Source organism: Amaranthus tricolor, chromosome 13, assembly GCF_026212465.1.
Source record: "Amaranthus tricolor cultivar Red isolate AtriRed21 chromosome 13, ASM2621246v1, whole genome shotgun sequence".
In the NCBI taxonomy this organism is placed as follows: Eukaryota; Viridiplantae; Streptophyta; class Magnoliopsida; order Caryophyllales; family Amaranthaceae; genus Amaranthus; species Amaranthus tricolor.
In genome coordinates this window covers 11,801,172-11,858,680 of record NC_080059.1, presented here as the reverse complement: position 1 = coordinate 11,858,680, position 57,509 = coordinate 11,801,172, and the positions used below count along the sequence as shown (strand labels likewise).

Below are 57,509 nucleotides of genomic sequence, written 5' to 3'. Positions count from 1 at the left end.
TGTCAGAACGAAGGCACTTCAATTTTCTATCCGTCTCCCTTTCCACCAAAGCATGAAATTTCTGAAATGTCTCAAACACTTGGTTTTTGGTCTTCAACATATAAACCCAAGTTCTTCTAGTAGCATCATCAATGAAAGTGACAAAATATTTGTTGCCACCATTAGATTCCACCTCAATGGGACCACAAATGTCGGAGTGCACAAGCTCCAGATTAGCTTGCCTCCTAGTAGACTTCCTAGCAAAGGAAACTCTATGCTGCTTACCTGCTAAACAATGATCACAAGGGTTAAGAGCAACTGTAGTATCAACGGGAATAAGAGATTTACCTGCCAAACATTTCAAACCCTTGTCACTCATGTGTCCCAATCTTCGATGCCATAAATTAGGAGAATTCTTCTCTTCCACTGCATTAAGCTCACCAGAACATATACTCAAATATGTCTTGTACAACGAGCAACACAACTCGCCACGTGCAACTGTCATAGAACCCTTGGACAACTTCCATTTACCATCTCCAAAAGTATGTTGAAAGCCTTCTTGATCAAGGACATTTGCAGACAATAGATTAAGGCGTAGATCAGGAATATGGCGCACATTCCTCAATGTAAGCATGCACCCAACAGTTGTCTTCACACGAATATCACCTAACCCAACAATGCTTGCTGAGCTCTGGTTACCCATCTTTACACTACCAAAATCACCAGCTTGGTAGTTCAAGAAATACTCCCTTTTAGGAACACAATGATATGAAGCACCTGTATCCACTAGCCACTCGGTGTCTGAACTATCAACATGATGACACTCACTAGTTGCACAAATCAAAGTGACGACATCATCACTCTTGGAAGCGGTTGCTGCAGTATTTTTATCATCTCCCTCCTTTTGTGAATTGTCATTCTTCTTCCTTTGTTCCCTTTTCAAGCGGAAACAAAACTTCTTGATATGACCAGGCTTGTTGCAGTAATGACATGTAGTGACATTCTTTCCATCACTAGACTTGTACCTGCTCCTCGAGTTACCACGGCCTCTGGGACCCCTACTCTTGCTTCTTCCTCTGTTCTCAACAACAAGAGCTTGTGAATTGTCAACTCCCATCTCCTTTCTTCTAATTTCCTCATTAAACATGCTTTCTTTGATCACATCCAAAGATAGCACACCATCTGGAGCAGAGTTACTAATAGTCACAACCAAGGTCTCCCAACTATCTGGCAAAGAACTCAACAAGAACAAGGCCTGCAACTCATTATCAAGAACAACCTTCATAGTAGTCAACTTGTTAATAATATCCTGGAAGTCACTAAGATGCTCAGAAACAGACTTCCCACCTTTCAATTTCAAATTGACAAGTCTTTTAATCAATAAAGCTTTATTATGAGCAGTCTTCCGCTCATACAAACCTTCCAACTTCTTCCACAAATCATAAGGATCGGACTCCTGTGACACATGGTTAAATATGCTAATATCAACCCATTGTCTAATAGTCCCCAAAGTCTTTCTTTTCAACTTTGCCCATTCTTTATCATCCATTTTATCTGGTTTAGATGGTTTAGACACACTACCATCTGAACTAGTGACACTATCAAGCGGGTCATACAAGTCCTTGCAATATAATAAGTCTTCCATCATAGGTCTCCAAATAGAATAATTAGTGGATGCCAATTTAACCATCGAACTACTACTACTCGACTCCATAATGTGACAAACAAACCTCCAGCTCTGATACCAAGTTGTAGGGATCGGAAGGGGTCACTACGACACCCACAATGTCACACACACAAAACAACCAACCAATTATCCAAACCAAAGAACCCAAATTAATTCACCAATATTAATCAACCTAGAATAACAATTGTGGACAGCAATATGACAGTAACAAATCAACAATAATAAGCGGAATAAAAATGCAAACAACACACACAATTTATACGTGGAAAACCTCTTCGATGTGAAGAATAAAAACCACGGGACTCTTGAGGAGTCCACCCTTAATCTTCTCTTATTGATAATTGAGGGTAAAAATAAACCCAAATCAGTCTATAAAAGGTTTATCAACGCCCACCTACATACATCAAGCTATAAGAGATGAAAAATAGAGAACTAAAGGAGTAGAAATCACCAAAAACAGCAGCTCTGTCCGGAGACGATTCCGACCAACCCAGAGCTTAAAACGACGATCCAACCGTCCAAAATGAAGCCCTCGATGTCAGAAACAAGCTCACCAAATTTCAGAGCAATCCAACGGTCGGATTTCCGACAACGGACAAAATACAGAAGGCTGACCTTGAAAATCCGAAAAATTCACTACTCTCTCAAACTCTCTCTTTTGTGTCTTTTTGAATTCCAGTTTTCCTTGCTTCACTTGCTGTCCTATATAGCAAGAATTACTCCCCAAAGGCTTGCTAAAGAAGCCACCAAAAATAAGCCCAAAGAGGACTCATAACAACAAGTAAAATGTTACGATTTGGCCCATTTATTAAGACCAAAAAATAAAACATTTTATCACAACTTGGGCTGGACCCACAACAATCTCCCCCTCCAGCCCATAACGGGGAAGACGATCACAGTTCAATCACCATTTGAAGCTCATACCCACAAGCTTGCTACAAACATCAAGCTTGCTTGCGGGAACCATAATTTATGGTTCCTTTCAAGTATCATAATACTCTTCTTATCGCCAACCAATGTTGAGGACCCGGGTTACTAGTAAATCTACTCAATTTACCAACCGCAAATGCTATGTCCGGCCTTGTACAAGTCATAGCATACATCAATGATCCAATAATCTTTGCATACTCTAATTGAGAAATTGGTTTCCCAGTATGCTTGGTAAATTTCATACCTTGCTCCATGGGACTTGAGATTGGTGTCAAATCTTGCAATTTAAACCTATTAAGCACTTTATCAATATAATGAGATTGACCAAGCTTAATACGACCACCATCTCTTTTGATCTTTATGCCTAAGATCACATCGGCCTCCCCCATATCCTTCATTTGGAAGGATTTAGACAAAAAATCCTTTGTCTCTTGGATATGTACTAAACTAGTACCAAAGATGAGCATGTCATCCACGTATAAACAAATGATAACTCCATTGCCATGGTTATCAAATTTGCTATAAACGCATTTATTCGCTTGATTCAACTTGAATCCAAAGGACAATATAGTTTCATCGAACTTTTGATGCCATTGTTTTGGTGCTTGTTTAAGTCCATATAGTGACTTAACAAGTTTACACACCTTATTTTCTTGTCCTTTCAAAACAAACCCTTCGGGTTGTTTCATGTAAACTTCCTCATCTAGCTCACCATATAGGAATGCGGTTTTCGCATCCATTTGATGGACCTCTAGATGATAAATTGTAGCCAGTGCTACCAACAACCTAATGGTGGTTATTCTTGCAACTGGTGCATATGTATCAAAATGATCAATACCGAGCTTTTGTCTAAAGCCCTGTGCCACTAAGCGGGCCTTGAACTTATCAATAGTTCCATCAATCTTCATCTTCTTGCGGAAGATCCACTTGCAACCAATTGGTTTACAAGTCGGTGGGAGGTCTACTAATACCCAAGTATTATTCCCCATGATGGATTGCATCTCATCATCTATTGCCTCTTTCCAAAAGGCACTATCTTGTGATGCCATAGCATCACTAAAAGTCAATGGGTCTCCTTCCATATTAAATAAATATGGAACACTAGAAGATATTTTATCTCTAGTTCCTTCAACCAAATATACATGGAAATCTGGTCCAAAGCTTTTGGCTTTCCGTTGTCTCTTACTCCTTCTAGGAATAATTTCAATATTCTCTTCTTCATCTTCTAGTTGTTGATTAGTATCAACATCTAGAGGGGGTTCTGGTTGATCATTATCAATACTTTCTTCGGTACTAAGTTGTAGATTCTTTTGTCTACTCAATGATGAGAATCTGTTCTCATCAAAAATGGCATCCCTAGACTCAATAATCGAGTGTATCGATATGTAGTCATTTTGTTCTATTACATAGAACCTATAAGTTTTGCTATGTTGAGCATAACCTATAAAGATGCATTCCAAACCTCGTTCACCGAGTTTCTTTCTTTTGTTTCCGGGCAATCTGACTATGGCCCTACATCCCCAAACTTTAAGATAACTTAAGTTTGGTTTTCTTTTATACCAAAGTTCATAAGGTGTTTCCTTATTGGTTCTTGTAGGAACCCGGTTAAGAATGTGACAAGCCGTCAACATTGCTTCACCCCAAAATCCTTCACTCAGACCGGAGTAGGATAACATGGTATTCACCATCTCTTGAAGAGTTCGATTCTTCCTTTCTGCCACACCATTAGATTGTGGCGCGTAACCAGCAGTGGTTTCATGAATTATACCCATAGTTTGGAAATATGTAGGATCATAATATTCTCCTCCCTTATCGGTCCTCAATCTTTTAAGATTACGTCCAATTTGTAATTCAACTTCATTTTTATATATCTTAAAAGAATTAAGAGCTTCATCTTTTGCATGTAACAAGAATACATAACAAAACTTGGAATAATCATCAATAAAAGTAATCACATACTTCTTATTGCCTAATGATGGTGTACTATGAAAATCACATAAATCACTATGTACCAATTCTAAAATATCAGATTTTCTCAAAACACTTTTGAAAGGTGTTCTAGTGATTTTATTCAACATGCATGTTTTACAATTATGAGATTGTTGTGGACAAAAAGGAATTAAATCATGCTTAGACATAAAAGAAACTTTATCAAAATTCACATGTCCCAATCTTAAATGCCAAAGATAATGCAAATCATCAAATATATTACTAGGATCATCAATATTATACACATAGTTTTTATATACAAGAGAAAGCTTAAATAAATTACATTGTAAATAAGCACGTCCTATAAACAAGTTTCCTTTAGAAATTATACATCTATCGGCTTCAAATACTAATTTGTATCCCATTCGATTCAATACAGAACCCGAGACAAGATTCCTACTAATTTCGGGAGCGTAGTATACATCTCTTAACACCAAGAGATTTCCCGAAGTAAACATAAGTTCTACTTGCCCTTTTCCATGGACCTTGATAGAAGAATTGTTCCCCATGTAGAGAGACTCTCCATCAACCACCTTGTGCAAGGTTTTGAACAAATGTTTGTTGCCACATACATGTCTCGTAGCCCCTGAATCGATATACCAAGACTTAGGATCATCCTGCACAATACTAATGTAAGTATTCATTAAACAAACATCAAAACTAGATTGTTTATTTAATATGGAATGATCACCTTTAGTAGATGGGTCCCCGCTTGTTGAAGCATGACCCTTTGTCTTCTTTTGTTTGTTCTTAAAAACAAAACAATTTTTCTTTAGATGTCCGGGCTTTCCACATTCCCAACACCCGTTTTCAACGGTTTTGGATTTGCTAGAACTCCCCTTGTAAGTCTTCTTACGCTTTTCACCACGATAAGATTTTCCCTCTACCATGTTAACCGACCCAATATTTGGATTTGGATCCTTTTGCCCCTCTTGGGCACGAATGCTAGACTCAACAACAAGATGTTGTCCAAGATCGGCAAGACTCATGTCTTCCTTCTTATGTTTTAGAGCATGTCTAACATCCCTCCATGACGGAGGCAACTTGTCTATTATGCTACTTACAACAAAAATCTCATCCATTTTAATGTCATGAATTTGCATGTTAGAGTGTAACCTTTGTAAGTCATGAAATTGATCAACAATTGGGCGATTATCAACCATTTTATATGAATTAAAGTAACTTACAAGGAATTTCTTTGAACTTGCATCTTCGGCCATGTATTTTTCTTCAAGTGCTTCCCATAAAAGTTTGGCCGAGTCATGATATTGATAAACATCAAAGAGAGAATCATTCATGCCATTCAAGATGTGTCCTCGACAAATAAAGTCGTCATTATCCCACTTACTTCTTTTTCTTGCTTGCTCCAAAGTTTCATTTTCGGACTCCTCCGGTCTAGGAGTGCTAATAACGTAAGCCACGTTGAGGGTTGTCAAAAGAATTTGCATTTTCTTTTGCCAACGTCAGAAGTCGACACCAACAAACTTTTCTAACTTGGTGAAATTTGAAGTGAGTTCCTTAACACTTGCCATGATGAAGAAACTATCACAATAGATTATTGGAAATATAATGCAAATACAAATAAAACAAACTGATTTGTATTTCCCTTGTGTGGATGGCAATGGAACTCCTTGCTTTGTAAATCACCAAATGGACACCATGAAGATAAGGTTGCGACAATCAAAGAAGTCGCTCGGAAACTTGATATGAGTAGAAGGCGTTCATGCACTTTCCTATTGTGATATTTCTCCCACAAAGGTGCTTGGGATGATAAATAAAATTCACAATGAGATACAATCTACACAACAAAATCCTAGCACAAGGAAATTGCAATAGTAAATACAAGTGTTGTGGTGAATTAAGAACTTTGATGATATTGAAAGTTAATTACTCTCTCAATATTATCTCATGAAAGGAAGAACAAGAATGGGAGTATTCTTAAGGGAGAAATAAGAAATGATATGGATATGGGATGGAATGTCCCTTGGCATGCAACCTCTATTTATAGAGTTGTACATGAAACAATACCTCATTTTGAGACAAAAGTGTTTCACCAAACAAAGCTTTTTCACCAAGCAAGGCTTATGAAACAAAGCAATGTTTCACCAAACAAAGCTTTTTCACCAAGCAAAGCTTATGAAACAAAGCAATGTTTCACCAAACAAAGCTTATGAAACAAAGCAATGTTTCACCAAACAAAGCTTATGAAACAAAGTAATGTTTCATCAAATTCTTTGAGGCATTTAAATTGGACTTATATTTATTTAAGTCCCACTACTATACTAAGTATGTAGTATATACAAAACTAGGTTTATATACTCTAAATGTTCAACAAATTACGGGGGTATGCCTGATCGTATCAATGGTCTTTCCCCTTATCTGTTCTTGTTGCAGAAGGTTTCGGGGCTTTGATTAAGAAAGCATATCTTAATATTAATAATGCAAAGAAAGAAAAAATAACCATTAAAAATCATTACGCCAAATATTAATAATGCAAAGAAAGAAAAAAAAAATACCGTTAAATAAATATTATCAATAAAATAAGTCTAGTTCATATTATGTGGCTTTGAATCGGGAGAAAGTCTAAGATAAACTTAATGCATATTAGTTTATTCACAAAATTGTTGTTTAAGACAATCTCATCATGAGATGTGTTTCATACATGGAAGAAATAGATCAATTAATACAAATTACATGATTATGAACTTCTTATTTTGAAGTTATCTCATGCACCACAATTCACTTTACATACATTCTTACTCTTCATTCCACTTACAACAATATTTTAGTATACACTAAGTTAACTATAGACTTTGAAATGAAATAAAATGAAATGGATGTGAAATCATTTTGCCTTGTTTCTATTCATATGCACCCAAAATAAGTGTTTTATGTCCGAGTTTAAGGTTAGGATAAGTTTGTTGTTAACGGCGAAAAAGAAGACTATATTAAAAGTAAAAAATGGAGATGAGGTATAAGCAAGGAATCTCAATTCTGTACTAAAATGTGTCCATATAAGATGAGCTATCAGCATTCAGTTACTAAACAAGAAATGGAGATGCTGTGAGATAATAATTTCCCATTAAATCATGAAAATAAGTGTATTCTTATGAATGTAAACACAGTGAACAGTTTGAAGTTTAAATTGAAGTCCCTCAAAGAAATAAAAGGTGCCATCGCTTAAACTCAGAACTAGCACCAGTGGCAGTAAATCCCGAAGCCATGTATAAACAAAGTGACTCGAAAACTACTAAAACGCCTGGGCAATGACCGTGAAAGCGATTTTTCAGTAGCTCAGCATTAGATGTCCTGTATTCTTGACAGCTATTACACTGGGCAATGCCGATGCGAACACGTTATAGAAGTAGTCCATCGTCATATGATATTTCAATTTCCAGCTAAGTAAGAAATATTCCCGAGATGTCAGAAATGACAAGAGTGAAGATTGACGTGAAACCGGGATTTATAAGAGCATATAACAATAGATAGAAATGAACGGAAGTGAATATACATGGACTGTTATTGAAACTGGAATTTTAGTTGTAGATTAGTACCATATTGGGCCAAACAAATTATGATATTTCTTATTAACGGCCTTTCACGTTGGTTTGTTTTGGTTCATTTTCCCAACCTATATGTTGGGAGTCCCAACTCAGGACTAACGATTTGTCATTGTTGTTAAAGCATATTGTGAGATAATAGTTTGAATGTGTCTACTTTACAGCAAGCCATTGTCAACAATGCAAAAACACTTACATATTTCAGCCAGCACTCCTGATGCTTATGTTCGTAAATGTCCAGAGAAAAACATCCAGTCTCAGATGGGCAATAAACCCATATATTGCATCTCATGTCACCAGGCTTGGCACGTTTTGCCTGATCCAAGCAAGCCTGGCAACAGTCTGCAGCACTCTCTTTGTGTTGGGTTAGACCCCGTCTAACAGCAGCACCGTCATAATCTGTATGAAGCTCAGCGTGACACTCAGGAGTAACTGGCCTTCCAGGCAAAGGGTCTTCTTCTGGATACATAGTAAAGTGCTCAGTAATACAGGCATGAAATGCCAAGAAAATAACATTAACGCTATACATGCATTATAAAAAGAACAAGCTCCTTGTGGACGATTAAGGTGGTATCCATAGCCCAATGACTTTCATAAGCGAAGACCAATTTGATTCCATAGCCCAATCCCCGTCTCATTTGAAAATTTGTAAATATTTAAAGCTAACTAGTTGTGGGGCCACGTGCTACGCACGCTGTCCCCCAAGTTACACTATCGAATTTAATTATGATATTTTATACATTTCTATTATGATTAAAAATATTGAAATGTCAATATGTTGCAAAGGTGTGGCGGATGCAAGTATTGAATGTGTATAAAAAAAAATATTTAAGTGCAACAGCTGAATGTAATAAAAAAAAGCTGGAAGACTTGCTAACAGTATCAATGACTATTCAACATGCTATAATACAACAGATAGTAGGAACTAAAATAAAATGTGCTTATAAAACATCTTCCACCAAACTTTTTGAGTATTTTTTTATTTGTTTATATATATACTTCCTTTGTTCTGATATTGTTGCTACATTTGCATGGGCACGGGGATTAAGAAAAGTGATTGACCTACACTAGCTGATTGTTTACTTTATAGAGTATAGTATTTTATTATTGTTAATTGAAAAAGAAAAAGGAAAAACAGGTTGTTAGGTTACTTTATAGAGTATAGTATAGTATTTTATTATAAAGTATAGAGTAGGATAAAAATAGGGGTAGGTAGAACTTTAAATGATTGTTTTATTACTAAAAACGAAAATGTAGCAAGTAATATGAAATTGCCAAAAATAGAAAAAGTAGCAGGTATTATAAAACGGAGGAAGTATATTCTATTCAAGTGAGAATTCATTAACAAAAAGTAGCACCAACTATGAATTCCAAGAGCACTACTCATGTCCGAGCCTCACTATGGCTTCTCTTCACTATACTCCTTCAAGTCTGACAAAAACAACTACAAATTTCACAACTTTTAAATTTCCATTCAAAAATAAAACAAAAACCTTAATATTCATCCGAAAAATTAACGAAAATCCCTATTTTTCATCCTAAAAACCAAATAAAAATAACCCTGATTTTTCATTCCAAGAAAACAAAAACCTTATATTATTTTTATTCAAAAATAAAACAAAAACCTAACTTTGATTCCAAAAACCAATTTTAAAAGAAAAACTTGAATAACTTGAATGTGCATCATCAAAATTAAATAAAACTTCAGCAATGAATTGCTAAAGTTATTCAGAAAACAGAAAGCGAAAGATTGAAATAAATGAGATTATTTAGCAATTTAATTCCAAGTATAAGATTGGGTTAAACTTATGTCCTAAAATAAGCTTCCGTACATCCAAGCGTAGCCTCGGGTAAGTCGCTGTTAGTAACAGCGAAAGTGAAAAAAAAAAAAATTAAAAGCCCAAAGTCGCTGTTAGTAACAGCGACTTAAAAAAAAATAAAAAATAAAAGCCCAAAGTCGCTGTTACTAATAGCGACTAAAAAAAAAAAATTTTTTTTTTTTTAATTTTTTTTAAAGTCCCTCTTAGTAGTAACTTTAACATATCATTTTTTTTAGCTTCAAGGCACTATATAACTAGTTTTTCTATTCGATTATTTTTCTAGTTTGATTGTATGACTAGCTCAAAGTTTTTCGAGAAACATAGGGGCGTTTGACAATTGGTTGTTAGTTGTTTGTTTTTTGAATAGGTTTGTTTTAATAGTTGAAAGTTTTAGTTGCTTTTTTTGGCTTTTGATATAACTAAATACAACTTTTTCGAGAGATGTTTGGTAAAATTAACTATTCACGAGTTAGTTATGAGTGGAAGTTCCCAACAGCTAGTCTCAGATCATGCTAGAGACTGAAATCAATGAAGCATCAGATTAATTTGGTCACAGCTGAGGATAAATATAATGATTATATAAACCTAAGTTTACACTCAAGATACCAAGGGCTGTGTACAATTGAAATTCCTATTGTCACAATCAGTAAGTTTGTACGCTATAAGCACGTTCCAGTTAACCCCAATGAACTTAGAAGATGTATATAAGATCGAAGTGCCAAGCTTTTAATAAATGCAACTGATAACAGCTTAGCGGCTTCCTAACAATGTGATGGTTTCGAAGATTTGGGTATCTTGAAAAAGTTAACATGAAAATTTTAAGAAAAAATCATTGCCAAAAAAGAGATGGGTGGTCAAGGTGATAGATACTTAAATTAAAAAAAAAAAAAAAATTTTTTTTTTTTAGTCTTTTAATTTTTTATTTTTTTTAAGTCGCTGTTACTAACAGCGACTTTGGGCTTTTATTTTTTTTTTTTTTTTTCACTTTCGCTGTTACTAACAGCGACTTACCCGAGGGTAGGCTTGGATGTACGGAAGCTTATTTTGAGACATAAGTTTAACCCAATCTTATACTTGAAATTAAATTGCTAAATAATCTCATTTATTTCAATCTTTCACAGAAAGCTAGGGATGATAAGTACTTCACTTTGCAAGATGACTCATCAATTTCAGAAATCTTTTGTTATAAGTAATCCCTATGAACAAGTTTTATTATTGATTCCTGATGCAGAAAGCTTAAACCTCTCGCCACACCAACACCAACACAAATCTTTTGCCTGGCAGGCCATTTCAATTTCAATTCACTGTTATCTGTAAATATAAAATAAAAAAATTACCCAAATTCTCAAATCCTAATTTTTGTTCTATCAGGAGTTTTAAACTCTCCAACAGAAAGGATTACAGTTTAGAATATTGTAATGTACAATACAAAGAAAAGTATTACACAAATTCTCAAATGAAACTGTCTCATGGTGACACAATATCTATTGTCCTGGCCGAATATATATTTACTATCTTAAAGTGATTACTTATAATTTAAAGTGATCATTTTTAATAGTCTTTTAAGTTAACTATTTATAGCCTTAAAATAATCGTTTACAATTTTAAAGTGCAATTAGAGAAATAGACTAGCTAAAAGTATTAATATATTTGCTCTACAATGAACAAATTGTCCTGAACTGTTCATTGTTTGTGTTTGTTTCAAAGTACATTCTGTATTCTTGAATTTAGTCAAACTTTTGACTGCAATACAAAGGAATTGAAAACAAGTTGTGGGACAAATTTATTAACATCAAAACCAGTGCGACAGAGTCCTCCTAACTGTTGAACCATCATACACTAATAAAAATATCTAATGACTAAAGATCAATCTAAGGCCCAGATAGATTTTTTAGAAAAAAACTATAGAAAGAATTATGATTTGGAAAAACTTTGAATCTGAATCCGTGAAGATACAAATGACTGCAAATCAGTCCATGTATGCAGTATTTTGGACTTCTTAACATTTCCTTAAGGCCTTTAGTCATGGCTTATAGCAAATCTCCACTTAATACTCTATTTGCAAACTAATTTTGCAGGTCTCTAAAAGAATAAGCTGCTATGAAATGATGCAATCAATTTAACAGCTACTGTATGGATAAGCCAGAAAATACAGAACATACAACCAATAATATAGTTACCTGACTCCACAGAAACTGCTGATATGAGTGGACCATATGTTCCTCTAACAGGGATACCTGTGCTCCCTTTTCCCAGCATAGTGGAAACTGATTTCTATAGTATCATTCGTTTTTCCGAAATACTGCATACATGGACTGATTTGCATATTTCAAGTTTGATGAAAAAAATACAAATGACTGCAAATCAAAATCAAAAAGCACAACCTATCCACCAAAACCCTCGAATTCAAACAAAACGAAAAAAAAATACTATCACTCGCACCCTCACTCGAATTCAAAACCAATCCACCAACCAGGATAGTAAGCTGCAGCACCCGCTGTCCCAGTGACCAAAGCAATAAAAGAAGAAAAATAATACACATCAGAAACAACGAAGTAACTGTTCCAGAGCTGTAAATCTTCATTTGTTTCTGTGAAGTGAAGTCCAGCTTATTTTCTGAGTAGCGCCCAAATGAATTCTGTTGCTTGGACTCATTGCTGAAGATAACATCATGCGATTTATAAGATGCTGGTGTTGGAAGGGGGTCAATAGATGTAAATGCTATAGATGGAATGTGAATTGCAGATGATACAGCAGAACTGCCACTGGAAAAATCTGAGTCTGTAAACTTGTCTTTATCAACAAAAGATCGACCGGATAAAGACGAATCTTTCGTGTTCAGAGAATCAAGGAAAGACGGACGAGATCTTCGGGGATTTGATTCAGCCACAGCTGAATCCGATGGAATATCAAAGAAAACAGCAGCATCAGAATTAAAACCTGTCGAATGCCGTTCAGAAGTTTTTTTACTTCTAAAATCTCCTACTACATGTTGTTTCTTATCCTCCAATCCAAACATTGTTTAATTCTTTAAGTCCAGATGGCTATCATGGAGCTTTGAAGCAGATGCTGGAAAATTACTCAATTGTACAGGATCTGAAATAAAGACAAAATATGTTATGTGACACATTAATTATATATACTCCTACTAAACACTTGTTAGCTGTCAAACAAAGCGGCAGCTTAACTACTGTAAGTCTATACTGACCAGACTCCTGACCTGATATAGTGATAACAAGTCCCTCGGTATATGCTTTTGCAGCAAAATCATTTATGCTCACATTTGTATTCAGAAAGTCTTTTCCAAATCCATACAAACTTGAATGAGAATCACCTTTACTATAATCTTGAGAAGCACTGGGTCTAGTTATATATAAAACAGATAAATACTAACCATTAAAAACACAATAGTATCCAGAGTATAAAACATGAGTATTATTGAAACTTGAAAGCAATTATTACAATACATGTTTAGTAAAAGCAACAACTAAACAGAAAAAGGAGATGCCACGAGAGGGAGAAGATGGCCAACTGTACAGCATAATACGCTCCCATGATTCTTTTTCCCAATGCATTATGCTGCCATCGAAGTTAGACAATTAACAATGGCTTGCTTATCCATTTACATTCAAGTGAAATATGCAATATATATAGAGTATGACCAGCCATAGCCTAGTCCAAAAAACTAACCCCAAGGATTCATACAGGCAACATATAATGTCAAAACATGAAGCATCTTAATGACTTACCAAGTGTAAGCAGTCTATACTGACTTGGCGAGCTTCATCTCCCTCAATTGTCACTAATAACACATTTCCTACAGTGTCAGCAGTGGTCTTAATGTTCACAACTTCTTGCCTGTTGGAGTACTGCAGGTAAACTGTTTTTCCACGTATTTCTGCAGGTTCTGATGTTGAAGCATAGTATGATATCATGGAAATGGCTTGATTAAGATCCGCCTAGAAAACACATAAACATCTTACTAAGTAATTACATCTGGAAACCAAAAAAGAGGGGATCAGACATCAAAAAATTGAGTGACAGAAATCGAATCCCGCAAAATCTTTCATCGCAAACAGTGAAATTAGTATCCCAAATCCTTAAGGATCTTGGTAGTTAAGATTTACAATGCCTTATACAAAGGATTTTTTGCATTTACACAGTCATGTCATCGCATAAAAGTCTTTTGCTTACTTCACAAGCCAAAATGATATCAGAAAGGGTGAAAAGCTCACAAGATTTGAGGTTCTCACCTCACTGATGAATTTTAAATAAAATAATCAAATTATTTCTTATCAACGATTATATATAACTTGCTACTCCTTTCTTTCTATAACAACTATCAAAAAGAGATATCAAGATGTCAACACAAGAAATAAAAACAATGTTAAAAAGTACTTACAAATTCGATGAAAGCTTGATTCTAGTTGGCCCCAACATTGCACTTTGTGTTGCCATCTTTACCAAAATGCTTCCCCAATTCAATCAGCTCTTCCTTTGTGCATTCCCAAGGCAAATTTCTCAAGTGAAGCACCTTTGAAGGGGTTTGGGTGTAACGAAACTGTGTCTGACTCGACAAAGAAGCCATTACACAAGTAAGCCCGGCACAAAGGGAGCCAAACAAACTCCTGCAACATAATTCCAGATATAAATGGAAAATTCTACCATATGAGAATTACTTGTCAATCCATATCATCAAAAGCCATGTTATCAAACTTGCTATCTATTTAGTAAAATTAGCCAAAGAGGAACAGTTTTCCATATTCCAATTCACAATTCACAATTCAAAAGTCACAATTCATAAGAAGATTCAAGGTTTGACAAACATTTTCTACCATTAAAAGAGAAATTATAATCGCATTTCACAATCTTGACATTCAAAACAAAAAATCTGCTGTCTTTGCCAGAAATATTGCTGTAGATAACATTTACGACTGCCTTCTAAAAAGCACATTCTTAAAAAGAAAAACCTTCTTGTAAAAACTATAATCTAAAAACACCTACCAAGCCTAGCATTACGTTTAAGCAACTACAATTATGTAATTTAGTGATTGACATTGTTCTTGTTGTTGGTCCTCATAAATTTCCAACAACTTTAAGCTATTATATGGAGTATTTGCACATCCGTGGATATGCACAACTTATTTATGCCCTCATTTTATCCCATTTTTATCCTCAGTGATTGACATAACTACTCTCAAAAATTATAAAATTATTATCCAATTTTGCCATAAATTGATCATCGTACAATAAAATGACCAGTGAGGATATTAATTAGTAATGAAATAGCATTAAATACTCTTTTTGAGCCTTAAGTAAGCACCCCGTCATCTTACCAAAAATCACTATATTATCATTCAATCTGAAAACATAAAAAAGGGGCAAATTAACTATCCAATTAACTATACCACATATAAGAAAACCCTAAAAAAAAACTACAGCAAGCTTTGATAGAGAAACCACTAATCAAGAATCAAAATCTTGAAAACTAAATGGAACTTCATCAACCCTAAACAGAAATCAACAAAACTCAAATTCAAAAATCTATGTGCAGTAGAAGTTGTACTACCATAAACTAACAAGCTTTCAAGGAAGAGTTTACCTTATAAAACAAAAATGAAAACTCAGATCTGAAGTTGTACCTAATTTGCAGAATCAAATCTGAAATGAAAACGAAAATAAAATTCCATAAATCAGATGAAAATAAAGATCAAACGAAAATCAAATCTAAAACGAAAAACCTAAAAACCCTAAATTTTCAAAACTAAAACCAGAACAAAAAAACTGAGAAAAAAAGTACCTAGAGGTAATAGAACTTCATTAACCCTATACAGAAATCAATAAAACTCAAATTTAAGGAAGAGAAGCCTGCATCTGAATAGCCGCCATCGGCTTTGTGACAATTGAGTTTGGAGGAAGACATACATCATTCAACGTAACTTTGGGATGAATCCCTCAAAGAAGATCAGTCGGTTATGAATTTTCATTTCTTAATCAAGCAGTTAGTCTCTCAAAGAAGTACAGAACGGCGTAGTTGAAATAAGGGAGAGGGGAATCTGTCTTAGGGTTTTTTATAAAGAGATCAAGAAGAGTAAATGGAACAGAGCAGAGCAAGGGAAAGCAAAAAAGGAAAAACCCTCTCACAAGCCAGCAATTAAAGGATGAGTGGCAATTAAACATAACAGCTGGCACCTCAAGGCTGATTGGGAATCCACTTGGCAAAAACACTATTCATCAAATGCATGATGAATAATATTCTTCCCTTGAAGGCTTTTTATATATAGAGGATATTAGTAAAAAAAGAAGCACTACCAAGTCAGATTAACCAAAAGGCCATCAAACACAAGAAGCACACCATTGTATGTATGCTTTTGAAAAAATACCATGTATGATGCTATACAACATTCTATTTCATTACCCCAATGTTATTATGTGGGTCCTATCTAGACAGGGTTTGAGAGGATCAGATGTACCCTTGTTTTCCTATGGCAAGTCATCAACAACAATACCCTTTGTCTTACTGATCCAACTAGATCCAGGAAACTTTATGACACCCTGTTCTTTCATTTTCTTCCTCAAGGAATCAACCTCACTCCAATTGCCTGAGGAAGCATGTATACTTGAAAGCAAAATATATGCTGAAGAATTATAAGGATCAAGAGTAATAAGCTTTTCTGCTGCTCTCCTTCCCCTTTCATCATCTCCGTGTAATTTACAAGCACTAAGAAAAGAAGCCCATATCTTTGCATCAGGTTCCAACTCTAGCATTTCAATAAAACTCTCTGCTTCCTCGAGTAAACCCCATCGACCAAAAAGATCAATCATACAAGCACAATGATCATGTCTCGGCTGTATACCATACTTATTTATCATCGTATTATAGATACGACGACCTTCACATATTTTTCCACCATGACTACAAGCACTAAGAACACCCAGGAATGTCACCTCATCAGGATTTGTGTTAGACTGCATCAATTCACCAAATGTTTTTAGTACATCTTCTACATAGCCATTTTTAGCTAATCCTACTATAACTGAATTCCATAGAATGATATCCCATTTACAGTCAATTTCATTGAAAACCTGCATAGAACTTCTGACATCTCCACATTTGGCATACATGTCAATAAGAGCACAGCCAACTAATACATCTGAATAGAAGCCATAACGAAAAGCAAATGAGTGGATTTCGGTGCCATCCCTCAATAAAGTTAATGCGGAACATATCTTGAGAACGCTAGCAAATGTTGCTTGGTCAGGCAAAACATTATAGCTACGCATTTCTTTATAGAACTGTAAGGCTTCCTCATGGTAGTCATTTTGACTTAATCCAGACATCATAGATGTCCATAGAATTGCACTCTTCTGTTCTGGGAACTCCGAAAATAATTGAATAGCATCTGTCTTTTGATGGGAATTCATGTACACGCTCAATAGAGATACACCCAAGAATCCATCATCATACAAGATCCCTTTCTTTGACAAAAGGCAGTGGATTTGCCTCCCGAAGTCAAATCCAAAGGATCCATGGGCATGGCATGCTTCTAATAGATTAGCAAAAGTGATTTCAGATGGGCATAGTCCTTCAGCCAGCATAAGCTTATAAATTTCTAACGCTTCCGTCAAACTATCATGAGCAAGCCCTGCAATCAAAGCATTCATAGAGATCACACTCCACTTTCGCATACGATTGAAAACTTTATATGCATTCTCATTCATCCCACACTTGACATACATGTCAATAAGGGAGCTTCCTGCATATAGGCTAGTTGCTAAGCCTTGTTTCACAGATAAACAATGCATTTGTCTTCCACTGGCAAGATTTTTCAATGTAGCACAAGCGTTGAGTATGCTCGCTAGAGAAAATTCATCAGCTGTTGTACCTTCAGACGTCATTCTCCGAAATAGGTCAAAAGCCTTATCTTCCTCTTCCACCTGAACATGCCCAACAATAACTGCATTCCACGATACATTATCCCTAATCTCCATACCATCAAATATCTGCCTTGCCTCTGCTAAACTCCCTAATTTAGCATACATGTCTACCAATGCATTGCTTACAAATAAGTTAGTTTCAAAGTTAGTCTTAATTATCAAAGAATGTAACTGGCTTCCCAAATCCATTTTCTTTAAACAACCACAAGCGCTCAGAATGCTCGTATAAGTAAACCCATCGACTTGAAAACCATCATCCTTCATGTCCATGAATAATTCAATTACCTCTCCAGCAAATCCATTTTGTACATAACCTCCAAGCATCGCATTCCACATTATAATGTTTCTCTGGTCCAATGAATCAAAAACTTGCCTTGCAGAATCCAGCTTTTGACATTTGGCATACATGTTTAGTAAAGAGCTTCCTACATAAACATTATGATCAAGTCCTTGTTGTATTGCCTGAGCATGAACTGATTGACCAACGTCCAAAACCTTCAAACTAGCAATGGCACTTACAACACTGCCTAAAGTGGAACGAGTTGATGGTACACCGACTCTTCTCATATGTATGAACAATTTTATAGCTTCTGCTTCAAAACCTCTTTTAGCATGGCCAGATATCATAACATTCCAAGCTATAGTATTAGGAAGATGCATTTGGCTGAACAAATCCCTTGCCTTATCCAACCTCCCATCATTAACCAATGCACTAATCACAGTCACAAATGCCACATGATCAGGAAAAAAGCCTTGATTTTGCATACTGTCAAACACTTTAAGCGCCTCATCAAGTAATCCCATCATAACATATGATGTAATCATCGTGGTCCATGAAACCAAACTTGGATTAACCACTTGATCGAACAATCGCCTAGCATCACCTAAAGCATTAGATTTTACATACATATCAGTCAATGAACCTTCACAATGAGAATGCCATACATAACCCATCTTGATCACATCACAATGTACTTGTTTTCCGAAATCAATTAGCACCATTCTAGCACAAGCAGAAAGCACAATAGCATAACTAAAAGGATTCGGCCAGAAACCCAAATTTCGCATCGACCAAAATAAGTTGACAACTTCATATACTAATCCAACTCTCAAATACATTGACATGATTGAATTCCAACACCCCACACCCCTAATCTCCAACCTTTGAAACACCCTCTTGGTATACACTGCATTACCACATTTAGCATACAGATCCAAAAGTGCATTACCCAGTTCCCCATTTAAAGCAAAACCCAACTTCAAGCTCTGAGCATGGATGCGTTTACACGTAAATAAAATTTGGGATATTCTCTGAGGCATTTCATCGAAAACTTGGCGTGCTTTAATTTTCCCACACTGTTCTAAGCATATTCTTAGAAGATAATCATAAGCCTTATGTGTTATTTGAAATGAAGATGGTTTAACACTAACAACAACAGATTCTGTAGAAATTTGTAGGAATTTGCAGTAGTAACGTATGAAATTGGAGTATTTTTTGTACATTGTTGTTGATAGCAGGGAGCCATAGTTGAACATCTCTGGAATAATTTGCATGTTCAAGTAGCTCCACTTCCAAGTTCAAATATTGGCGCTTCCTCGCTTGCCTCCGTTTTTTGGCAGAGCCGTTTATGTTTTTCATTTGAATTAGGGGAGGTTCTGAGCAGTGGCGGATCCAGAAAAATAATCAAGTGCTGTCATGATTAAGATGTTAATCAAAATGAATAAATTCCTCACAAGAACCATATTTGTTAGTTGTTAATATTGAAATTAGGGATTTCTAATCCATTGGAATTGGTTCATTTAGCTTATGTCAGAGTTTTACTCCAATTATTTAGTAAGCAATAAAGCATTAGTCACAAGCTTTAACTTGACACAAACTGTACAAACACTACAAACTAAAGCCAAAATGGAGGGGAGATCATTCAAGTTTAAGAATTATTCATCCCAAACAATGAAAAAGATAAGTGCCAAAGAGAAAAAAATTAAGGGAAAGATCATTCAAACAATTATTCAGTTTAAGAAACAGACAAGTAGAGATTGAATCAAACAATTACCCACCAATTACTCCAAGTTTATGAATCAAACAATTATCTAAAAACAAATTGAAGGCATAACACTGGACCAAAATTGAATCAATTATCAAACAATTATCCACAATTGTTCCAAGTTGATGAATTACACAATTACCCACAAATAAAGATTGAATCAAAAAAGCAACAAAACAAATTGAATTTTGAAACAATTACCAGCGAGTAGCGTGAAAACTGAAGGCAAAATGAAGAAGTGAAAAGCCGATGGCAAATGGCGGTGGTCCAGCAGTCGAGGTCAAGCGCAAACCTTGGAAGCTAGAACAGTCTAGGCTCAATTTGTAGGCAATGGTTGTTGAAAGGGAAAGAAGGATGTCGAATTACTAAATGAAAATAGGGTTCAGGGTCCACCCTAAACAAGTGCAAGTCTTGCCTAAGCTCAAGGCCTTTTAAACTAGTGTAAGGTTCGAATTTTTCTATATATATACACTAGTTTAGGGGCCTATAAATAATCTTTCGCTCCGGACCCCTAAAAACCTAAGGCCGGCCTTGATAAGGTTTAAAGGATTTTTAAAAAATTTAAAAAAAATGCACGCAATTAGACTCAAACCTGAGACCTCTTCATTATAGAAAATTTGAAACAATAAGCAAAAAAATATAAAAAATTCACATAACATACAAGGTTCAAAATATTTCCCAAGATAAGCAGTTTTTCCCAAACATGTGGCTTGGAGCTGTTCGTTGTCAGTAACAGCAAACAAAAACTAGAGGTCAAAAAAAGTCAAACTTCGACTATTTTTGACCTTCAGTCCTAGTTCGCTGTTAGTAACAGCGAACAGACTCGAGCTAAATTCAGCAAATCATCCTACCTTCCTCATTTTCCCCCAATTTCATTAAACCCTAAAACCCCAGTCAACGAATCCTCCCTCTCTTTCTTCAAACCTTCAATTAATCCCTCCCTCTCCCAATCCAAACACTAGTAAAGTGGTCTAGCATATACTTGGAGTTTTTTAAGGTATAAATTTCTTTGTTTTTTTGGTTAATTTATACGAAAATTAGGGTTTTATGTAATCTTCAATATTTGTTTCAAATGCAGGGCATTTCTTGTTAAATCACTACTCCTTTAGTTCAATTTAAGCTGATTAAGGTAATGTATTAGTTATTTTTTACTTATTTGTTTATTTTTTTGATTATGGTTCAATAACTTTAGTTTTTTATTGTGGATAATATATTGAATGTAATTGGTGATTTTTTACTTAGTTATGTAATCACAACTTATTTGAATTAACAATTATGTACTTAGTTACTTGGTGATTATATTGATTTAGTTTATGTAAATGTAGTTAGTTAATTATGTATATTGATTTTGTTTTGTATATTGATTATATGTAGTTAATTTGTTTTGTATATTGAGTATATTTATTTTATTTGAATTAGTTAATTAGTTTATGTAAATGTAGTTAAATAGTTATGTAAATGTAGTTAATTAATTATGTATATTCGTGAATGTACTTGGTGATAAAGTTGATTTTGTATGTATTCATGTAGAAATGGCATCATTTCGTGTGACTATTGCATGTTTTTAGAATGCTTCCATTCGTACAAGTGGTAACACTGTTACGTATGTTGGGGGTAAACGTAAATTGTTTGCATGCAACTCGAACATGGATTTGAATGAGTTTAAGCTTCTTATATGTTCTAAGATTGAAATTGACACCACACGAAATACTGTTAATTTAAGTTTTAAATACGACATGAGTGGTCTATCGTTAGCTTTTCCGGTTGAGGATGGTGATTCTATAGATGCTATGTGGGAGCATTCAAAGGCTACATCTATTCCCTCTTTGGAGTTATACGTAGAAGAGGTACCCCTAGGCAATCAAGTTGTGAATGTTACTTCCAATTCTTCTCTTACGTCTATGCTTATTTGTAACACCCCTGAATTTCCGACCCTCTATACGGAACCAAAACCGCAAGGGAACGGAAGAAATTCGGGTGTTACATTAAAAATAAAATAAAATATAAAATGAACAAAGAAATAAAATGGTTAAAGTTTGATTGATTTAATTAAAGGGATTAGAAAACTCCAAACAAGATTGTGCAAGAATTTCGGCAACATCTGCCCTAAAATTTGATGCACTATAAAAAACGACGATCAATAAAACATAATAAAAAAGAGGCATCATCGACCTTGTAACAAATTATCACGACGGAATGATCATCAAGTAATCTTCGGTCGACATGCTAAGCATGGATCGTGATTCCAATATAAATGCTTGGGTTTGAAGAAAGATACAAGAATGATAAACCATTTAAACATACAAGCCACAAAAAAACAACGCAGCAGAAATAACTTATACAAAGGAGGACATGTGCCTCAAGCTCCAGACATAACCAAATTAATTAAAAAGAAACTATACGTAGGCAATAAGATTATTGTACTCTTCAAGATTCTCACTCATTTCCCCCGTATGTAATGCAAAAGAAGCTCCTATACCTGTTATGTCAAACTATAATCCTCGGTCCTATACCCAGCGCCCATGGCAAAGTATGAGTTCATACCCCTTCCAGCTGACCCTCTCGGGTCCTACCTTCGGGAAAAACTAACACACTGGTGTACCAATTCAGTGAAGAGGCCACCATATTAGGGTTTGCAAGGCTCGCATAATAACACCTCGGTCAAGGGGCAGTATCGGCCACCCGGCGCCCAACGACAAAAGTATGCTCATACCCCCTACAGTGATCCCGTCGTATCTCACCTAGGGGACTACTAAATCAACTGGAAATAAATCCAGTTGAGCCACGCCAACTAATCAAAATCAAGGCTCAATAACTAGGGAATCAATTCGATACCACACGCAACCATAGTGCGTTCTCTACTATTTAGGAATTTGTTCTCATAGTCTCCTAGTGCTTTCATTCTACTTGCCTATACCACTATTATGACTATTCAATAGCATAGTTTACTTTTCGGTGCTCTATAATTTCTAATACGATGCATATAATCAAAAAATATTGATAGTATTTTGAAACAATTAATGTCATAGTTAATTACTGCGTGTACGTACCTGCAAGCGTCACTGCACGACTAAATGATACAAAAGTCACCCAACTAAGGTTCTACTTTCCTCTTATGAATTGGGAACCTATACAAGTTAAGAATAGAACTAATACGTTCCCTTAACTACTAAGTCATACCAGCTAAAAGCCAAAGTAACCATTATCATTCATTCACGACAAGTTTTCAATTACTTCTAGCACGTACGCAAATCATTCAACATCAATCATAATTGTTAGTTCAACAATAACATAAGTCTTTCCATCGACAAAAGAATAAAAGGATTATGTGAACCGTTTCTTTACATCAACTAACTTTGAGTTATAACGATTCACATTATCTTAAAAATAAAACAACAATTCACACTTAAGTCTCGCAATGTTGAATTAACACTAATATGACATGATGACAATTCTTAAAGTGGTCGAATTGCGACATCTTTCGCTACATTCTCCAGAGCTAGAAAGACTACAATCGAGCATCACCACAAGTAACTTAACAACCTTCTACAATAAGTTGATATTATTCTCGTAGCCTTACTAAAATTATGTATTTATAAATTCAATGACGACCTACTAAGAGTACTTGTAATCCACAACAATCAAGTCACAACAATTAGCATCTATTACTCCCAATTTGACCACCAAAATCATAACTATAGTCAAGTTTAATCAAAATCATTACTAATTATCACAACAATAATTAACCAAGTCTTAAAAAAACTCATGTTATTCAATTAATCATAACACCACCAAAGTAGCATACAAGGCACACACTAGTAATCTCATTTCTAAATCAAACCCTAATTATTTCATGCTCAAGGATAACATCATTTCTATTACCCATGATAAGATTAAACCAAATTAATACACAATCAACACACAACCCATAATTTCTAATCACACCTAAAACCCTAAATCATAAATATGTTCAATTCATCAATCAAACTCTTACCCACAAAAAGATTCAATGAAAATAATACTAAAATCAATACTAAAATCATAAAGTTGATAACAATTTCAATTAAAAACAAGAGAAAATCAATTAGGGAAGAGGATATGGCTTACTTAGGTGAACAAGAGAAAGGGGTGGAGAGAAGAGTGGTTATTGTGGTGGTGGATGGAGTCACGGCTCAGGGCTGCTGCTGTCACAACCGCTAGTTTCTGGCCGCAGGGAGTGAAGCGGTTGCTGGTGGTGGAAGGGTGGACGGCTGTTCACTGTGGTGTGGCAGCCGGTTGGGAAAAAACGCAGCGCAGCTGCTGTGGTGAGGCTCCAGATCCAAGGCCAAGGGTCGGGGAATCTTGCAGGAGGTGTCGTGCAACTGGGCAGCAGTCACAAGGGGCGGCACAACAGCCAGCCCTGGCGGCACAGTAGAGGGAAAAGGGAAGGAAGCAGGGAAAGAAAGAAGGAAGAAGGAAAAGGGGAAGGGAAGCGTGTGAATTGAGTGAGGGAGGGAGTACTACCCACTTAAAACCTTGACTCATCTATTTATTTTATTTATTTGTTTATTTATTTATTTATTTATTTATTTAGTTATTATTTATTTATATTTATCTTTTTGTGAGGGACCTTCGTGTGCGTACAAATTTAATAAAATAATAATTTTAATTCGAACCTCTTTATTTTAGTAATCGCAAATCTATATATATTTGTTTTTCTAATATAATTATATTAATATTTAAATTCGTGTATGAAAGAAATTTATTCAAACTAATTCAAAAATAATTTAGTATAATTATAAAATCTCTAAAAGTTATTAAAATATTAAATAATGGCGTCATAAAAATATCGGGGTGCTACACTATTTTAACTCAAGAAACTCAAAATCCCTTTGTTCCTTCCCCAGTATGCTCCTACCAAGCCAAAAATAACCCAATTTGTAAGTATCCTTTCATGTTTAATTGATTACAACTACAACTTTCATAATATAATATTAATTTAACTTGTAATTGATTGCAGGCACAGGGTGTAGCAGTCGTGATCCAATCTAGCCATGAGCAGCCCGTACGAGAGATTGCACAAGGCATGCTCCTTGGCACACAGTTCTAGCACTTCATACCCGGAAGTGGTTGAAGAGGCTTCATCGGCTACCGGCGAGGTCCAAGTCTCATCTCCTCCTCATGACGTTCATTTGGAGGAGGTGGACTTGTCCTACCCCGAACATGGTTCGGAGACCTCGTAGGCTGGGCCATCGCAATACCAATCACTGCCCCTTCTTGAGCGACACGCAAACGCCTCCTACTATCATAGGAGGCGTAAAAGGCCATCACAGCTGGATAGGGTGGAAGAGGGTGATGAGGCTTAGTTTTGTATATATTTTGATGAACTTATGTAATTATCGAATGTATGTATCATACTACACATTTGTATATATTTTGTTGGGTGTATAATATATATGTACATATATATATATATATGTATATACATATATATATATATATGTATATACATATATATATATATATATGTATATATATGTATATATATATATATATATATATATGTATATATATATATATATATATATATATATGTTTATTTACTGTATATATATGTCTATTTGTATATATTTGTGCTGTATCGGACTTTTGGCGCAGAATCATCCATGTTCGGACTTGTAATGGCTTATGTTGATGACTTCATTGCAAATAGACGATGCCGATAATCAATATAGTTTCATTAATAATGATTACTAATACATCATTTATTCATGAAATAAAACCATTACAACTTAAGAACGCTTATTAAACTTTTTCAATTTCCTATCGGTTTCTTCACTCCTACGCGCCTTATCAATTGCTTCCCTTCTCAAGTTATGTATCTCATTTCTAAACTCCTTATTCTTTATCGAACTTAATAATGATGTCTTTTTGCCATTTGGTGCCCTCCGGATCAACCCACCTAAAGTAGGTGTATCCCAATCCTTCATCTTGAAATAATGGACAGGCAAAATATTGACGCCCAGGATAAAAATCGCTCCAATCATGACCGTATTCAACTTCATGACCACAATGACAATACTCTTCAATTGAATGATGCTTTGACATAAAAGTTGTTAGAATAGTGATTCTAACTTGAATCGGAAACACCTCTTAGAATCGAATCGTAGAATCAGTCGATTCTACAGTTTTGCATAATTAAGAGGTTGTAATAGCCTATATGTAATGTTTATTCGTTATTATTGTTGAGGAACACAAAAAATTCATTTATTACTTTAGAAAATAGTTCACTTCACCCAATTCACACACAAAAGTATAACCAATTATATCAACAAATTACGAAGCAAAATAAAACAACATGATTATTCACAAGACCCATGAATCCCACGGTTGCAACAAGACATAGAGCAACATGATCATCCATAGTCCTCATAAAATCGAACAACTTCAAGCCTTCATACCAAATCCCACAACATCCATCCAAACAATGTACCAATAAGCCAACAAATTATATCAAACTAGTAATTTATAGCAACAAATTGGTTTAAAGAACAGAAAAAAAAATAAAGAAAAGAAGTAAGATAAAGTTGTGATTCGATTAGTTAAAACTTCAAACAACAAATTCGATTAGTTCAAACTTCAAACAACAAATTCAATCGAGCAAAAACAAATATAAAGCTGTGAACTTGTGATTGGACTGAACTTTGAAGGGAACGTACTAGATATTAGAAGCAAAAAAAAAAAAAAAAAAAAAAAAAAAAAGAGAGCTTACCAGTGAGAGACCAGAGACGCGAGCAGTGAAGCTTCGAGCACAGAAGTTTGAGCAAGTTCGAGCAATGAGAAGTTGAGAATGGGAAATATAGCATTGAAAATCAAGCAGTGAAGCTTCGAGCAGAGAACTTTCTATTGTTTCCAGTTTCTATTGTTCGAGCAAAGATAGGGTTTTGACTTTTGACTACATTTGAGAAGTTGAAAGAGAAGGGAAAACGTGGGTTGAGGCGTGCGTGGGTTTCAAAATGATAGGGTTTTAATGAAAATTTGAAATACTTAAAGCAAAAAAAATAATAATAATTAAATAAATTGAATTTTAAACTTATTTCAAAAGTAAGCGTGAAATTCTCAAATCTGAGGTTTGAGGCTGTTCGTAGTTACTAACTGCAAACAGGTCAAAAAAAGACAAAATAGCTGTTCGCACTTACTAACTGCGAACAGCTGTTTGACCTGTTTTGACATGTTCGCAATTAGTAACTGCGAACAGCAACAGGACAAAATAGTTGTTCCCATTTACTAAGTGGGAACAGCTATTTTTGTCTTTTTTGACCTGTTCGCAGTTAGTAACTGCGAACAGACCCAAGCCTCAGGTTTTGAATTTTCACGCTTACTTTTGAAATAAGTTTAGAACTTAGTTTATTTAATTATATATATATTTTTTTGCCTAAGTATTTCAAAAATTCGAGTTTTAATTACATTTGGGGGGCTAAAGGTTTTTGGACCAAATATAGCATTTAATTGGGCTGGTGTTAGAATCGCATAAAATTTACATAAAAACATTAACTAAAAATGAATAAATAACCTAATATAAAGATTAGAAATAAACATAACAGAGTGAACATAAGTTAAAACAAAATACCTCAACTTAATTTCAAAAGCAATATAATAGATAGAATAGAACAAGGTTCATGTATTTATAAAGTATATCTCAACGACTATATTTCAAAACTACAACGGCTAGTTTGAGCAAAAAACAAAGAAAAGTAAAAAAAAAATCAAGCATTAGTTCGCTGTTAGCAAAATCGAACACAGTAGACCTGGTAAAACAAGGTCAAAGCTTTGTTCGCTGTTACTAACAGCGAACAGAGCTTTAACAGCGAACAAAGCTTTGACCCTGTTTGACCAGGTTATACCTCTGTTCGCTTTTAGTAACAGCGAACAAACCCTTTGCCTTTTTTGAACCCTCAGCTTTTGTTCGCTGTTAGTAAATGCGAACATATCAAACCTCGAGTATGGAAAAAAAAAGTGCTTATCTTGTGAAATATTTTAGAAACTTGACTATTTGTGACTTTTTTTTATACTTTTTTGCTTATTTAATTCAAATTTTCTTCGTTATAAGAGTATTTGCCCTACCATCTTTGATATTTTCTTTAGTCAATACTACAGGTATTTTTTAAAATTTATGTGATGTTAGTGGCATACTTGGATACCCCTTGTATCTGCCATTAGTTCTGAGCATGCTCAACATGTTCGACCGCACAAGACTCCGAAAAATTAGTAGCCTCAACCGCACAAGACTCCGAACAATAAGTGGTCTCAATATTGAATTACGCAAGAATTTGTCAATTTTTGCTACGCCCCTGATTTGAATTATACTCTTTAGAACGGGTTTACTCCTGCTTTATAGTAAAAAAAAAGTGATTTTTAGTGAATTAATATGTAAAAAATTTTGGTTTTAAAGTCATGAACATCAAATATTCCGCTTTTAAAGCATTAATTTTAATTTATCTTTAAAAAATTTTAACTTTTACAAATTTTCATGTAAATCACAACCTATAATAATCGGTTGAAACCGAACAAAAATAAAAGAAAATGAAAATAGAATGAAAATCCCATTCTTAAAAGTGTTCTCTTTCATCTACAATTTGCCAAAGCATTTCAAGTTTGTCAACAATGGCGTCTTCACAGCAGAAATCACGTTCTTCCTCAAATTAGCTAAGTTCAAATGTTGCAACTGTCATCGTCGATTGAATGCCAAACTTCGTAAGGTTAGGAAGGGTCCAAAAATTATAGAGAAGTTTTATTCTTGCCCTAATTGGCTTGTCAGCTCTTGAAATTCGATTGTTAATCACTTATTTTTAGATTATACTTGATATTTGTTTTTTATTTGAAGGATGAGGATGTTCTTTTTGCAGATGGGATAAAGATTGTATTTTTCCAGAGGAACTAGAATTGCATTTGAACTTGAACGAGACGGAGAAGATGATGCATGATTTGGTTGAAGTGAAGAAAAAACCAGACTATAGATGGATAAAATCCAGATGAAAACACAAGAATACAAGTCTAAAATCAGCAATCTTCAACTTGAACTGATGAAAGCAGGGGTTAGGGAGAAGAACATGTTTTGCTTTCTATAAAATACATCATTGTTAAAGCACCTCATTATCTTGACCTAGAATAGAATATCCTAATCAACTAAAACATAATCTTCATCAGTTGAGCTCAATGCATTCCAATCTATAGATCTACAAGGCTCTTCGAATTTAATGTTATGTTAAGTTTGACTAGATCTACAAGTATATGTTGTGTTGTTTCTTTAATGAGGGAGCATGATAGGTGATCACTTAGTAGTTTAATAATTAATTCATTTAATAACCAAGATTCAATGGTGGTGTCCACATGCAATGCCCAATTTGGGTTTTGTGTTGTCAGAATATTAGTCCTTTCTATTTATTTTAAGAGTCTTATTTGACTTTTTACGGATTTTAAGGAGAGTTAAAAATGGGACCCTAAGGGTAGGAAAGAGAGTGGTATAGGTAATGGAGGGTATAATTGAAAATAGGATAAAGCTACTAAGGGCATAAAAGTCAAAAACCCATATCAAAAATGGAAATGAAACAATTAAAGTGACTTGACCATAAAAAAAATGGGACACATAAGCTGAACAGGAGGGATGACCATAAAAAAAAATGGGACACATAAGCTGAACAGGAGGGAGTATTTTTTTAGCACTCTAGTACGCAATTAATACATGACTTATAAAAATAACTTAACACCACTATGCTTTAAAAATGCAATTAAAGAAGTAAAAGACACAATATACACATATTAATATCAATATGAATTCATTTATAATAGGATAATATAAGAAGTAAAAATGTGACATAAATACAATGCATCAGTCAAACAGTAAAACATATATACGTATGTTAATAAAAAGAATAATATGTGTAAAATCACACGCGTATGATAAATCTATTTCAAAATGGGTTTCGTTAAAAATTTGTTTGGTGAGTTAATTTTTATATAGTTTATTAAAATGAAAAGTCTATTTTAGCCCATTAATTACAACTTTTTTTTTTTTTTAAAATTATTACATGGAGAAAGTTCCTAAATCATTTTGATTCATTGTTTTGTTTTGTTTAAGATGAATAGTGATTGATTTTACTTTACTCCTACCTCAAAGAAGACAATTAGTAGAACTTACACCCTCTCCCTTCAAAACACCGTTTAACTCAAAAGCTTTTAAATATTTAATTTATATACTTTTTTTCTTTTTTTATTTACAATCAAATTTTTTTGGCAGTCTAATGCGTATTCATTGAATGATTTACTAGGGTTAGAAAAGATAAAAATTCCCACTTTGGTGTTTATTAAAAAATATTTTCCAAAATTCAAGTATTCTATTTATCCGATATTTTGACGTCAAATATTTCTAATAAATATTTTAATCCGGATATTTGTATTGAGATCGAATATTTTTGCACACCCTAATTAATGCTAGTCATTTTTCATTATTGATTTGAATATCAATGTACAAGCTTATAGTGATTAATTGATAATGAGAAAACTAAGTTAAAGAAAATCCTTATTACACTTTTCTTTTTCTAGTCTATAATTATGTGCCATTGTAGTCACTATAATACATGTCTAGAATTGTCATATAATTAAATATGAGGTTTTTTCATTGCATCATTGTTACAATGTATTTTTTTAATAGGTTCTTTCAAAAGCAAAACAAAGGATATAATAAAAAAATATGCACCAAAGTAATCCAAGAACTTGATTATTTTTTTTGCTTTGTTTATGACTTAGTTTTTGATATATCATACAAATTATATAATACAATTTTTTTTTCCTATTTCCTATTTTATTTTTATAGAATACTTGAATTTGGAAAAATAATGTGCAATTTCTTAAAAAACCTTCTATTGTTTGAATGATTATTATTTTGTATTTTATAATTTTTTAAGGGATGAAAATAAATAAGCATATTATATTTTTTTTAAAATGAATTAGCAAATGACATAGTTATAGAGAAAAGAGCATCTCTAATTGGTCCGGTTCATTATATATTTTTTCATTATATATTTTAAAAATATTATAAGTAGGCATTAAGAATGATGTAAGTAGACTTTTAAGATATTGAAAGTCGGAATTAAGGATACGATAAGTAAGTATTAAGAATTATGTAAGTAGGCATTAAGAATACGTTAAGTAAACATTAAGCTTTAATGGGCTGAGCTCAAGATACGTCTCTTAAAGAGACGGTCTCTTAAGAGACTAACTGTATAGAAATTATGATTTTGAAATACTTCTAACAAAAACAAAAGTTAGAGGTTTGGAGTCTCAAAACCAAAAAATATAAATAAGTAAATTTATTACCTATAGAACACTTAGTTTGAGAAATATTTTTAAATGAATACTTAATCAGAATTTTTTAATTTCATTGCCTACAGAACACTAGTTTGAGAAATATTTTGTTTTGAGGTCGTCTTTTTAAAAGATAGTCTCTCATAAAAATAGGTGTATACAAAATAGTACTCGTATTAAATGATCAATAGAGTAAAACTTAGTTTTGACGCAAGTAAACAAGAAACGAGAAAGTATGTGGCAGTTGGATTTCAACACCTTCTCGAGGACCCACCCACACAGCACTACTCAGTCGAATAGAGAGTGAAGTTGGATGCTCTTCCGACTCACCGACCGATTCACTGGCTCAGTCCTTCATCTGCTTCTCCATCCCCAATCATTCCTTTCCTTCTGCATTTACATTTCTGATCCTCTCTAATTCCTTCACAAATCCTTTCCATTCTTTTCTTCCAAACTCTAAAACCCTAGAATCGAGATCGTCACTTTTGCTCCCATTCCTGTAACTTAACGTTCTCAGTACTATCAAGATCCGATCCAATTTTAGTATGAGTTCTTACATTTCACTGTGAATTTCATGAATTTTTTTCTCAATTTTGGTCAAATTGTTTGATAATGTTGGTTTTGAAATTTGATTACAGGTTGGCTGTTAGGAATATGACCAAGATTAAGACCAAGATTATTGTGTAAGAATTAAGTTGGCCAAAATGATCAATACTTCACTTGCACTCACTTATCTCTACTTGCTCATTTACATTTTACTTTCATCTGGAGTTATACTGTACAATAAGGTATTATTTCTCTTTCTTCTGAAGCTATCGTACACAATTACTATATCTCTTTAACTTGACATTTCTAAATTTGTATGTCATATGAGCTGCAAACAGTATTTTACTACTCTTTTGAGAGATTTTCCTATTTCTTGTTTGTTTGATATCACTGGCGTAGATTGCCGTACTAATACTATTCATCACTCAAATTGAGCTGCTTTTGTTTTATGCCTGAGCTTATGGCATTTGTTCCATACCATCCACAAGACCCTGTTTTCTACACTACTAGACGTGGGTTACCAATTCCTGATTGGGCAAATTTGGTTAATCGCATTTCTTCCGATGGAAAATGGAGTACCTTATGCACTTTTACATCTAGGATCCAATTTTTATCATTAATACTAACAGGAACTGAGCTTTTATGGTAAGGAAAAGTTTATGTGAGGTAATCCACGCAATTGTGCACTCATCAAATAGGAATCCATTTTCTGAACTGGATTTTGTGCTTTGGTGGGCCTCCAAGTACTCATCAAATAGGAATCTATTTTTTGAATTGAATTTTGTGCTTTGGTGGGTCTCCAAGATCCATTTGATGAACTATGTTGTGTTTGAAAGGGATATTTACCAAATACCAATCGAATGTATGTCATGTTGTTTACGTTGTCGAATCAAGTATGTATTTTTGATATAATCTGTATCTATATTGTGGAGGATTCATCCAAACTTTTGTCCCTTATTTCGTTGGAGCCAAAGATTTATGGTTCTTAGGTTTTGATTTATAATGGATTATATTAAAGTGACTCATTTAATCTTGTAAACTTCTTATTTTTGTGAAGTTGCACATGCTGTTTGCTACCAAGGATTAATCAGAGACAACATCTTTGTTAGTGTAATAGTGTTATCACTGGGTAAAATTGCGACATTCAACCCTCAAACCCCACCCTAGATGGGAGCCCCTTAATGCCATTGGGATGACATAATGTAATGATTTATCAAAGCTTAAACCATCATTGTTAATCATCATTAATCATTCAATATATTAAAGAAAAAAAACCAATTGTCCACGTGTCAGCTTCAGAATAAAACTCTTTCCGCCCATTTTAGTGCTGATGTAGCAAAATGTTCTTGGTCTTAGTTGTAAAGATTTTCTTAAAGACGCGTAAATATTTGCATGTGTGTGATTGTCAATCTATTGCTAATGATTGAAGTTACGTTATATTTAGTGATTGATATTGATTGTAATAATTTTATTTGATGGATCTTGATTTGTCTTGATTCTTGGTTATAAATTGATGATCATTATAATAAATTTATGTCAATGTTCAATTTTAACAAATGGTGCAATACATTCGTTTATCTAGTTATAAGATAATTACTTAACAACTTCCAATGATGGTGTTGTTGGCTTTAGTTCGTGTAATAGAATATACGTGTGTGTATAAACAACCGATGTGGAAATAGTTCTTTTTTATTTGTAGAGGAGCATTGCTTAGGTAACTTCAAATCGGTTTTCTTACTTTTTCTTGAAATTCATTTGCAGTGGGTCCTTTCTCCAAAGTACTTCAATTTTCCATTCCCCATAACACTAACAATGGTTCATATGGGATTTTCTGGACTAGTGGCATTCTTTCTTGTTCGCGTTTTTAAGGTATTTATAAGTATTAAATCCTTTTGCTCTAACAATTTTTTGGTGTTATTAGTTTTCATAGTCATAACTTGTACCATAATTCGAAGCATGGAGTCATTTGTTAGTTCTCTATTACTCTTCGTGCAATGTCTAATGTCTAGTATTTTGTATTCACAATTAAATTGTGTCAAATGTGTACCAACAAGAAAGTTGCACCTGAATTCTATACTTGTATCGACATTGTCTTCATAAGTTTAACCCTTTAAAGCCATAACACATTGCATACCTCATGGTTTTTTTCTTTCTTCCTTCATTTATAAATTATAATCACCTTGGGAGTTGTATGCATACTGCTAATGATAAGGGAATTCGTTAGAAGTTGTTCAATATCTTAATTTTGTTTGGTAGGATTGAAGTGAATGGAGTATTGGAAATAAATAAGACATTCGTATTTTTTTTTTTTTTCTGTAAATATAAATTGTGGAGTGGAATAATGTGATATAAAAGGAAATAAAAATATTTTCTTAATGAGTTGTACTTACTAATTTCCTCCTTCCTATTTCTAGATTGAGTCATTTTTCTCAAAAATGATAATTCTGAGACCCAATAGTCATCTTTATTGCTAATTAATAATTCTTGTTTTAATGTATGATGCTAACTTGGAGTGTGTCTGATGTGGCATCATCTCTTTGCTTTGTTCAACTCTAGTATATGTCTCATGATTCTTTTTTTCCATTCTCCCACTTGGGATGTCTTAGAGTCTCATCCTAGACTGTCATGTCCTCTCCTCCCCACCCCGTGTATAATAAAAAAAACAAGATTTTTAAGGGGATCCCATCTTATTTTCTATGCAGGTTGTATCTCCTGTGAAAATGACATTTGAAATGTGAGTAACATCGTAGAACTATTAATTCTTAAATAGAAGATCCTTTTTTTAAAATCCAAATTCTTACTTTTATCTTTATGGCAGTTACGTGACATGTGTAATTCCCATAAGTGCCTTTTTTGCTTCAAGTCTATGGTAAGCCCTTTCATCTTCGACTTGCCTTATAATTTTTTTTGGTGAACTTGTTGCTTAATAACTTTTCTGTCAATATTTCGTTTGGTTTTTATGTTGAATTGTTAAAAATCATGAAATTTAGTTCATTGTATTCTTTTATTAGACATATATGTTGCACCTTTGGTCATTGATTTATACCACAACCTGAAATGTGTATTGTATTGTAAGAGCTACTGACATGTGGAAGTTAATTGAATGTGAAAACACAAAGATTATTTTTCTGAAGATATTGCAATAGCTCTCTTGGTTCGTCTCCATTACTTGAGTTATTACGCACCCCTATTTACCTCCATTGTGCCTTTTGCTATAAAAGTTGTTCGGCTTCTAATTACTCTTTTAGAATCAAGAGCGAATAGAGTCGTCCATGCTTATTTAATGCTAATCAAACTAAGTTTGATTGTGTTCTTGAAAACTTTTAAATTCAGCAATGTGGTGATTATCTCGCAGTTTAGACGGAGTTGCTGAATCTATCCATCACAAAACCGCCATTCATCTCATCTAAATCATCATCATTCGACATTCATTATCAAACTTTCCATACGCCAACTCCTTCACTCACCATTCATTTGCTATTTTACCACAAAATCCCATAAAGATTTCTTTATTAGATTTTTTTCTAGCCATAACCAAAAATAAAAAAGAACCTTAACCCTAATTTATCATCCACATATTCGAATCCCTAAACCTTTTCTTTTTCTCTCCTAACTCGTCCATCACAAACATCAACCCATAAACAATCTTTGAATCTTATTTTGTTTCTATATTCCAAAAACCCATAAAACCTAATTGACATCATCACAATCGATTATTTCTAAATCTATCTTTGCCTTCATTTCTTTCATCTGACATCTTTTATCCTTCATTCTTCATCCTCTCGAATCTCAAAATCATAAAAAGCTTCCGCTTTTTCTTTCAGAAACTCTAATTTCAGGTTTCGGTAGCCTCTTAGCTCAATCCTAATTCGACTCTGATTAGGGCTCGCCTAAATTTTTATATAGCGACCGTTGATTATGCGAGTCCAATGGATTAGCGAAAGTATTGATGAAACTTGTGGATAAGATCCTCTTTTCAGAAACAACTCTTTGTTAGTTTTATGATTAACATTGTAAGACTGTGTACATCCAACCCTCCCAAACCCCACCCTAGTTGGGAGCCACTTAATGACATTAGGGTAATGGTATGTATGGGGATAAGATGTTCTTTGGTGAGGGAGTCAATAGTTTCTCGATACTTCTACTTTTAGAAGGGCCAAATATGTTTAGGTGTTCACCGCGAAGCCCATTGTTTAAAATGGCTACCTATAGAGGTGATATATATTAGTATGTTGCTTGGAATTGCTTGATATCTAGTTCATTTTCTTGGTCTTCAATCTTATCTCAGTTTTTTTTTTATATATTCTTTTGCTTTGTGTAATTCCAACCAAGAATATTCAAAATTTTCTCTTTTTATTTCATTACAGGTTTGGAAACACTGCTTATTTGCATATCTCTGTGGCGTTCATTCAAATGCTTAAAGCCTTGAGTATGTGCAATGAATACATCAAATGAAAGTTCGTTTACTTGTTTTACTTTTGCCTTTTTTAACTAGATCCTTGTGCAGTGCCCGTGGCTACATTTCTCATGGCTGTTGTGTGTGGCACTGACAAACTAAGGTGTGATGTGTTCTTGAACATGGTGCTGGTCAGTGTTGGAGTTGTCATTTCCTCGTTTGGGGAAATCCATTTTAACATCGTGGGCACACTATACCAGGTCACTGGGATTTTTGCAGAGGCACTTAGGCTGGTCTTGACTCAAGTCCTCCTCCAGAAGAAGGGCTTGAATCTAAATCCCATCACTAGCTTGTATTACATAGCTCCATGCAGGTATGGATTCTGATAGGTTCTTTTTTGGCTGTTTTTGTCTTAAATGTGTCCTAAAGTTAGTTATTGATGTACTTTATCTGGCAGCACTATTTTCTGTTCTTTTAGAATGTCAATTTAACTAGTTGATATTCGCTAGAGATAACTGTAGATTGGAGGTAATTACTTTTGACAAAGGTTCCTATTTGCCAGTAAGATGGATAAGGTTTTTATGGATCTTCTGTGAAGTACCCGTTTATTCTATCTTTATTGGAAAAGGTTTTGACAAGGTCATTTCCTTTATATCAAGTATGGCTGTATACTTCATCTCTTATTGCATTGATTTTGTTTGTAGCTTCACAAAGGCATTTCTAGATCATGTAAACTATTATATTTAAAGAGAAATATGTTTATGGAGCCATACTACTAGCTTATGATCAACTTTGGTTTTCTTGAATTGTTAAGATAGTTGGTCATTTATAATTCATCTTACTATATCATTTTATTTATTTAGTTATTAGATACTTTGCATAAAATGTTTAGTGCTTTCTAGGGCTCTTTAGTTCACTTTGTAATAAGCGTAAATCAAGCTAAGTAGTGCTTAAATGCGCTCAGATGGGACATGGTTGGTGGTTAATGTCATTTTTGGTCAATTTAGAACCATATGGTGTTAATGTGTCAATGTAGCTCAATTTTTTAGCATATATACAGCGTTGTAAGAAATTTTACAGGAGTTTAGCCTTTATCAGAAGGTAATGGTACTCCTCTGTCTTTGCAATGGTCCAATGATACTTCATGTTGGCATTACACGATTTACTTGGTCAATGCTCAGTGAAGACAATGTAATAGGAGTTATGCTTTGTGAGTGTGTACATAATAATGTGTCAGCCTCTGATCATTTTCTCTGTCATTGACTCTCCGCCTGTGATATATATTAAATACAAATTTCCATTTTTTTAACTTCAAAACAGACAAATTTCCGGCATTGAACTTGTATAGCAAAGTAATTTTGTTTCTGTGTGGTTTAGTTACCGAAGGGTTCAGGATGGGTCACAAAAAGTTTTTTTTTTTGTAATTTTTTGTCTAGCTGTTTAAATGGTTGAGACTATTGGCCTTCAAGACCGAACTTGTATTGGCAGTTCTGTTTTTTTCTTAGATTTGCTCATTTAAATTAATGAGACTAGATTTGGCATATGCTAATAATCTAACTCGACCATTCTTTTACAATGCAGCTTTGTGTTTTTGTTTATACCGTGGTATATGCTGGAGCAGCCGCAAACGGATATTTCCCGTATACAGTTTAATTTTTGGATTTTCTTCTCCAATGCGGTTTGTGCTCTGGCCTTGAACTTCTCAATTTTCTTGGTAATTGGTAGAACTGGGGCAGTTACTATCCGTGTTGCTGGTGTGTTAAAAGACTGGATTCTGATAGCTCTTTCAACAGTTATTTTCCCGGAGTCAACCATCACAGGACTCAATATAATTGGCTATGCAGTTGGTACTATTCTTGTTTAACATTGTCTAATGTTATTAGGCAGCTTAAAATGGATCTATTGTTCCCTTCTGTTTCCATTCTCTATAACTTTGTGTTTAATTTTCCTCTTATATTCCACTGTTCGTGATTTTTTTTTGTTTCAACCATGCAGCACTTCTTGGCGTAGTCATGTACAACTATTTGAAGGTAAAAGATGTCCGTTCATCTCAACCAGCAACCCCTGAAAGAATTTCGGATAGAGCAGCAAAGGTTTTGCTTCTTTAATCTTTAATGATTTGGCTTTATTGTCTTGTAATTATTTTCATCTTTTGTGGCCTTCTGTTACATTATGAGCATTTTCTTGGTATATTTGGGCATTTTTCTCTAGCAATAAAATTTTCGGAGTTTTACAATTGAAGAACTCTTTGGTTTTCATGTCATTTGTATTGCTTTTGAATTCACATCCTTATATTTGTAAACAGTTTTTCTTTTACTAAGATCGAGTTTTGTGTTCATTGTTTTGTTAAATTCATTCTATTCCCATCTCAAATTTAATCTACTATATTTTGCGTATTCTTTTGCTGATTTTAGATGTCTTCAACATGAAATGCTTGTTTATAGTTCTTGAAATCGCTGCATTGTTTTAGCTAATAGTCTTATACAACTACTTATCATTACTCCCTCTGTCCCTTTGAGATTGTATTGATAGTGACATATTATGAGGGAAAATGTCACTTATTAGTAGTGTCAATAGTGGCGGACTTTAGTTTCAGACTGTTGTGCGATTCTCCTTCGAAATAAATTTTCTTCATTTTTTTTTGTCAAGTTGGTCGCCCAGTTACCCTTTTTGTAACCACTTTTGTTGATGATATCGTAATTCATAACGTGTTGAATTTCTTATAATTTGTTTGATGCAGGATTGGAAATTTGAAAAGAAGCCATCTGATATTTATGTTCCTAATGATAATGATGGGAAAATTGGTGGAAGCAGTGGAGCAAACAATGTAACTTCCGAAAAGATGGTTGATGAAGAAGCTCCTTTAATATCATCTTCAAGACTGTCTCACATAGGACGTACTCAGGTTTAAATATATGATGCGGGACTCATTAGAATGACGATGATAGTATTCCCCTATGGCCCCACCCCCACTTTGCAGAGAAGATTAGGAGCTATAAAAAGCGGCATACAATATCAAGTTTATTATAGACACCAAGATGCTTCTTTTTTGCTTCCATTTTTTAGGACATAATTGTAGGGCAATTCATTTGTAACAATTCAGGATATCTTGTAGCAATTCATTTGATTGAAACAACTCAAGTTTCTAAAGGCATTGGTGCCTAATATTTCTTCATAGTCTAATAGGTTTGATGAAATGTTCATATTAGATGATCAAAGTTCGTGATTGATCAAGACCTTGATTTCACTTGGTTTTGTGATTTTGGTATTTTAGCTTGAACCAATTATATTTTGTAACATTAAAAAACATTGGTTCAAGCTCAAAGTAGCAAGGTTTTTTGCTTCAAGTTAGGGTAGGTTTGAAAATCTCTACTTGCAAGGGGAGATGAAGTTAATCCTTTCTATAAGAGGTTCTTCTATCACAAGGTTGTAAGGAAATGCGGGCTTAGGATCCATTTTCGAGCACAATAACAAAATGCTAAGTTTATAAACGCTTATTTTAGACGCAAAAACAATAATCTAAAAAAAAAAAGTTTATCAACAATTTAGTTTTAACGGACAAAACTGTTGACATTTAGTCCTACAAATTTTTCATGACTGGAGTGAGTAAAGCAAAAAAAACCTTGCAAGTGTTTCTAAAAACACTTAATGAGGGGAAAATTTTTGGAGGAAGTATGCAATAGGCCTTACCACCCAAAATAAATAGAAGTTTGACACTTTTCTTAATCACTTCATTATTTTTTTAAATAGGCTTTTTTAATTTATACATATACATGTATAAAAAAATATATATTAAAAATACCAATGGTCATTAAATTTTATGCTCTATAATTAGACAATCATTTTTGCTATATTTTAATATACTTATAAAAAATTATTTTTTTGAACTCTACATAAATTAGAATTCAGAAAATGATAAAAAGAAAAAAAAAATTGTTTTCTTATTGATATGTAAACTTTTTATGTTAAAAATTTCCACACAAAAACATGACGTGAATGTTTAGAGAGATTGACGAGAAGAGAGAAAATTTGAAATAAATAAGCAAAAAAATATATAAAAAGTCGTATAATAGGCTTTTTTTGAAAATATTTCCCAAAATAAGCACTTTTTTTCCATAGCACAGGTTCGGGGAACAAAGAAGCTTGGTCAAAAAGTTAAAAGATTTTGACCAAGTTTCTTTGTTCGCTGTTTTTAACAGCGAACAATTATAACGCTAAAATTTTAATTGCTATTTTTTTGGGTTCCAAGCTAATTTGTAGGCTTTTAATTATTAACTTCCTTATTTTATTTCCTAAAAATTTGGAGTGATTTAAAATGCCTAGTTATTTTAATTAAAATCTAAAATTAATTTTCCTATTTTATTTCCTAAAAGTTGGAAAAGTTGATAATAATAGATTAAGGATGATTTTATTCAATTATAAAAAGTTGATAACCGTAACTTTTTAATAATTAAAGCCTAAAAGTTTTAAATTTTTAATTGCTACGTATTTTTTTATTAAAACCTAAAAATTAATTTTCCTATTTTATTAATGGGATTAGAGGTGATTTTATTCAATTATAGAAAGTTGATAACTATAAAGTAGGGAGGTTAATAATTAAAAGTTTATAAATTAGTCTTGTAAAATTGACGACCCAAAAAAATAGCAAGTAAAATTAGAGTTGTAATTGTTTGCTATTAGTAACAACGAACAAAAGAGCTCGGTCAAAATCTTTGTTCGCTGTTACTAACAGCGAACAAAGACTTTGACTTTTTTGATCAAGCTTTCTTGTCTCCAAACCTTTGCTATGGGAAAAAAAATGCTTAGTTTGAAAAATATTTTCAAAAGTTGTATGGGACTTTTTAATATTTTTTTCTTATTTGTTTCAGATTTTCCGAGAAGAGATAAGTAAAAAGCGCCGAAAAGCCTAAAAAGAAAAAAAAAAAAAAAAAACTGCCCCTTTTGCTCCCCAAATCATGATACCCCGATTCTTCGTCACCAAGAGAAAACGAAGAACTCAGAAAACGAAGAAAAAGAATAGTTCCATTGATTTCGAAGCTGTCGTTGTTGTTCAGTGACTCGCATCAAGCAGGTTTTCTCTAATCTTTCTTATTTTCTATCTAGATTTCAATCTATGGTATTCAATGTGTAAAATTGTTAGATAAATAGCTTTCATTGCCTACAAAATACACACCATTTTGCGAAAAACTTAATTGGATTGTAAGTTTGGAATAAAATATAATTTTTAGATATGAACCTCACATGAAAATCGAAAAGGAAAGACGGAGGAGAGCTGTGAAGAAGAATGAATGGTGGAAGAAGCCATAGATAACAGTTCTTTAATAGCCACGAGTGTTTTCAATCGCGTAGTGTTGGTGCTGCCCACTTTACTGCCTTTTCATGGTGTCTTTATAGCTTTAAGCTTTTGTTTTGTCAGTATAGGTGTTTGCATTGCTAGCTTTGCCTATTTTGTTTAGGTTTTTTAACTTGGTGCTTTGAGAATTCTACACACCAAGACAGCATTCTGGCAGCCACCAAATATCCCTATAGTCCACAAAACTACGCCTACCAACGTTAGTAATGTTCCTTTAAATTTTTATAGTGTTTTGAGTCAAGTTTAACATACATAAACCAGGTTTAGGATGAAGTTTATGTAAACCTCTTGTTTAGTTGAGGTTAGTAATTATAAGTTTTGATTTAATTGGTAAGTTTTTGTTCTATATTAAGAAAATGTAAAGTTCTTTCACCCTAGCTAAATATATTTGACATTTCTATGCAACTTCAATTAGTGTTTTAACTTCAATTTGCTTGAATTATTAATGATTTTTTTATTTGTTTAGTCATTTGCTGATTTTAAAGTGACATGCTTATGCAAATGAGATATCAACGGAAAATGCATTATCTGTATCGGTGGTTGAAGCTTGACAAGTTCATCACAAACTTTTAAATTTTCGTTAACTTTTTAGCTTTTGTATCCCCTCCCTTTATCTTTTAATTTTTGGATATCAAATATTGTATGGATTTGATTTTGATCATCTATGTATTTACTTTGACAAGTTATCTTTTGATTTAGTTTTTGTCAAGTCAAAAATAAGTACAACAACAACTAAAAGGTTGGTTTTAAAGTATACCCATCTCATACATACTTATCCATGTCCCCCTTATTCCTTTATCTCTTTGTTTTTAATCAGTATTTCTTTTACCATTTTTTAGCCACATCTAACTTGTTACCTAACAAGACTTAGCTACACACTCTTAGGTCCTTTCATCCCTACTTATTCGACCCCTGTCTTACCGCTTATTCTTGTCGTTAGGTAGTGATTAAGGAGTACTATTTGTTTGATGTGTGGACCCTAGTCAAGGACCTAGGAAAACATAGTCACTTGCCCTTGTTATCCTCTTCAACCTAACCCATGCGTCACCCAAACTCTCATCATCCTCTTGTACAAAGGATGTAATCTTCTTTCTCCAATTTTGGGTTTAAACCACCAGATAGATAGCTCAAGGAAAGCCTTTTTGACGTTGTCCCATGTAGTGAGGGACTCGAGCTCTAAGCCCTTATATCAATCCTTGGCATCTCCTACTAAGCCCTTATATTAGTGCAAGCCGGTATTAGGTTGCATCCCTCTAAAATTTCTCAAAGTGCTTAAGAGGACACTCATTCTTGAGACCATTAAATGCTTCTACTTTCAACATTGTTATGTAGTGCTAGTGAATTTGGTAGTTAGTATTGGTTGTGGGCTGCAAAATTCCTCTTCGAGGTTCATAACCTTTGGGTGTCCAAAATTGACCAAAGAGAGATGGATAGGCCATCTCTTCTTCCTCTACTCTTTCTACCTCTTCCTTTTCAACCTCATTCAAATCTGATGATTTAACATGGTTGTTCTCAAAGTACTCATTGGCTAATTTTACTTGTCGGTTGTACACCTCTCAGTCATTGGGACCATGGATACCAAATCTTGAGTTTTTTTATCACTCATACACTTATGCACCAAAACACCAAGCAAAGGATTAGCAATGACAATAATAGTTAATTAGTTACTTACAAGTAATAACAAATGAACAAGGCCGGCTTAAAATAAACTCTAGGACTATGGTACCATCTCGGTGTCATTTTGATCATGCTTTTCTGTGGTCGTTATCTGAGGGTCCACAAATCAAACCAAATTTATACTCAGCCACTGAAATAATGACTACCATTAGTGGCAAGAAAGGGTTTGTTTCCACTAGGACGTAAGGACAACTAATTCTTGCTTTGGTGACAAATAACGAGTTGTGATAAAATGGTTGCAAAGGATTAATTTGAGAAACAAATATGATGAAGGACTATCAAGGTTAACATGAATGAGCATGCATGACATGGGTGCACTTTAAAACTAATCTTTAAGTTGTTTAATGGGAAGTTAGTCTAAAATACTCCCACCAATTTTAGCTTAGGGAGTGTGTAGTCATTGAGTTAGCGAGAGGTTTAGCTATTTAGGACTTTACCTCTTTATAAACCATTGACTTCCAATATTACAACTTGCAATCAACCACTTCTAGGACTAGATCATCAAACTTGAACACACTCTCCGACTCCTCCCATCAGCCTTCTAAGGTGTAAAGAAATATGTAGTGGTGTTTACCATCCAAGCTACTCCGCCACTAAAGTAAGTGGTGAAATCAAACGACTATCTAGATCTTGAATATGATTACTCATGGGTAGACTCGTTAGATTGATCGTTGGGGTTGATTTTGGGTTGGTTGGGTTTGACCCAACAGGTCATATATTATTATTATTATTATTATTATTATTATTATTATTATTATTATTAGTAGTAGTAGTAGTACTATTATTATTATTATATTTTGATCCCTATAAAACTGCTAAAAGAACATGTAATTTTTATTAAAATTTTAAATATAGTTATTATTATTGTATTTGGCCAAAAAATTATCAAGTCATAATTATGCAATATTAAACTTAAATAATAAAAATTACAAAATAATAGTAGCTTACAACTCAAGAATATTAATGTAAAACTCAAACAATCACTAAATTTTAGATAAAAAGGTCAAATTGTTCGATCGGGTGGGATCAAAATTTGATAGGTCTACTTAGGGTTCATGAACAAGGCTAGGTTCGAACATTGCCTTCTAGGGAAATAACTCATGCTCTCAGTCAACTTTGCTATTTTGGAGTTAGGAATGTATCTTGGTCATGCACCATGACCCATTCCAACAACATTTAGACTTCTCCAAATCAACCCAAATCATGCATTTCACTATAATAACCCCCAACTAAAAGGAGGTCTATTCACTCATCATGTAATAAGCAAGTCGAATAAGCTTCTAAGCATGAATTCAAACTCTAAATCAACAAACAATCAAAAATATAAAATAGTACAACAAACTAATAAGAAATAAAGCATAAAAACAAGAACAAAAGAATGTAAATTTAATACCACCCACAAAGTGGGGAAGAACTTCGATAATGAAAATGGAGGAAAGCTTGAACAACAATGGTGGAAATGAACTTTCTGACTTAAGACCCAAATTACAACTTGGAATTTCAGTAGCTTACAAGGTTCTGCTAAGGGAACCTTAAGTACTACTCTAATGTTTATGGTTGTGAGAAATCAACAAGCTATTATAACCTCAATATTAAGCTAAGCTAACTAGTTTTTGAGTAATGAAGAACAGGGAATAAGGTGAACTAAAACTATTGGAGAAATAGTTAGAAACTCTAGAGCAAGTAGTATGAGCAAGAAGAAGGAATAAGGTGAACTAAAACTATTGGAGAAATTGGTAGAAACTCTAGAGCAAGTAATATGAGCAAGAACAAGGAATAAGGTGATTAACTAAAACTATTGGAGAAATAGGTAGAAACTCTAGAGAAAGTAGTATGAGCAAGAACAAGGAATAAGGTGAACTAAAACTTTTGGAAAAACATGTAGAAACTCTAGAGCAAGTAGTATGAGCAGTGTAAGTTCTACATTAGAAATTAAGGATACTTTCCTCCATTTCCTTCTTGTCTTCTTATAGGAAATGAAAATCATAAATCTTTAGGGAACTAATCCACTCATTTTATTTCATGTTTAATGGAAAATTTCCCCGTTTTTTGGTATTAAATTGGTGCTTTTTCCCATATTTCTCCCGCATATCTCACAAAATTGGTATAGTATGGACCAAATCTATACAAAACTTTTTCAAATTCATGATCATTTATAAATTGATTCTTTGTAAAAATCTAACTCAAAACTAACTTCATATAATCATATTATTCATCATTTTACAAAAAATAAATTATAAATCTTTAAACTGAGAATAGACAAAACTTTACATATGTGTAAAAAATTAACTATTTTACTTTGATTCAGTTAAAAAAATTATGTAGAAAATAATAATCAATTTTTTTAAAAATGACAACAAAAAATTTCCAATTTCCAACCTTGAATACTTAGTTCAAGCAATCAACCAAAACAGGCCAGGACAAAACAATCTGATGATGGCGTTGAGTATGCCAAAGTTGATGAAATGCTCATTTGAATATATCTTAGTCTCAAACAAATTCGGATTCCTTTTGATGATCCACTCGCACATTATCTTCTGGTAGTGCAGGAAGATTAAGATCCAAATCAAATGATAATGCACTTGTATTTGTTGATTGTGGAATCTTGATCATATCTTCTGACATTTCTGGCAATGTCGAATTGGACGAAGCAACTGTGGTGTTGGATCCTCGATGACGCCTCATATGACCTCCTAAAGCTTGGCCAGACGAAAACTCAGCCCCACATAACGTGCACTCATGAACTCGTCCTTTGTTGTTTTGATGGTTGGTTACACCACTATACAATGCTCGATTTGTGAGTTGAAGTGACAATGAAGTTGACGAACATATAATATTGTCGTTGTTGTTGTTGTAATTGTTATTCTTCGATTCTAATTTAAATGGAGGTTCTTCTTCATCGGAAGAAAGAATCAAACTACTATACTTACTATAGTTTGATCTACTTGTCTTACTGCTTGAAAGTAATATGTTGATCTTGTTATCATGATTATTGTTGTAATCTTCATGTTTGTTATTTTTGGGCTTCTTGTGGCTAGCTCGATGACCTCCTAGTGCTTGAAAAGACGAGAAATTTTTTCCACACGTTTTACATTCATACACATAATACCCAGATTTTCCTCCCGCTTCAATAAATTTCCTACTCTTGAATTTTGTACTAAAATCGCGAAGAATTGGTGCACGTAACTCTCGTGACTTACCTTGTGCTAAAAGGATAAGGCAATTAGCCAAATCTTGTTCTTCCTTAGTATTATCATCGCTGTCGAAATTGGGCTTATTTCTGCCATAGTAGATGGTATCATCTTCATCATCAGAGGCGGTTAAGTTGTTGCTGCAAATATCACTGCTTTGATCACTTTTGTTAGAGTTAGCTGTGGTGATCATGCGAAACGGGGTGGGAGATTGAGGTCTTTGCCGTTTGGTTCTTTTACCTTTTACAACTGATTGTTGTATACTGTTAGTATTGTTGATCACTTCATCTTGACAGTCCATTTGTATACTAATGTGGGACTGATTAATGGTTGCTCTGCCGCCTACTAGCTTGGTGGGTGGATGAACAAATATGGTCAGTGTCCAGACGTGTTTTTGTAGTGCTAGATGATAAAGAGAGGAAGGGTCGTCTATATGAATAAATACATTAGTTTCAGTTGTGGTTTACGGAAAGAGGAGGAATGAGAGGGATAGAGGTGTTCAAAACAGACCTAATAACGTGAAATAAAACGACCTTGTAATCGAACCTGATTTGACCTGACTTCAAAAATGAACTACAATTATGTAAAAAACAATATGAACACAAAACTCGATTTCAAACTGACCCGAATGAACACCTCTAGAGAGGGATTATTAGTTGACGTATGGCTAATATGTACAAAAAAACAAATCTAGTTAGAGAAAGAGAAGAGAGGAGAGATATGTTTGGAAGATTCAATAAGAAAGTGAAAGTGGTGAGGGAGGAGTGGAGAAGAGGTAGTGAATTATATAATAAGAGAAAATATGGGTAGTAGTGGCTTAGGAGTCAAAAAGGACATGATCTTGATTTGGTGGCATACAAGTAATGGCTTAAGAGTGGATCAGGAGCTGCATTTATTCAGGAAAGTTTCAACTCTCAGCTACATTGAACCACTTATGCTGATTCTCCACCCCTAGAACCTAAATATGGAAAGGGCTTGGCTGGTTTAAATACTATCAGACATAGCTGCTGTTCTTTGTGTTTCCTTCTAATGTTAGAGCTGATCGTTAGGGCTGGCCAAAAGTACGATGGATTTAGATCGAAATAACATTTATGTATATCGATTTGTATACAATGATCTTATCTGTTATGATAAATTTGTCATTAGACTTGTAAAGAACAAACCTCGTACAAGAAGAGAGTTGACTGATAAATTTGTTAATGAACTTTTATGCAATAAGACCCGCATAAAAAGAGAGTTGGTTGCACATAAACCTGATGAGGTTCCATCCTAAAACCAATTGGTAATAGGAGTAGTCTATCTAGCTTATATGTTAGTCAATCTCCATTTAATCGTTCAATGTGAGATCACATGTGGGTTATTTTTTCTAACATTAAATGTATATAAACCCGATCAGGTTCCATCCTAAAATCAATTGGTGATAAGAAAAGTAGCACATCAAATTTATATTATTAGTCAACCTCTCTCTAATTCTTCGATGTGGGATCACATGTGAGTTAAAACACAATTAGTTTACTTTGCACACAATTAGTTTAAGGGTTGACACTAGCATACTTGGTAGCCATTAGATGAGAAGCACAAAGTGGTATTAAAAAAGGGTTAAATAAATGTTGCAACAATTTAATGGTATTAAAAATAGTAACAAAATAATGGTAATGAATGGAATTGTTCTATATAGTTTTGAGACTGAGTGGATAGTGTTTCCAGTTACTTGTTCTACTAATTCCCCACTACATTGTCATAATAGCTGGTAGTATGTAGTAGTAGGAGTATAAAGTATTATTGTAATATGCTATTTGCGGACAGGTAGGCCTACAGTTTGATGTTCAGCTAGAAGGTGGGGACAAAGAGGAGTGGGACCCACACATGATTGCTCTGTCTTTGTTCTCTGATTTTGCCCCTTTTCTTCCTTCGTCTTTGGCATGTCAGACTGGACTATGTAATTTCATCATCCTCCGTTTGTCAGTACAGACTTGTTCGTGCCTCACACTACTACTACTACTACTTTCTACTCTTTTACTAATAATTGCTTGCAAAAGCTTCTTAAGAATAAGCATTTGGGCGTGGTACTTGGGCCGTGCTGGCCACTATGGGTTGTTCCAAGGCAAGCTTTCTGTTGCGGACTGTGAACAAGATTGCAAATTTGAAACCATCAAGCGCAAAAATAAAAAAAAAAAAGAACAAAATAATCTAACATTCAAAAATATTCTAAAAGTAAGCGTGAAAATTTCAAATCTGAGGTTTGGAGCTGTTCGCAGTTACTAATGCGAACAGCCAAATAGGACAAAATAGCTGTTCGCAGTTACTAACTGCGAACAACTACTTTGTCCTGTTTGGTTGTTCGCAGTTAGTAACTGCGAACAGATATTTAATATTTTTTTTTCCTTAATTTTTGAGTTGTTATTTGTTGTATTTGCATTAGAGACATTAGAATAAGTAATTACAGGTCAACGTATATTTCAGGCGGCATGATTCATCGCCAAAACTCCGATCATTTGTAAGTGAAAGCTTGGATGCTATGATAAAATAATCAAACATATATATACAACAAAATATAAACAAATGTTTGAAATATACAACTCAATATATATATATATATATATATATATATATATATATATATATATATATATATATATATATATATATATATATATACATATACATATACATATACATATACATATACATATACATATATATATACATATACATATATATATATATATATATATATATATATATATATATATATACATACATATATATATATACATACATATATATATATACATATATATATATATACATATATATATATATATATATATATATATATATATATAGTCGATCCAAATACACAAAAGTTAAACGTTAACGCTCACGACCCTCATCTACCCTATTCAAACGAGTTGGTCTCCTACGCCTCCTACGATAGTAAGAGGCGTTCGGGTGTCGCTTTGGCAGCGGAGGGGATTGGTACTGTGATGGCTCAGCCTGCGAGGTCCCTCCAACGTCAACGGGGTATAAATGGTCCATCTCCTCCAAATGATAGTCATAAGCAGGAGATGAGACGTGCGTATGGGCGGTAGTCGGTGAGGACTATGCAGCGACTTCCGATATGAAGTGCTGGAACTGCGAGCCGATGAGCATGCCATGCGCAATCTCCCTCACTGGCTCCTCGTGGCTGTATCGCATCACTGTTGCCGCACCTTGTGCCTGCAATTAATATTTAGTTATTGTAACATTATATTATTTAAAAGGCAATTTAATCATATAAATGCAAATGAAGACTTACAAATTGAATCATCGTAGGCACAACAGGTGCATAATGTGCTACTGCGAAGATGGCACGTGGTGTCATCCATCGGTGCGTGATGGAGAGGAACCACGGCATGTAGTCTGGTGTAGTAGGTGCGCCATGAACATCGATCGGTGCACCTTGTGCCAACAGCTCCAGTCTACCATCCCAACGAGCGATGTGACGCCAGTTGATGTCCATCCAGTTTGCCGCACCCTGATTTTTGCCTGAAATCTGGTGCAGCTGGGGTTTAGTGTCACAAGGTGGTGGAATGCCCTGTACCAACCCATATTGGCGCAGTACGCGCTCTGGTAGATGTACTTCGACAATGTCGAAGCATATGAGTGGCACAGAAGCCCTCCACGCACCTGAATGAATCCCCGAGTGTTCGGGTACAGCTACGTAGGCTTCGATAGGGTATGGGTCCCACAAAAACTAAAATACATGTCATGAAAATGTAAGTGATATGCTCCCACGCCCACAACTGAACATTGGAAATGTAATTAGTATGTAATTCAACTACACCGGATTAGAGTTAAATGTTAATTTTATTACCTGTAATATGACTATTGGCCCCGCAATCTCTTTGACGTTCTTTTGGGCAGCACCACATAGCCTCCTATACAGGTATCCAAGGGATGCGGAATCCCAGCTATACTCGGCGATGCGCTCTCACGGGTCGTCAAGTAAAGTTAAGTAAAGGAGCTGTATTTGGTTGTTTGTTTTATCGGTAAACAACACAGCTCCTATCAAGTATAAGAGGTACGCCTCGGCGTACCTCGAAATGGTGTCTTCATCAGCATCTTCGGGGAGATGTGAGAAGGTCTGAACTAACCACGTGCAGCGCAAACCGCTCCCCCTTATCACTTCCGGTGGAGGGCGCTCTCCTAATATGCGCTGCACCATGTCACGCTAGCCTGATAGCTGGCATCCGGCTGTACACACGGCACGTCCTTCGATGGGAAGCCGCGTTAGTAAGGCTACATCAAGCATTGTGATGGTAGCCTCACCTAGAGGTAGATGAAATGCATGCGTCTCCTGACGCCATCTCTCGACCAGTGCTGTGATAATGGCACGGTCAACTCTGTCGTATGCAACGAGGTGAAAGTCATATAACCTTGCTAGCTTAAGTACGGGATAATCCTATCATCGATCACCCATGGAACGAAATCTGGATGCCTGGTGCCTAGCGTTTCTGCATCGGACACCTATGAATATTGACATATAAATAAGTTACTTGTATGTTAGCATTAGTAAAATGCAAATCACAAGTATCGTACACCTAACCTGGGCATCCCAAAGAGGAGCACTCCTGTGCTCATGCTGCATAGTCAAGACACTATGATCTAAGGGTCCTGGAGCTGCTGGATCTATCTCCTCTACTGCTTTGCAGCTCTAGTTAATATTACAATTATGTAATTATGTATAATATATATAACATATTATCTTGAGTTATAGATTATCATGCTAGTATAATATATATAACATATTACCTTGAGTTACAGGTTTTAGTGTTGTGACCTTCACTTCCACAACGACGACAATTAGATCGTTTCTTTCTACCCTCATCCATTTCGTTGACAATTCTCCTAGACTTAGGCCTCCCTTTACCCCGAATTTGATCGGGATCGTGTCTAAGTTCAAAGCCCGTGTATTGCGGCCATGACCTCTTATCGATCATTGGCATAAAGTAATGTTCGTATGTACTTGCATAACTTTGAGATGTATAGCACGGATCCACAAACCTCTCATATGAAAGATGTCGTTTGATTCAAACAACTAGTATATGTGAACAAGGAAGGTGGTATATCTCAAGTTTGTTACATGTACACTTCATTTGATTCAAGTCTACATGTTGAATCTTACCCCCCTTGGACGATCCTCTAGTTCCCCTCCCAGTCTTAACTTCGAATACACCACTTCTATAATCAAATGCGATTATGTCATGGAAATTTGCCTTCTCAGTATTTCTATTGATAATCCTAGTGGCATGCGCTGTGTACATGTGTCCTCCAAATAACCATGCGCTAGCACGTTCACGTCTTTGAACAAAGTAGTCGTTTACCCGATAGAAGGTGAATTCAACGACTGTTGTCAAAGGTAAGAAACGTACACCCTTCATCACATAGTTGAAAACTTCAGCTAAGTTCGTGTTATTAACGCTATACCTATGACTTCCATCATGACACAATGACCACTTAGACATATCACCCACGTCATCAATCCAGAAAATTGCCTCTCGTTTTGCATTCACGATTGCCTTTAAACCATTCATTACCTTAACTTGTTGTCTTTGCTCAGCTGTTTTACCAAACAACTTCTTCAACTGAACATTACCCATAGCACGATTGAAGTTGTTAAGCAAATGGCGTAAGCAAAACCTATGATAAGTATTAGGTGGTTGCCACTCCGGGTCTTCCATGGTTGCTAAAATACCAGCGTGTCATCAGAAATAATGCATAAACCCATCTTCTGTGTGACATGCTTACGAATACAAGCCACAAACCACGACCATGCACTTATATTCTCCTTTTCTACTAAGGCAAAGGCCAATGGAAAGATTCCCTTATCACCATCTTGGGCAATGGCAGTCAATAAGGTATGACGATATTTACCATACAAGTGTGTGCCGTAAATGGCGATAAGAGGTTTACAATAATTGAAGCCTTCAATGCAAGGTTTAAAGGCCCAAAAGACACGTTAGAAGGTCCTAATATTAGGTCTCACATATACACCCGTGTCATTGTCTTCCTTAAAATACCACTCAAGTACTAACCCCGGGTTGGAATGTTGCAAAGCTTCTAAAAAACGTGGAAGGAGTGAGTAAGAACCTTCCCAGGTCCCGTAAATGGACAACAAGGCTTATTGCCTTGCACACCACGCTCGCTTATAATTCACATCCACACCAAAACGATCTTTAACCATCTGCCGCACGACAAATACCTTAATGGATGGGTCTTTTGCAACACAATTTCTAATGACATTGTTAATGACAGAAGATGTCAGGTGAATGCGTCCAGCCGAAACAGTGTCACTACCCAATACACAAGAACCATGCTTACCCTTATAGGTAACAATACGCCATGAAGATAAATAAGAATCAAACGTAGCCCTAAATCTCCACGAACAACCCCGCTTGCACTTCAAGGTAAGGACAGTTTGGTTCGAGGTCTCCGTTCTGTACTCCACATTTCTGCGAATATGATACACTGATAGCTTCCAACAACGTTCCTTGCTATCAAACATCATACCCTTCTCAAACTCTCCGTCTTCGATGTATGTGGTATCACAAGCCCAAGTCCTCCATGAGTTGTCCTCCTCATACTCGTCTAAAGGTGGATAGAGGGCATAAGGTGTAGGAGGAATGATTATAGGAATGTTGCCTAGGGTCATGTCATTTGCTAGCGCATCCTCATCGACATCCACATCGTCCTCAGAAGGATCGTCAATGAGCTCATTACTCTCATTTCCATCATTCCAAGGTCTCATCTCAGCAGTTTCACTAAAGTTAACCACTGAATCAATTGGAACTTGATTCGTAGGGGGTTGAGAAAAAGTACAAGATGCGGAAGAAACGACGGGATTTACAGTTTCCTGAGTTAATATAAGCATAGGGGTAGGAGTAGGATTAGAAGCAACTACATTCCCTAATGGTACTTCTTCTACGTATAACTCCAAAGAGGGAATTTGGGTGGACTTTAAATGCTCCCACATAGCATCTATAGCCTTATCATCCTCAACAGGAAAGGCAAGCAATTCTCCACTCATGTCATATTTAAAGCTTATATTTACGGTACTTCTAGTAGGGTCCAATCCAATCTTAGAACATATAAAACGTTTAAAGTGGTTCAAATCCATGTTCGAATTGCAAGCAAACAACTTACGTCTTCCCCCAACATGATGAACTTTGCCACTAGTTTCTCGAATACAACCATTCCAAAAACATACTATAGTCACGCGAAATGATGCCATTTTCTACATTAATACAAAGAAAATCAACATCATCATCAACTTCATGCCCGTACAAGTACATTATATTCATTTGATTACAATCTTTTTTGGTCTAAAAATTATTACTAATAATATTACTTCATTTCTAATAATATTATCAACATTGAATTCAACAAATTCAACAACATTACTTTAAAAAACAACATAAAGCTATAAAAACAATTAAAAATTACCTTCAATACTTATGGATGATTAAGAATAGTCTTAATTTAACAACTACCAACCTACATTTGAAAAAATTAGCAAATTTGATTATAACCCTAAAAAACTACATATACACCAAAAAAACACAAACAAGTTTACCTTTGAGCAAGCTAGAGTATCCCACACTAATTTTGAAGTGCAAAATTGAAAGAGGAATGCAAGAATTGATGGATTGAATCGATGGTTTTAGTGGGAGAATGTCGAGTGTGAAGGTAGGGTTTTGAGAAATGGGAAAAAATGGGAAGAAAAGAAACGAATGCGTATTTTTGTGCAGCAGGTCTGTTCGCAGTTACTAACTGCGAACAGCTATTTTGTCCTATTTGGCTGTTCGCAGTTAGTAACTACGAACAGCTTCAAACCTTAGGTTTGGGATTTTCACGCTTACTTTTGGAATATTTTTGAAAGTTAGATTATTTTGTTCATTTTTTTTACTTTTTCGCTTAATGGTTTCAAATTTTCAACAAGATTAGAGTATATAACATATTCTAGGACTTTAATCATCAGGATGAGTTTTTGGTAGAGTTGATTTCTTGACATGGTATCAAAGCCAGCATGACAAGAGGTCACGAGTCCGAATCTCAACACTCCTCATTTAAAGTGGAATATTAGAGTTAGGTACGAAAATGGCATGTGCTGCATTCACACTTCTAGCCCAAAAGACTCTTGTATGAAGGAATATGTTAAAATATATAACATATTCTGAGACCTCAATTATCAGCTTAAGATTTTAATTGAGTTTGTTCCTTCTTATATAGGGGTTAACCATCTCTTTTCGTAGTGGCCATCCAAAAATAAGGCATTTGACATGGTATGGATACACGTGCTACCGGGTCATGCCATATGTTGGCCTATTAAACCTTGAACTCAAAGGAGTAATTGCACACAATTTATAAGGAAAGATTGTCATACAGTGAGACCAAATATATAGGGGCTGAGCCATTTTTAGAGATAACAATTCAATTCTGAATTCACCTCTGAAACGATTAAATTCGAGGAACGTAATTCGATCTGAATTCGAGAAAAAAATATTCGACTCCAATATAATTTGAGTCTGATTCCGAGACGAATTGAAGTTGAACCTCATAAAAAATCCTATATAAATTAAATTGCTAAAAAGTACCTAGTATCTATCTAAATTTTGTAAACCTGAATTTGATCCTTAAAACCTAAACTTAAAAAAATGGATTAAAAAAAAAAAAAAACTCATTGCAAGCTGCTCATACAAAGTGATTGATTGATCCTAATTAAGTTCATTACACTTACATAGTAGCCAATACCAAGTAGAGATCTAGTGTTTTTTTTTTATTAAAGTTAATAACTCATTTCAAATTTAACTTATTGCAAATTGCTTACATAAAGTATTGATTGATCCTTTTTCATTATACATAGACAATAGTCAATACCAAGTAGTGATCGAAAGTTGGTATTTTAGTGAAAGCTATAATTAGTTAATAATTCATTGCAAATATAGCTCATCGTAAATTGCTCACATGAAGTTAATAATTTTGCATGTGTGACACTAATTAGTAATTAGTATATATAATTATTTTGAATTGGTTAAAGCAAATTAAACTAGAATACGTTTGCAATTATGTCTTAAAACACCCTCGCTCTTAATCATCTAATACTCTTAGGGGTGTTTGGTATGAACTTTTTAATACTAAGTAAGTGATTTAATTACCATTACTCCACATATTTGTTTGGTATGATATTAGGTTAACCAAATCCCTTTCTTGAGGGTAATAGATACCCTTATTTTGTTACCATTCATTTATGTCAAGTAACAAATTTTCTTTCTATGATCAATTAAGTTTTTCCCTTATATTTTCATACCAAACAACATAACCCATACCCTTACCTTTACTCCTCTTTATCATTTTCCTTTTCATTACATTTTATTACTCTAACCAACTTAGGATAAACATAATTACTTTCGGTCCTAGACAAACAAGAACATAAGTAAGTTTACCAATGAGATGAAGAAGATACATTAACATATATGATGAGATGATAAAAAAATATATAAACATTGGTCCAACTATAAAAATACTGCAAATTGACCTCTAAGCCTACTATGGTCTTTTTACTAGTTTTCGACACTATCCTAATATCATAAATCGACAACCACATGCTTTTTAGAACTTATTTGAGGGGTGTTAGCTAAATCATGTAATTAACCTCTAAATCTACCATAACGATGACATCGTAGATATAAACTAATAGTAAAACGATCCTTTTTTATTTATACAATGCACGAGTAAATTGAAAACCAATTTCAATATAGCTATCTCATCTAATCATGTAATTTATCTACTGAATTCTATTGCCTATCTCTAACAAATTTAGTTGAATAGTCCATATCGTCAGTTAAGTTCTTAAAGTTATCCTATATATATTGGTAAAAATATTTTTAAAAAAATTAATAATGCAAGAAAAAAAAAGAAAAAAGTTAAGAGTCGCACAAAATGAACTTCTGGACTTAGGTCCAGCTGCACATTTTGAGCGATAGGGCCTAGGTCATAAAACGTGCAATTCTCATCTCTATTTTTTTTTCATTCAAATTACAAAAAAAATTCATTAGCGAATTGTTTTGATGATCAAATTCATCAGCCACATTGTTTCGATGTTGAATTTAATTGAGAGCCTAGATATTAGAGAGATAGAGTTGAAATTGAAAAATCATTTTATAAAGGATGACAATACAATAAAAAAAAGATGGTGATTAATAATAGAATCGTTAAAGAGTTAAGTATTAGAGATGAATAAAAAAGTAAAGTAGGAGTAAATGCAAAAAAATATATGATGAATTGAAATAGGCACAAAAAGGAAAGGAAAAATTATACTGAATAATCAAACTTATTGCCATTCTTTGTAAATAATTTTACTTTTTGAAAATTTTTAAATAATCCAATATTTACCTTCATATTGTTGCAAATAGACCCTCAAAAAAACAGACTAACTATTTCAGGTTACTACTAGTTATTACATTCAACAGGTTATCTTCCTTCTTCTTTATAAGTTTGCTTCTATAAAGTAACATCATATTTAACTCTAAAATTTCGAAAGGATAAAAATAAACTTTCAAATTTTTAATTTAGTAAACTTTTTAATAATGTTAAAATGTATGAGCTCTAATTTCTTTTCTTGTCAAAGTGTTAGACGTGGACTTCTACAAGTTTTTTTTGTTTTTTTTTTTTTTTTTTTTTTTTTTTTTTGCACGAGTGATACACATTAATTAAGCCATCCCTTTAGTTTTATTTTTAGTTCTGCATCAAATCCAAATGTAAGTAATTTTTGTCATTTTGGAATTAACATAAGGATAAACACATTTTAAAATTTTAATTGTTCGCTGACTTTTTACTACTTTAACCAAATTCTTTTATTATTTATCATTACTGTATATACTGAGGAAATGAGTAGATGACAGCAAAAGTATACGGCTTAAGCACTTGCTTAGCCACAACTTGAAAATCCCTAATAGAGTGAAATTGAATAGGAAAAATAATCGTAAATAATATAATTTTTTGTTAATTTTCTCA

General features: G+C 34.2%; 3 protein-coding genes across 10 annotated transcripts; 1 reads left to right on the top strand and 2 right to left on the bottom strand.

The window, feature by feature from the left end:
• Positions 1–11,727: 11,727 nt before the first annotated feature.
• LOC130798020 (pentatricopeptide repeat-containing protein At3g09040, mitochondrial) lies at positions 11,728–26,930 on the bottom strand. 8 transcript variants are annotated; one of them, XM_057660848.1, is made up of 7 exons: positions 26,700–26,930; positions 15,766–19,594; positions 15,568–15,626; positions 14,368–14,593; positions 13,715–13,924; positions 13,186–13,544; positions 11,728–13,061 (listed from the first exon to the last, which is right to left on the bottom strand). In XM_057660848.1, the coding sequence occupies exon 2, from the start codon at positions 19,455–19,457 to the stop codon at positions 16,449–16,451; it is 3,009 nt and encodes a 1,002-aa protein (XP_057516831.1). In that variant the 5' UTR covers positions 19,458–19,594; positions 26,700–26,930; the 3' UTR covers positions 11,728–13,061; positions 13,186–13,544; positions 13,715–13,924; positions 14,368–14,593; positions 15,568–15,626; positions 15,766–16,448. The 8 variants fall into 8 exon arrangements, with proteins under 8 accessions (XP_057516831.1, XP_057516832.1, XP_057516836.1 ...); XM_057660849.1 differs by having other exon boundaries at positions 13,186–13,328; XM_057660853.1 differs by having other exon boundaries at positions 13,174–13,924.
• Positions 26,931–31,507: 4,577 nt separating this feature from the next.
• LOC130798019 (probable sugar phosphate/phosphate translocator At1g48230) lies at positions 31,508–39,400 on the top strand. Its single transcript, XM_057660845.1, has 10 exons — positions 31,508–31,834; positions 31,930–32,079; positions 33,599–33,706; positions 34,540–34,571; positions 34,656–34,706; positions 36,205–36,266; positions 36,345–36,606; positions 37,815–38,080; positions 38,229–38,326; positions 38,974–39,400. Exons 2-10 carry the CDS (start codon positions 31,996–31,998, stop codon positions 39,142–39,144), a joined length of 1,134 nt encoding a protein of 377 aa, XP_057516828.1. The 5' UTR covers positions 31,508–31,834; positions 31,930–31,995; the 3' UTR covers positions 39,145–39,400.
• Positions 39,401–45,690: 6,290 nt separating this feature from the next.
• LOC130798018 (zinc finger protein ZAT5-like) lies at positions 45,691–47,193 on the bottom strand. Its single transcript, XM_057660844.1, has one exon. It carries the CDS (start codon positions 46,753–46,755, stop codon positions 45,754–45,756), a length of 1,002 nt encoding a protein of 333 aa, XP_057516827.1. The 5' UTR covers positions 46,756–47,193; the 3' UTR covers positions 45,691–45,753.
• Between the last annotated feature and the right edge of the window lie 10,316 nt (positions 47,194–57,509).

Excerpts from the sequence above, each read along its gene's own strand:
- LOC130798019 (XM_057660845.1), top strand. The coding sequence starts at position 31,996 with ATGATCAATACTTCACTTGCACTCACTTATCTCTACTTGCTCATTTAC. Across the intron at positions 34,707-36,204 it reads TTTTTTGCTTCAAGTCTATG|GTTTGGAAACACTGCTTATT; the intron begins GTAAGCCCTTTC and ends ATTTCATTACAG. Across the intron at positions 38,081-38,228 it reads TATAATTGGCTATGCAGTTG|CACTTCTTGGCGTAGTCATG; the intron begins GTACTATTCTTG and ends TCAACCATGCAG.
- LOC130798020 (XM_057660846.1), bottom strand. The coding sequence starts at position 19,457 with ATGCAAATTATTCCAGAGATGTTCAACTATGGCTCCCTGCTATCAACA.
- LOC130798018 (XM_057660844.1), bottom strand. The coding sequence starts at position 46,755 with ATGGACTGTCAAGATGAAGTGATCAACAATACTAACAGTATACAACAA.